This window comes from Tenrec ecaudatus, chromosome 13 (genome assembly GCF_050624435.1).
Source record: "Tenrec ecaudatus isolate mTenEca1 chromosome 13, mTenEca1.hap1, whole genome shotgun sequence".
Classification (NCBI taxonomy): Eukaryota; Metazoa; Chordata; class Mammalia; order Afrosoricida; family Tenrecidae; genus Tenrec; species Tenrec ecaudatus.
In genome coordinates this window covers 56,447,798-56,519,886 of record NC_134542.1, presented here as the reverse complement: position 1 = coordinate 56,519,886, position 72,089 = coordinate 56,447,798, and the positions used below count along the sequence as shown (strand labels likewise).

The 72,089-nt window shown below is 41.2% G+C and overlaps 1 protein-coding gene across 5 annotated transcripts; it reads left to right on the top strand.

The window, feature by feature from the left end:
- Positions 1-27,149: 27,149 nt before the first annotated feature.
- On the top strand, positions 27,150-71,485 carry ITPRID2 (ITPR interacting domain containing 2). Of its 5 annotated transcripts, none has more exons than XM_075530234.1 (18): positions 27,150-27,525; positions 27,851-27,899; positions 31,747-31,796; positions 32,652-32,708; positions 35,310-35,349; positions 35,434-35,532; positions 37,121-37,329; positions 38,287-38,981; positions 45,813-45,885; positions 50,287-50,375; positions 51,536-52,750; positions 54,745-54,822; positions 54,900-55,027; positions 55,398-55,548; positions 56,567-56,620; positions 57,512-57,946; positions 68,262-68,386; positions 70,361-71,485. In XM_075530234.1, exons 1-17 carry the CDS (start codon positions 27,309-27,311, stop codon positions 68,364-68,366), a joined length of 3,744 nt encoding a protein of 1,247 aa, XP_075386349.1. In that variant the 5' UTR covers positions 27,150-27,308; the 3' UTR covers positions 68,367-68,386; positions 70,361-71,485. The 5 variants fall into 5 exon arrangements, with proteins under 5 accessions (XP_075386349.1, XP_075386348.1, XP_075386351.1 ...); XM_075530233.1 differs by having other exon boundaries at positions 27,151-27,525; positions 27,854-27,899; positions 56,567-56,632; XM_075530237.1 differs by having other exon boundaries at positions 27,156-27,525; positions 56,567-56,632.
- Positions 71,486-72,089: the final 604 nt, after the last annotated feature.

The window sequence follows — 72,089 nt, the reverse complement described above, 5'->3', positions numbered from 1 at the left end:
TCCGACAAACTACCTAGGTTTGAATCCTGGCTCTGCCCCTTATCAGTTGTGTGTTCCTGGGCAAGTGACTTACTTTTCCTATGCTTCAGTTTCCTGATCTCTATAGATCCTACCTGCTCATAGAATTATAGTCAGGAATCAGTGAGATAACACACCTAAAGTACTTATGAACGACACCCAACACATAGTTGAACGCTTACTGTCAATCTAGGAAACTATGCTGCATTCATCCTATTTTACAGACAATGACACTGCGCCAAAGAGAGGTTGCAACTTGCCCACAGTAGTGGTGCTGCGGAGGGACACAGACTCTGCAAATCCAGAATCTTTTCTCTTTTCCCCATGGCGTCATGGCCTTTCTGTCGCTGAGGAAAATGGATACAACACAGGCTCCGCCTTCAAAGATAACACTTTCACTAGAGGGACAAATAAGTGAGTGGACAATTCTGCATAAGGGCTACTGGGCGCCCCTCAGAGAGAATACCTAACCTAACCTTGAAGGACAGAAAAGTATGTCATAGAAGTGAAAAGCAGAGCCATTCTTCACGTCTGCGTGGGAATTAGATCGGGGTTCTGGTGGGATTGACAGGGTTCCCAGGACAGGAAGCAGCCTTGCAAAGGAGCCTTGCGTTTGCACTCTGCAAATGTGTAAAGGCTGTGGGAGAGGAAACAGGACAGCGGGTATTTGCAATAGGTCTGTCAGGCTGGACTAAGGCAGTCAACTAGACCTATGATCCAGGTGTGCAGGGAAATCTTCAATGCAGTGATTTTCTTCCAGCTATGGAAATATCAATCCAGGAAAAGCAGCAGCAGAGAGAAAGGCTTGTACACGACGATGTGTAGACCTGTCTGCAGCAATGAATAATCTTGCATGAGCAAACAGGGATCATTTACGTTGAAGCATAGGCTAAAATCCTTTTAAATGGAATGTGTGTGTTAGGCCTGGATACGCCAGATATGCCTATAGGTAGTATGTACTTTGAAGGGAAATAACCTCCTTAACAATTCAGACAAGCATTCTCTACTTCCCTTTTCCAGGTATTCTTTCCTAAAGAAAGTAATCTACTTCCTAATTATATGTTCTGGTTCCTTTGTTTGCAATAGAAAAGCACCTTCCTGACTTCACATGTGAAAACATTATTTCTTGTCTTTTAACCTAACTACCCTTGGGAGTCATTATAAACCACAACTTGCTCAGTTCCCTATATAGAAAAATGTTGGAGTAGGCACCTCTTTAAATGTTATTCCTGTAGCTAAGTAGATTTTAAGAGTTAGTACAAGTTAAATATTAAAAATGTTTATTAAAAATGTACTAACATGTAATCTCAGGTGGGCACTTAGGGGATTGCAGAACAGTTCCTTCCCTACCTATAAAGACAAATTTAGAAAGAAACGCTCTCATGCTGCCCAGGATAATTTGTGTGAGCGTTATTTCTATCCTGCCAAATGTTGAGAAAGCCTGCATCTTGTCAACATTAACATCACTGGTGGTCGAACCTCTAGTGACACAGTCTTCAGCTCACCGCCACTCAGCCTGTAAAGTGTGTCCTCCATGCGGGGCACTGTGGTAAGCCCGCAGATACCACAAGTGAGACCTAGCTCTGCCTTCCAAAATTCCTTTTATGAGTATAAGACAGAAACCAACAACTCTGATCTACTGGAACAAGGGCCACCATAAAAGTATGTGTCAAATCCATGCCAGACTGGAGAATCAAAAGAAGCCACTTCTGAATCCATGGGGAAAAAAGTTTTAAAGATAAGGTTCCTCCACGCCCACTCCCCTAGTAACTAGATGTGGGAACGTTGAGACATTTTATATAGGTCAGAAAACATCTGATTAACTTGTCTTGTGTTTGATCCTAATTCAAATGAGTGATAATGTTACTGGAATTGTCGGTTATCTTATCTTTTAAAACATGCAGGTCTCTCTTACAAGTATTGTAATGTGTATCTGCTGGAGCTCAAATGGCATGAAGCTAAGAAGCAATTACAGTGAAATGATGCAGGAAATTTTTAAGCATTCTCAGACCCCCCAAATAGCTTATCGAATTTCACCAAATAGCAAATACAACATCATGCTAACTCATGTAGTGCTGATGAACATGTGTAACGCTCTGACGGCTTGATGCTGAGATACGGTGTGTGTAGTCCGGGCCAGGAACTTGTCTGTGCCGCTGCAGGTGTGCGCTGCCAAAAACTGCAGAACGTTCAAAGCCGAAAATCTTCCAGGGCTATCTTTCCCTTCGTGGAAACAGATACTAAAGCAAATCTTTCTTAGAGGGAAGTAGTATAAGGTAATCTTTTGAGAAATGGGGGGATACCTATATATAATTATATCACAATTCCTGTAATATGTGAATCAATAGTTCCATGAATAGTTTTGTGTCTCATGTATGTAAATTTGCTCTGCATAGTTTGGCATAAGGTATGTCTCCAATAAATAAATCTTCAAATTTCCATTTGCTTTTTTTAGGAAAGCATGGGCTTTGGTAGGAGATAAAATGTGTGAAATGGGTAATTTTGAAAATAAAATAAGATATTATCTAGATGTTATTGTGTAAAGTTTTCATCGTGTGAGTAATCTACTTCAGCAGATTTTTAGATTTTTCCCTTTTTATGTATTAGAAAGTGTTCTTATGTAAAACCATGAAGTGATATTTCATCATGAAGGAGACTTACATGACTCCAGGGAAGTGTATTATTTCATATGGGTCCTCTAGCCATACCCTTTGTTCGTCTCACCAAACAGTCCTTTCCTGTGTGGTCAGGATACGAGAAGGCAGGGGACAACACTGATGAGTGCCAGTTGTGAATGACTGTGAGTCAAGGTCATTGTGGGTGTCATCCTACTGGGTGTAAAATGAGGGGCCTCAAAAGAAAGAAGCAGGGATTTCATTACAAGCAAGAAAGAAGAATTAGGAATGGAGTGTGTCATTGGACCCCATGATCGCTGTGCATTGAACTTCCTTGATTTAGGAGACAGCCGTGACACTGTGGTAGTTACATAATCTCTGTCAACTTGAGGATATTAAGAGTGAAGGAGTGGAGTCTAGCTTGTCCATCAGGTCACAGTCTGATGCCTCCTTGTGGGCGTGACCTTCTCATGAAGATTCTGGGAACTTCCTCTCATTCTTCCTGGAGGTGGGCCACACTCTCTCTGCTTCACATTCCTGTTGACAAGCCACATGGAGCCACGCTGATGGCAGCCAGAGCCCTGGAGCTGGAGGAGCCACATAGAGACCCACCCCAGTGCCGAGATGCTTCCATTGCCACTGCATCCACATAACTTTCCCCACCTGCTTGTGATCTTCCTGCACTTGCCGTCATTGCGTGTGCTGTGTGAGTTGAAGAGGAATTTATATACTAGCGTCGGACTTATGGGCTAATATCAGACTAAGGGACTTGATCTGGATCTGGCTGGGATGTTTTCTTTATACAAATCGCTCTTTGATATAAAGCTCTCTCCTATACATATAATGAGTGTCTCTGCATTTATTTCTCTAGTCCACCCAGACTAACACAGACGCCAAAGGAGCAACAGAGGAAAGGAGTGGAGCAGTAGTCAGAGAAGAGCCAAGAGCCAGAGCATGAGACAAGAGCAGAAGCTTTCCAATCCGCAGAGCAAGTCAAGCGAGGTGCCTCTGGGTAGAGGGCTGATTTGTGGAGTGGGGCGCTTCTAGGCATTGAATTAGGGGAGCTGGGATCGCTGAGCCACAGAGTCAGAGCCGAGTCCCTTTAGGCTGAGGCTTACAGTAAAATGCCATGCCCTTTGGGCATTTATTGGCAGGCTTATGAGTCTTGTAACATTGCACTAGCAATGCCTTGTGGGTCCTAGAGGCCAAAGAGGAGCAGTACCTGACACTGGCACAGCTGAGAAGAGGCTGTCCTGTCCAAATAACTGTTTCAGGAGCATTTGTAACTTGTTAACTTCCTTAATACGTGCTATGGGAGAGAAAGTTGGTTGTCAATTGACTGACCTCAGCCTAATCGAATTGGCCTTCGTGAGGCTGATAATGGAGTCTGGTTTCCCTTTCCTCTTGGGGGAGCCCAGGCCAGTCAGACTCACAGACCCCAGGGTCTCTTCCCTTACAGGTGGCATCAGAAAGGGGTTTGTTGCAATGACTCCACACTTACTGGAAACACAGTCCTTTGTAAGAGAAAGAACAAAGGACACAGGAAGTAAAACTTTTGATTCTTAAGTGGTTGCTTTGATGATTGTGTATTATAATGGCTTCAAGGGTAATACGAGGTATGCTCTAACTGAGGGGAACACATTTGCTTTCTGGGGCGGCCTAGGGAAAATGCCAGACTGGTTAAACAAGGTGATTGATGGGGGCCAGGTCCTGCTGGATCCTTCCTGCCAGAGGCCCAAGGCGATTTGTATGTAGAGACACAACCAGGAGGTGATGAAGAGTAAAGCCGGGTGTTTTTAGAAGGGTTAAGGATGATTTGACTGCACTATGGATTCTGAAAGTTTTTCCTTCCTGGTATTGTCAGATCTACATGCGTGATAGAAATCAATAGAGTTCTTAGGATTGCAGAGAGCTTATAAACCAGAATTCAGCCTGTACTCCATGGGATATGCTAAAAGAGGGATTAGGAATCACCCAGAAGGAACAGGCTTTCTGTTAAGACAGAAGTCTACGTATCATTGGAGATTCAGGTGGAAACAGGAGCCCTGCCCAGAACTACTGCGAGAACAGATTTCAGTTGGAAGGGATGACCCACCGACCAAGGGGGAAAACAAAAAATACTGGCTTTTAAAATATTGAGCACATGGTTACAGAAAAAATCTGTCCGTAAAAGCAAGCTCCCTTCTGGGACTGCACGCGAAAGGGAGCCCCTGGAGTAGACAGTCTGATAGGCTTGTTCATTGTGGTAACCACTTGGGTCCACTTGGTGAGTGAAGTGAGGGATAAAGGGCCCGGAAGAGATGGGTGGAGTTAGGACACGTTCCACCGGTGTCTGCTGACCTGGTCCAAAGGGGTTAGAGAGGAGTGAGGAGGTGAAGGGCTGGCTGGTCTGAGGTGAGGAATCCTGTGAACTCCTGAGCCTAGCGGATTGACCTAGACCAGGGGTTGGCAAACTTTTGAAACCGAAAGCCATTTCTGTCCCTCACAATGTTTAAAACATTATTTGAGAGCCATAAATATATTTTTACAGACAAATGAAATCACCATATTGGAATAATATTCTTAAAATTATTTTTTCAATTTTACTTCAGAGTCTCATGTATGTACTGAAAGAGTCACAGATAGCTTAGAGCTGCAGTTTGCGGCACCCTAGCCTAGCCTATGGGGCCTAATCCTGAGCGTGACAAAGGGCCCACCTGGTCTGCAGTGGAGGGGGGGTGTGAACACCCAAGCTGGCAGCCACTGGACCCCCAAAGGGAGAGATTTGACCCTGGGAGTTGATGTAACTTGCTCTAGTTTATGTCCGGTTCTGAACTGTATCTTTGCGTGACTGTTTTGCATAAAAGGTAATTTTTGTATACGCTTAATCTATTTTCCCTGCAATGCCTTTGACTAGATACTCCATTTGCTTTATTAACAGTCCTCTGAAAGTATGCATAACATTAAAATCATTGATACTACACACTTATTTCTGATATATTCAGATATGTTCACGAGTTGCTTTTCTGCTTAATTTGCACAAAGCAAAAAGAGGCATAGTTAAATTAAAGAAGCAAGTCCGGGTTTTCTTTTTTCAATTGTATTCTTTTCTAGTCATGTTTTAAAATCAAATTAGGGGACTTTGTTGTTGAGTGATAGGGAATAAGAGGAAATTCTAGCTTACGCTTTCCAAATGGCCAAGACCTAATTCTATTAGCATTTTAGAAATCATATTAAAACACTTGCCTGTACTGCAATTCCTGCCTATGCTCTGTGTTCGTCTGCAAGTTTCTGGATAACAGGGAAATATCTTAGAATTTAATTCCTTGTCCTACTATATGAACCAATTGAAATAAAGCAAACAGCGTGTGCAAAAAGAACAGAAATGGATTTTATTGATTGCACGCAAGAAACAGTGTGGGGCCCTTTGACCTAAATACCTGGGGCTCCTGGGACTCATCTCTCATTAGGCTTACAGGATTCCGACTTCTTCCTGCCTCTACTCTGTCTCTGTCCACAAACCGAGGTCCGGCTCATGGTCCTATTCTCTGATGTTATCTAGTTGGACCATTAGCTTGAAAGTGGGCTGGAGAGAATGGTAGGTGAGATTATGTGTTTCCTTGTGGAGATTCTTAGATCCAGGGTTAGCTAGAGGACACTGATGTATAAAGCACATATGCCCTGGGGCCTGGCTTCACTTCCAAAGGGCTTATGGGCAATCTTTGCAGAAGGATCTTGGGATGGAATTAGGATGACCAGTATTCCAAAGATGGAAAATTTGGACAATAGAAAGGTGAGTCATGAATCAAATGGGGAGCTATAGAAGGGACGGAGCGGTGCCGGTGGTGAGTATGGCCTAAGGGTTTCACTCTCTGGACCAGATATATCACCTTGTACAAAAGGCATATCATAACTGTTTATTGAAGGGATAACCTTGCAGATGGATGGCATAAATTTTAGCTCAGGTACGTTTACTATTTTTACATAACCTTTTAGCTAATAAGGATGCTATGATAAAAATTGATATACTGCATAAAAACATTTGCAATGTTCCTAAATATATGCAAATACATACATACGTGCATGCATATAACACAAACTAGATCTTCTATTGAGCTTTTCAAGGTACTTTTTAATTAAATTTAAAAGAATAATGCCAACACTTGTTTTGATTAAGTCAAACCGATCTCTAAAGACATTTTTTCTACTGAGATGAGTCAACTATAGCTGATGGAGAAACCAGAAATTTATAGACGTTGGCAGTTGCATTTAGGTATCCTGCAGTTAAAAACTGCAATAGTTTAACAGATTTCTCTAAATCAAGGAGAGCTTACTGTTTTGGTATTTTGCCTACTTTCTTTCTCTCTTTTCTTTCCTTTTCTTTCTTTCTCTTTCTTTTCCTATTTACAAATAAACCAGTGCCTGGTAGGAATATTTTTAAAATATAGCCAAACTCAATGTCCTGATTTAACCAACATATTTTATTCACTGGAATTGTAATTTTTTAATAGTGTTTGCCCGACACTGGGTTTGTGTATTTCTTCACACATTCTGTTAAATGTACAACCGCCAAAGCAAATACCTGAAAGATATTTATACCAGATTGTCTCTGCGTAGGAACACTGTGTTACATTGCTCGCTTCCTTGAAGTAATACAGATAAGAAGTTATGAATGTCCAATAAAAATTCTGGTTACTTTTATTGAAATGCACCTCAAAGTAGAGTTTTAAAAAGTAGAGTTGAAATTTGCTGACAATGAGACCATTCCAAACCAAAAGAGCAATCACAGCTCATGTTTCAATCTTTAATCAAACCTTGACACTAATTTTCATGAAAAACTAATAACCCCTTTGTCCAAAGAAAATTTCTAAAAACGTATTTTTTCCTAAGAAACTGTTACAGTATGTTCTATCAACAATAGGCCGTTTTGATAGTCCAGGTATCTTCTTTAGCCCATTCATTTTCAGTGTTGCTTGTGTTGCAAGACTTCAATACAGGTTTATATGAATGGGCTCTGAAGACTTGGTGCATTGCTTCAAAATCTGAACCAAGAGATTTGCACTACCAGGTGGTGCGTTACAAAGGCCAGATTTCTTTTGTCTACAGAATATTTCCAGAAATCATCTGAGGACCCCCCCCCCCCACTGTGACCAGTGAGGCTGATGAAGGGCCAAGGAAGCAGGACTCCTCCCGGTGCCCCTCACACACAGCACTTTCTATAATAAAAAGCCACATCTCTTGCATGTGTTTCCTGTATCTGAAACTTGGAAAAAGAATAGTTTTGAAAGAACACATTAGAAAACTCCTCATTGCCACATGGACCATGACAGAGGGGGAGGTGAGGAGACTCGCAGTCTCCATATCTGAAACTATATGACTGTTGCTAGATATCATGAGAAAACCATTACATTTAAACGACAAAATGAAGGAGAGAGTATCCTGAATGGAGTGAAATGTTTACAGATTATCTCAAGGCAATAATTCCAAGAGTTTATCCAACCTCTGTGAATCTAGGAAGAGAACTTGAAATTCTGTCTGCTTCCCCACCTCCATGTTGATCAATATGCTTCTGTAGAATCGTTGATAAAAATTCAGTCATTGTAGCCAGACACCATCCAGTTCTTTTGACCTTATGGCCAGGGAGTCATGGAGGCAATTAGATACACATTCCTTTCCAGTTCCTGCTGTTGGCTCTCCTTTCCCTCTGTTGACTCAAGTGAATGAAAACAAGTTGTGGGGCCATCTATGCAGCTTGCGAGCTTTTGAAATGCAAGCACCAACAAACTAGAAAGCAGGACACAAGCATTAGATATGATATTAGCCAAATTACCTGGGTATCCCATGATCTCATAACTCTAAATCTCCAAGTCAAGATACAAAAGCCCATGAGATAGTTATGAGTGAGTAGTCTTTGTAGCTATTTTGTGTGTATGTGTGCGCGCACATGCATGTGCATGTGAACATTATAATCTATCAATTTTTACTACTTCAACTTTTTACAAGTGTGTAATTTATGATCACAATTACAGTCATTGGATGTGCAATCCCACCTTTAATTGGTGTAATTTTTCCATGACTGTAACTAAAATTCAGACTTCTATGAGCTATACTTGGTTGTTGATATTTGTGGGTTTTTTGGTGTGTTGTTGTTTTTAATTTAAACTGGAGAGAGATGATCAAAGTGTGGAAGATAAACTTCTAATGTGCTTAAAAATGCAAGTACAAATGCAGGCCATAGAAAGTATAAGAGTAAACGAATACTATGCAGTGCAATACTGCTCAACAATAAGAAAAACAAACACAAGTTACAAAAAAAAAACACCCCAAAACAACCCAAACCCAAACCATGTGGGAAACATGAATACATACCTCCCAGTGAAAAACAGAGTCATGGTGATACAGCAGCTAACTGACTGCAAACTAATACGTTCCTGGTTTAAACCCATGAGCTGCTCCATGGAAGAAAGATGTGGGCAGACGCCTTCAGTAAAGAAGATAAACAAACGGCCATCTAGCTGAGAAAGCATCAAAGCCCACATGGAAGAAGCCCACCAGCTTGTCTGACCACAAGGTGTAGAAGGGACCAGTTATTAGACATCAAAGAACTAAAAATCACATCAGTTGGTGCCTGTCTTCCTGATATGATCACTGAAGACAAACGTGTGCATAAGCAAATGTAGTGAAGAAAGCTAATGGTGCCTGGCTATCAAAAGATACAGCATCTGGGGTCTTAAAGGCTTGAAGATAAACAAGCGGCCATCTAGCTGAGAGGCATCAAAGCCCATATGGAAGAAGCACACCAGCCTGTCTGACCACAAGGTGTAGAAGGGACCAGTTATCAGACATGAAAGAACTAAAAAATCATATCAATGGGTACCCACCTCCCTGATACGATCAGGGTAATGGCTTTAAATAAGCTAATTAAACTATTTAAATCTTTTTTGATATTTACTTTGCTAATGTGTTGGACCTCTGAGGAAATTTAAGGCTTTCAACATTTTGAAAGTTAGCTTTAACAAGCTCTTCAGGAGTGCTGCCAGTTTAGGCGCCTCTCAGTGGCATGGGACTTTGGCTTCCCCATTATTTTACAATGACTGGCAGGTGGTTTCACAGAAGGGCGGCCTACTTGACTCCACTGACTGCTCGACTCCTTCAGACAGCCTGGCTCTTTGTTCCATCTCTCTGGCTCTTGTCAAGCTCACATTGCAAACCACCAGCCTCTGCAACGTTTTCTGAACCCCATCTTGTCTCATCCTGAGTGATTCATATGTGACTTCAGTGTTTATATAGATGCCCCACCCAACACCCTAGACTCATACTTTCTTGACATCCTCTGCTTGGCCCAGGCTTTTAAGTCCTTTGGATTTCAATGATCTACTACCGGAGACACACCCTGGTGCTACTAGTCATCCCAAGCAACTCCTCACCTCCCACAATTACTCTGCAAAGTTGTGCGTTCTTCATATAAGGCCCTGCTGATTTCAACTATCACTCTTGTTATTTCTCTCAAACTAACTCTTTGACATCATGAGGGGGGTCTAAAAAACCTTGGAGAAATAGGAAAGAAGCAAGTCTCTGAACCGCACTATGATGGTCTCTCCTTCCCCATTTCTTCCACCAAGCCTAGATTCTGTGGTTTATTATCACACACTCCTTATCCCCCTCCATTTCTTTGATGTCTCAACTTTGCATCACATTCAAAATCTAGACTCTTCTCCTGGGTGGATCTAAAAATGGATCTTTCGGATTCAGGACCTAAATAACTGAGTCTCCCACCTCACGCTATGGTTGGCAAGAGGACCTTCTCTAGTGTCCAGCCATACCGAGACAGCACTGTCAACAGTTTAGGACTACAGACTGGAGTCAAACCACCTAAGCCCAATGGATTAGAGATATAGGAGAAAGAATAGTCTAAAACTGAATGTTATGATGATTACACAACTCGTCTTAACATGGTTAAAGTATTTAATTAAATGTCATGTTAATCACATGGCAAATGAAACTAATTTACTTGCGCCTTTAGGAAAAGAATACAACCAGTTCACTTCTCATTGTCCACATGTGTAAAAACATGGGTAAGAACTATGCATAGCTCACAGGTGGCTGTTAAGACTGCTATTGCTGGTTGTTGTAGAGTCAGTCTGGACTCATGGCGATTCCTTGGGTCACATAACAAAACTGCTACATGGGGTCTCTGATGCTGGATCTTTACAGAAACAAATCGACTGCCTTCTCCTGCCTTCAGAAGTACTGCTGAGCGGGTTTGAATTGCTAACCTTTAGGCTAGTAGGCAAGTACAAACAAAAAACATATATCTTGAAATTAAAATATTTATTTAGATTTACCGTTTCTACCCTTCTATTATGATGTTGCTGAGAAACAGTAATTATAAAAGGGTCTAATGTTAAAAGTTAATTGTGACTCTACCCAGAGGAGCCCCAAACTCGAGACTTGGCCTATTATTCTGCCTTACCCTGGTGTAAATGTTAGCAGTTGTGAAAGACGATTTGTATGATGGCTTTCCTGGTCCTTTGGTCTATGCTAACCAATGAACTTAGTTTTCATGCTCCTACTATGTCCTGTTTCCCTCTTCGGAAGGGAATCTGTCCACAGGCTCCCACTGTAATGAATGCTTCTCATGTCCCCCTCCCACAGCAATCACGATCGAGGTCAACAATGGCATCGCTGCTGCCAAAAGTTCAATTCCCGGGTTCAGCTTAATCAACTGCTCAGGAAGTTGGTAGAACTGATTATTTATCCTCTGTAAGATCTCTCCCCCCCGCCCCCCATCCCCAATTTGGCTTCTGGGATGCCACTTTCTTGCAATAGTTGATCTTTCCCAGCCCCTTTGCTGGATTCTCCTTGTTTATCTGTCTCTAAAATATGCATTGCCACAAGGCAGTATACTTGGAATATCTTTTTATTTTTCGCCCACTCTCTGAGTGGTTCCAACTAGATTTTTTAGCTTATGTTGTTGTTTGGTACCCTTGAGCTGATTCCAACTCACAATGATCCTGTGTACACTGAAACAATACATTGCCCTACCTTGCACTAACCTCTCAATTGTTATTATGTATGAGTCCACTGTTACCAGCTCTGTGTCAGTCCATCTCATTAATGAGCTTCCTGTTTGACGCTGACCTTCGACTTTACCAAGCCTGAACTTTTTCTCCGGGGCCTAGGCGCTTCTCACAGAATGCCAGGCAAAGCATGTGAAACATTTTTGAAGCCAATGAGGATTTTAGCAATCCTTCTTCCAAGACATATGTGTTCGATCTTCTAATAGTCTGATATTAAATATACCTTCTATGGTATATTTAATATTCCTTGCCAACATCATAAGTCAGTGGTATCAATTCTTCTGGTGACTCCTAAATTTATATTTGAGTTTAGGTTTCCTTTTATCTCTATACTTTATTTTTTAATTCTATTTACATGAAACCCCCTTGTATATCATACAACCCACTCCAACATCTTTGGCACTGATGTTTGACAATCTTTTGAAATTTACCTAAGTTAACATAGTTTTGATTTCCCAAACCTGCTCCTGTGGTCTTCCCCATTTCAATTTTCTTAGTCAAAAATTCTAGTTGATTATATTTAAAAAACAATAATGAAGGAGTCTTTTTTATAAGTTAGTTTTATTGTCATATAAGTCACATATCATTTAATTGTGCAATCGTCACCAAAACCAATTTTAGCACATTGCTTCTCTCCCCTTTCTTTATCCTGCAGTTCCATTCCATAAGCAAATCCTATATATGTCCACAATACCAATAATTGTCACCATTTCCACAGCATTCACTCTAAAAAAACACTAAGGCTAAATTATGTCCTAATATTCCTGGTTTGCCTCCATTCTTCTTTCTCATCTTCTCATCTATTATCCACACAGCAGCCAAGGTTAGCCATTTATCACATAGATCATAAATACCCAAATGACCTCTGTCCTCACAGAGTCAAAGCCAAAGTCTTTCACTGCCCTAGCGTTTCAACATGATTGAGTTCTCTTCCCACCCATAAAAGGTGAAGGGGTGAGGGGGAGTAAAAAAGAGGAACTAGCAGGAGCACAACCATAAAGCTGGTCAAAGAAAAAGAGTGTGAAGAAGACCAGGAAGTAGAACCTGAAAACAGAGTGTCAAGAGAGACAAAGAAGAGTGACAGTCCTCAAAGCAACAGGGGCAGTTTTTCCTTGTCCTATGGGGTCGCTGTGAGTTTGAGGGTTGGCCGTCAATATAGCCCAACGTTATCAAGATGACTATAAAATGGGGCTGGAAAGTTTTCCCAGGGCTGCTATTTTAGAGGTGATGGATATAATTGAAAACTGGTGCCTGAGTAAATTTTTAATCAATCAATCAAGACTGCTTGTAGTTCCGGATCTCCGTTGCTATGACTCTTTATCCACCACCCTCTGCCAGGTGAATCTCCACACTGCTTCCGTTGTCTAAAGCACTTCTTGTATGTTCCACTTTGGTCTCCTATCCTTCAACAACATAAACGCTGATAGCTGCTTCGAACTTCTCACCAGCAACTACACAATTCCTTAGGACACAAATGCCTTTGAAATGTGGCTCTCACAGACCCTGCTAGCCTCAATGTGTGAGTTTCCTTCCCATTGCCTTCATAGAATCAAGCTGAAGTATGTTATATGCGGCGGTGCATACGTTTCTCACACTCCTACTTTCAAAATATACTCATACAGGGAAGCATTGTAAAGCTCAATTCACCTTTTCCCTGTAAGTTGTAAGTTTAATTACAAAAATTTTGAGAAATAAAGGGGAAATGTTAACCTTAATGAATCTTTATTCATTTACCCACCTCTCAATTTTCCTCCAGGAATGTATGTATTTGGAGAGTAAACATATGATTGTACTTGATTTCCTGAGTATTATGTATGTTGTAGAAAAAGTATCAAAAATAATAAAAATGTAATGAGGAAAAGGGTGGAAGAAAAAAAAGGGTGGGGACAAAGCAAAGCATCAGGTTCAAACTACATACCATGAAGAGCTACTCATCTATGATGGGTGAGCCACAATTTTGGCTCTCAATTTTCTAGCAGCCAATATAAAAACAGAAACTGTCAGTTATCCAATTTCCAGTGCCCAGGAGATTTGAAAATAAATAAATAAAAGAAAATGCCCAAGATAATTACAACTGTTCATGTAACAAATATTTGAAGAAGCAATTTCTCACGAGGTCCTTCTAAAGAAAATACAGGGTAATGAACGATGTCTAAGAAGAGTCCTCATTATGGAGGTAGCATCTAATTAAAAGGCATTACTCATAATGAGCAACAATCTAGGCAGTGCCACTGCAGAAAGCACAGTATGATTTTTGTGAAAACTATCTTTTTAGAGATCAATTTTTATTGTTATAGTTTCATTGCTGGACTGCTTTCATAGTTCATGGGTATGTATTCTTAGGTTTAACTAGTCATGCATAATCATGCATGCACTAAAGGACTCCAGTTGTGGCTGAATTGTCTTCTCTGTAGAACTCATAGGTGAAGCCATAAACTTTCATGCTGGCTGTTCTCTTGAAAGGTGAGGTTATAGTTTGAAAAACAAATATACTCAATTTCTGAAGAGGAGTCACCGTTCTTCTTGAGAGAATTCCCTAAAGTACAAAAATGTGGCTAAGCCAGGGGTGGTATGATCTGAGAATTTTTTCTCTACCGGTAAAGAGGATCTTTCCCTTGTCAGACTGGTTTACAAGTGGAGTAATATGCTTAAGTTTGCTCTCTCTCTCTCTCTCTCTCTCTCTCTCTCTCTCTCTCTCTCTCTCTCTCTCTCTCTCTCTCTTTCACACACACACACCTTGAGTTCTTTCCAGAAAGATGGTTAGGTGGAACTGTAAATGTAAGTTCTGAAGTAGCAACATCATTAGGGAATTTTATTATTACATGCTCATGAAACCTATTGCCTTTGAGTCAATTTGGCTTTTATGGGACCTATAAGATAGAGCAGAACTGCCCCACATGTTTCCAATGCTGTCAATACTGACAGAAGCAGACTGCTACATCTTTCTCCCACATATGCTGATAATCAGCCTGAATATTAATGTCCTTGTTTCCCCATTCCTGAGTTTTAGGCTTTTCAGAAGATTGAAAAGATGAAAGGAGTTTTTCTGTCTTCCCAGAATGTTTGTGGGGCTATTGAGAGACCGGATTCATATGAAAGGAACGTTTTTTCCCTGGCAATACCTAGATATGGTTTGTCTTATACATATATTTTTCTCTACTGGAGTGCATAGAACTTGTTCAGCTTTATGGTTATATGAAACAATACATACATTTTAAACAATACTGCATCTAACTCAAGTCAGATCTGATCATTTGGCAGGGGAAGTGGCAGGTCTGACACCCTCCTTCGCAGATACAGAGAAGGCAACTGCTTGGCTGCTGAGTGACTGCATCTCTGGTGTCTATATGCAGCAGAGGATTTATCAGAGAACCAACTTCTAAATAGATGCTTGTGGCACTGTACACAAAATCTGTGGTAAAGGCTATTCATCTTTCCACCGAAGGCACAAGCGTAGTAGAGGACATTTGAGTCGCGGCCCTTCTCTGCTTCCACGTTCATCACTTCCCGTCTTTAAAGTGACTCCCAAGAAACACTGAAACTCAAAATCTCAGTCTTTTTCCTGCAGAGATGCTGGTAGCTCTGAACTGCCAACCATGTGGACCCCAACCCAACCCTAAACACTACAACACCAGATCTCTTTTTAAAATGACTACATGAGCTTAAAAAAAGTTATTTTCCCTTATTGTCTTAACCCTGCAAATAGTGACTTCAAAGACTGTCAGCACATAAAATTGAACCAAATTAGCCAACAGCCTGGGAAGGATACAACTGAATAGAAGCTTGCAAGCTGTACTGAAAACTTCACATCTCATACTGCTCAAGTGTCTGCAAAACCTGCCTTTCCTTGTGGCTCTAACAATATTGTACAGAGCAGATTTGTAACAATGTAACTAGGCATTCTGTTACTGGCATGTAAGAGTTTTATTTTTCTACATAAGTAAAACAACAGTGACTGCTGAGAAGGAAAAAAAGGAGGAATCGGAGCATTCAGACCAGGTTCCAATGTAGGATGGCATTGCAAGATCAGCCTGGCTTGACCATTGCTGAACCACCCAGGCCTCACAGTATCTGGTATGATGGAAACCCTCAATCTAGTGAGTTCTTTTTGAATAAATGAATGAACATATAGAAAACAAAGGAACAAATGGCATGGGTCTAGGGAGCAGAGCGAAGTCTATGACGGTGCTCCCCTCAGGAGCTGCATCTAGATAGCTGTCAAGGATGTTGGCTACACGCTTTCTAGTTTCTGTATGCAAGGACAAAGTGGTGACACGTTCTACATTTAACCAGAACTTTCCTCATTATACCAACACCAGATGTCACAAACCGAAGATATTCTCAGTCTCCTAAAAGCCTTTTGAGTGATTGTTGCAGTTATTGAGAACATGTGCTGGTTGCTTGTCACCGAGTATTTTGGTTTCTAACATCATTTACTTGTTAGCATTGGCTTAGACATGGATTCATTTCGTCTTTGGTGGTTTACTTACTTACAGGCTTATCTAGAATCCTTGAGGCATGCTCATGACTGACCCTACTGTTCAAGTTACATTGCTAAATCTTTAAAGCAATTGTTGTGTAAAGCGTTTTGAAGAAAAATTTGTGTGATTCCATGGATTTGTAGGTTCTTGTCCCATTTTTCAGTCACTGCCTCGTTGGTGACACTAGATAGGACTGTCCCTCTACATTTCCAAGACTGCAATTTGCGGTGGGAGTGGAGAGCCTGGTCTTTCTCCCACGGAGCAGCAGGTGGGTTTGTTCTGCTGACATTGCCGTCAGCAGTGAGAACAGTACCCACTACTCCACCGGGGCTGAAAGGGGCCCGCTGAGTCAGAATCGACTTGATGGCAGTGGGTGCGATTTAGTCTTGCGGGATAGCCTTGGAACAGGTTACTAAAGGTTTATAGGCTCAATTGGCTGACTTTAAAGTGGGGGCAATTGCATTAGGCAATCTCCCCAGGGTCTCATCCACTTATGGGCCACGCGGATCTTCTGCTCATCAGCTGTGAGTTCAGAATCCCATCCTCCCTCTAACAGGTAGCCTGGAACACTCTGAGACACTCTTAAATAGTACGACCTGGCTTTTGCAGGTGCAAGAGCCTGGTTTCAATCAGGGCTCTGCCCCTAACTAATGTGACGCCTGGGGCGAGCATGAATCCTTTCTAAAGTGCACCTTCTTTAACTAGAAAGTGTAAATAACGAAAGCAGCTACACACTTCTTGTGTTAACATATTCATAACTCACCGTCATCCAATCGATTCCAATTCGGAGATCCTCTAGGACCCTGTGGAACAGACCTGGTGAACTGCGGAGACAGTAATTCCCGTCGGGGGTAGGACATCTCATCTTTTGCTTGAGGGGTGACTGGTAGTTTCCAACTGCCAGGCTCGTGACTGAGATCTGAGATTCATGAGAGAGAAAATAAGAAAATTATGGGAAAAATCAATGCTACTAAAAGTTGATTCTTCGAACGGATAAATTGCTTCATGGTACTCAGTCTTGTGATAGTACATAGCATGTCTACCTGGAATGGATAGGCAGAATAAACAAGCCAGAAGAGAGAACAATGGGATGGCAGTTCCAGGGGGACATGGGGGGAGGGGAGGCGGGGGGAAGAAAGAGGGTATTTACAAGCCCAGGGACAAGGGAATATCAAGTGATCCAAAATCAGTGTCAAGGAGGGTGTGGGAGATCTGGCAGGGCTGGATCAAGGGCAATGTAACCAAGAGGAATTCCTAAAACCCAAAAGAAGGCAGAACATGATAGCGGGACAAGAGGAAAGTACAAAGAAACAGAGGAAAGAACTAGGAGGACAAGGGTGGTCATAGAGATTTAAATACAGGCATATAAAGAGGTAAATATATTTATATATGACAAGGGGGAAATAGATCTATGTATATATATTTATAGGTTTAGTATTAAGGAAACAGATGGACAGTGGGCCCCTGCTCAAGTACTCCCTCAATGCAAGAACACTTTGTTCTAACAATTCGGCAGTCTGAGATGCTCACCTACCTGGCACTATCGCTGATGACAATGGGTACACAAGTAATATGGTGAAGAAAGCTCATGGTGCCTGACTACCAAAAGATATAGCACCTGAAGTCTTAAAGACCTGAAGATAAAACAAGCAGCCATCTAGCTGAGAGGCAACAAAACCCACATGGAAGAAGCACACCGGCCTGTCCCGACTCGATCACTGAGGACAAAGTGGGTGCATAAGCAAAAGTTGTGAAGAAAGCTGATGGTGCCCGGCTATCAAATGATATAGCATCTGGGTTCTTAAAGGCTTGAGGATGGCCATCTAGCTAAGAAACAACAAAGCCCACACAGAAGAAGCACACCAGCCTATCCGACACAAACGCTGAAGACAAAGCGGGTGCATAGGCAAATGCGGTGAAGAAAGATGATGGTGCCCACTTATCAAAATATATAGACTCTGGGGTCCCATAGGCTGGAAGATAAACAAGGGGCAATCTAACTGAGAAACAACAAAGCCCACATGGAAAATGTACACCAGCTTGTGAGATGACAAGGCGTCAAAGGGATCAGGTATCAGGCATCAAAGACAAAAAAAAATCATAGCATTGTGAATGGGTGGGGGGGGGTGCAGAGTGGGAACTAAGGGCCCATCTGAGCGAAATTGGACATCCCCTTGCAGAAGGGCTGTGGGGAGGTGACGAGCCTTTCAGAGTGCAGTGTAGCAACGTGGAAACATACAATTTTCCTCTAGTTCTTAAATGCTTCCTCCTCCCCACTATCATGATCCCAATTCTACCTTACAAATCTACCTTTACAAATTCTACCTTACAAATCTTATGAGAGGATGTAGACTGGTACAGTTTGGAACTGGAAACACAGGGAATCCAGGACAGATAAACCTCTCAGGACCAATAATATAGGTAGCTATACCAGGAGGGGAAGGTGAAGGTGGGGGGACAGAGAAGGAATTGGTCACAATGATTGACATATAACCCCATCCCAGGGAGACATACAACAGGAAAGTGGCTGAAGGGAGACAGCGGTCGGTGTGAGACATGAAAAAAAAAATTATACATGATGAGGGGATCATGAGGGTGGGATGGTGGGGGAGGTGGCGAATGAGCTGATACCAAGGGCTCAAGTAGAAAGAAAATGTTTTGACAATGATAATGGCAACATATGTACAAAATGTGCTGGACACAGTGGATGTGTGTATGGATTATGATAAGAGCTGTGAGAGTCCCCGATAAAATGACTAATAAATCTATTTTTATTGACATTTCCTTGATCCATTGAAATCGTTCCTCTTCTAATAGATTATCTACAAACTGAATTTCAGCACTTTCTCAATGATTAAATATTATAGGAGCTTAAATGTACCAACTTGAATTGACTCATTTGAAAAACAACAGTCAAAAAAACTCAAGCTCACTGCTATTGAGAGAGTCATAGAGACATTACAGGACAGAACAGAACTGCCCCTGTGGATTTCTGAGCCTCTAAATCTTCATGAAAGCAGAAAGTCTCACCCAACCTGTCCGCCGACCCCCAAACCCTCAACCACTTAAAGCCACTGGTGGTTTCAAACTGCTGACCTTGAGTTTAACACATAGCCCCACTATTCCTGAAAAGCAAAAAGAAACAGAAAAAAAGACATGCACGTGGGATGTTTCTTTAAAATTAAGCAGAACAACCTGTGTGATGACCTTTAGCAGGCTGTCCTTAAATTTTAAAAGTCTGTTAATAAGAACAAGCTTGAGATGATTGTGTAGTACTAATGAAACCCACGCTACTTAACAGCTGTAATATCTAGTCTTGGCTAAAGGGACATCAGTAAAAGTTTGCCTTATTTCTGTGTTTCTTTTTTTTAATAAGATTGTGTAGGAAGTTCTTGGTTTGGGAGTTCTATCAAATAGAACTATCAAATGTATAAGCCTAGTTTTTTCCCTTAAATTTTTATCACCTGTAAATTATATTCAAATGTACCTAAGAAGGTGAAATAATTCGTAGATGGGTGAGATGAACTTTGAAGCCTATATAAACACTTACTTTGTAATTTAAAACAGTTGCTTACTCATGGGGGAAAACAAAACAAAAAACACCGAGAAGGAACCATTTCCCTCCCATGTGAGATGCCATAGTCTTTTGCTTTGTTCTCCACCACAGCGGGCAAGGTCTATTCATTGTGACCCCAGTGCTTCCAGGCGCTGAACTTTCAAACACAGGGCTCTTCATTCCATTGACCAACAATAATGGTCACCCCGAAGGGTGGAAGCCGATGATCTGCAGAGTTTCAGGAGAAGGCTTGCAAACAGATCTTGAAAACGTGCCCGGTTTCTTCTCACAATCTGGGATGGACCCTCGGTGAACAGGCCGGTTACAGAGTGGCCCTGTTACAGGGTTACAGCAGAGGGTACTTAGTGCACTAACGTGTGCGAGGTCATTATGTGTGACAGGCGATTGTAGGGACCGTCAAATCTTCTAGCAAGAGGGTCAGGAATTGTCACCTGCTGTTTCGAAACATTGCCTTATCCATGTCAGGTTTCAACTCCTTCAGAGATTTGAACCTCGATGGACTTCGAACAGGCTGTGGAAGAATAATTACTTGAATTTCTGCAAGAAGGTTCTTTTCAAGATACCAGGTGAGTGCTTTCTTCTATGGAGGGATGAATAATGATGTATGAAAGGGCTTCAAAAGTCTGTGGAGAATGGAATTAAAAGAGAATGGAACTTTTCCACACACTTTTTGAAGCCTCTCTGATATATAGCCAAAATTTGTCAAGCTATTGTACAGACATTTTATTCATTGTAATTCAAATTGAAAAGTTTCCTGGGGACTGGCTCATTATTTTCTGTCTCTATAGTTCTATTTCCTTTAATATTTTATTATTAGCTCTCATGGGAGTTCAGTGATTTTAAAGAATGGCATATTGAATCTATAGTCATATTCCTTAAAAAACTGCCTGCAGTTATTATTGATTAAATATTGATTTGATCAGAAAAAAGACAATACGAGATACATATTTTCTATCTTCTAAATCTAAATATGCTTTACAAAAAATGGGGTTCGTAAAAATAATTGCTGAGTTATTATAGCTTTCTGGTTCTGTTCATCATCACAGTACTAGATAAATGGAGTGTCCTTCTTTTGATGTGGTACAAATGGCGAGGGGCTAGACTCCCAGCTTGAAAGCTTGCTCTAGTTCGGTGCTGCTCAGAGGCAGCTCAGAAGGCATGCCTGGCAGTCTGCTTCTAAAGGTCAAAGCCTGGAACCCCTTGGGAGAGCTCTGCTCAGCACACAGGGGTTGTAATGAGTCAGAGTTGACTCAGAGCGGTTACTACCAATCACAATAGCCTGCTTACTAAAGGGGACTTTGTGGGTGGTGATCTTAGGGGGAACTGATGAAATAGAAACCAGCTAGACCTTGTTGACCGGAATAATGTGCGAATCTGGCCAACGTATCCATCTCTCTCTCCTTTTTTGTCTACCTTCAAACTTGCCAAGCCTTGTTCATTTTGGCTTTATTTTTTTTAAGTGGACTGTGTTTCTTAGTGAGTCGCCCCAAATTAACTCCATTCAACTTGAAAACGGTCCTGTTCTGAATGCAGATTGTGTTTGTCTGAGGTGAACATGAAGGAGATGAGAGGAGGGAAATGTGGGCAAGGCTAGGGCAGTTTATATTTATTCAGGATCAGACACACTCCCAAGTCACAGCTTTTAAAAACCGTGTGTGTGTGTGAGTATGTATAATTGTGTTTGAGATCTATACTGCTTTAAAGCCTTTCAAGGTGTCGATAATATAGACATGATTCACCGGATCCCCAAGCTCCTTTTCCTGATCTTCATAAAACGTGGTAGAGGAAATGTATATATGGATATATAATTCCAAATATATGCATAGTGACATAATAAATTTAATGAATAAATATTAAATAAATGCATTTTAATTAAATTAAACTTAATGGATTAAATTAAACTAATTAAAATGAACAATGAAAAGATCTCATTGCCCCCAAGCAAATACCAAAATCCATGATCAGAGTTGATTCCTGACTCACAGCGGCCATGTTTCGGGATTCTGAGACTCTCAATTTTTCGGGAGTAGAGAGGCTCATCTGTCTCCTGCAGAGCAATGGGTGGTTTTGAATAGCTGACCTTGCAGTTAGCACCCCAATACATATCTCAGAGCACCTCACCACGTGGTCCCAAGAGCTAGAAAATATCTCAAATTCGGAATATAAAGTAATTCAGTGAGTTGCTCACAGGATAAAGCCCCGTTGCTGCTGACATCCTGCCCACCGTATGCACGCCACCTCAGAACCGTGGCTTTACAGGATTGTCAGGGCTGAGTTTGTTGAAATAGATTGCCAGGTTTTTCTTCTGAGGCACATCTGGGTTTAATCAAACCACCAACCTTCCAGTTAGCAGCCAGGAGTCGTTACCATTTACATTACCCAGAGACTCATTGAGAATGTAAAAATGACATCCTATTTTGTTGTCTACATAAAAATACCTAAGCATTCAATACTAATAGATACAGCCCCTTTTAAAGCTTTTATGATAAACAATGTCAGGCATCTTCAAAGACAGCATTTTAAAGTAAAACTTAAAAAGGAAATGAAAAAAAATGTTTCAAGCTTGAACATGTATGGCTTTGCCGCTGATTTTAAACATCTTGGCTTTCCCATGTCTCCCTGTGTCCAGTAAAGAAGCAGTTAGACGTTCCTTTGACTTGTTTCATGGATTCGTGCAACAGACCAAATAAAGCCTGTTCCTGTTACATAACCTTGCTCCAATCCATTGTTGATGAAGAAAAGACGAGCTATTCTTACCTGTTGCTCAGTAATGTCAGAAAATTAGGCTATTGGAAACAAAACAAGTTGTCCGCCACGCTTCAACACAGAGGGGCTGAATTAAGCTTACTTAGAAGCCTGGAGAAATTATGATTTTGGAATGGTAAAATTAGTGGTAAAATGACCAGTCTTTAATATACACAAAAACAGAAATATAAACTAGTCACCTAGATTGTATGAAAAAATTGCTAAGCAAAGTTTTACTCTTATTAGCACCTGCTTCTCCTTCTGGTGTGTACGTGGGAAAAAGGGGGCGTCAAAGAGCAGATTGCCATGCCATGCGAACATGCACTTATAAGAACAAGGAAGGAACTAAGTGGGAAATCCTCGTGTTTGTGATCACGTGAAAGGACCATAAACCCACGTAGGGGTTTGAATGTTAAACCTTATGCACATTTAATAAGCAGAAATGCTAATGCTGGAAGGCCTCATGAGTTACAGAATATGCTAAAGGATCGATCTAAATTAGACTGATCTTTCCTAATCATTCAATCACATGGTTTGTAAATAAATTTCCCCAAGTGTTTGAGGAGTGTGGTCCACAGTTCCCTTTTTGACTCCTTTATCCTATTTCAATTTAACCCACTGCTATCCCTGGAAATGTTAATTGGCATATTTAGGGGGACCCAATGATTTTCGCCCGAAATACATTTTAGACATACTGGGTTTACCGATTGAAAAATAACAAAACTGGAGTACTTTTCATATCTTTAACAATCATTGTGAATTGGGAGAAGGAATTACAATATACAGAGTTTTCCAAATTTGTATAGAATCCTTTCCATGGGAAGTCTGATTGCAGTATAAAATGTTTCTATTTAATCTGCAAATGTATGTACCTCATAATATCCCAGGCCTCCATTTTGTTGAGAGGTGAAAATTTGGTATACTGTAACCCTTTCACTCTCTGACCAGATTCTAAACTATGGGATTTCAAAGCCCAAAATAAGAATTTTCAATTCATAAATATTTAGAAGAAATACCATTAACTGGAACCGAAATGCCTTTGGTGTTTGTTCTGTAATTTTGAGGCATGCACTAGCTCTGGAAAAGCAAAATTCCAATCAAACCAAGCATAATACCATACATACTCATGTATAAGCCTAGTTTTTTCAGCATATTTTTAATGCAGTTTTTGTGGTAAAATTAGGTGCCTTGGCTGATACTCGGGTCGGCTTATACTCGAGTATATATGGTATTTCCATTATGATAAAAGTTCTTCCTTTTAAAACTTCCTAGATACCTTGATGGGCTGCTAAAAGCTGTCCTTCAAAACCACCCACCATTTTACTGGAGAAAAATGTGGCTTTTGTACTCCTAAAGAATTTCAGCCTCTGAGACCCACATGGGCAGTTCTACCCTGTCCTATGGGTCACTATGATTTGGAATTGGCTCGAAGGCAGTGAGTTTTGGTTTGAGTTCATTGAGCCCAGCGGTTCTCAACCTTCCTAATGCCGCAACCTTTTAATACAGTTTCTCATATTGGGGGGACCACCAACCATGAAATTATTTTCATTGCGACATCATCACTGTAATTTTGCTAATGGTTTGAATCAGGCGAACCCTGTCAAAGGGTTGTTTGATCCCCCAAAGGGGTCGTGGCTGACAGGGGGAGAACCGCTGATGGTGTTTGCTGTCTTCCAAAATTCAACTGCATGAACTTGAGATCCATGCCACTTAGATGGTGAGAATTATCCTCGTCCACCCATATAACATTGGTTCCTTTTATCTTCGGCAACATCATAATGCTGAGCATTTCTTTAAAGTAATCCTCACATCAGTCTGGGAGGGTAATGTCCACAATTGCAATTTCACAGATCTGGACAGTGTCATGCGTGGCTAGTCTCTGTCTTGTCCAGACCAGATAGCTAGCAAGAGTAGAAAGGGTTTCAAACTTCAGCCCAACACCAAAGACCCCACGGGCTCCATCATGAATGGATGACCCACAGTAGCTATAAATGCGCTTTCTCCCCTATTCTGTAAGCATCAGTGGCCCAAACAGTAATCTTTATGAAGAGTGTTGCAGTGTTGATTTGCATTTTGTCTGCAACATAGTAGTCATTTGCAAAATAAACATTCTTGAAGGAACAAACAAGTCCACATTCCGTGTGTATCATTAATTATTGAATAAATTTAACACATTGTGCATATATATATATATATATATATATATATAGAGAGAGAGAGAGAGAGAGAGAGAGAGAGAGAGAGAGAGAGAGTACATTAAAACCCATGAGCCAGAATCTACTTGAGGGCAACAAGTTTATATTTTGCTCTATAATATGATGTTTAAAGAATTTCCTGGCTATTATTTTTTATCCCTTCAACATATTATATTAAAAATTACCACGTGGAGCAAACCGAAAAGCACCAGGATTGTGCTTCTGGTGATTCACTAATGGTTATACTACATTCTAATTTTGCCTGACAGCATTTTTTCTTTATTAGTTTACTCTGGTGATTGGTTATAAAATATAATTTTGTTACATTGTTGATTTTTCTCAGGAATTATTTGTGGTTTAAAAATGTAAGCAACAACATCAAATAAAAATATAATAAGCCCTATAGGAACAGCATGAAGCAAATGTTTTTGTATCCATTTTAATGTCCAGTCTGAAGATCATAAAGAATATGAAACTTCAAAAAGGATTCACTGTCTCCTATGAAATCAGCACTGACATTAATTTACAGGGGTCAAGGGCCTACCGAGAACTCTACACACACACTCTCAGGCATAACCTGGATGGGTAATCAAACATACCTTCATGAGTCTATTGACTAATAATCTTATTTTGGCACAATGTAGTCATCAGAAGAGCTCTGGTAGCATAGTGGTGACACAGTGAGCTACTAAGCACAGTTCAGCAATTCGAAACCACCAGCAGCCCCGCAGGAGAAAGCTCAAACTTTGTACTTCCATAGCAGTTGCAGTCTCAGAAACTCACAAGGGCAGTTCTACCGTGTCTTACAGGGTCACTATGAATGTGGACTGACTCGATGCCAGTACATTTGTGTGTGTTTTTTGTTTAGTTTAGTCACAAAATGAATGTAGAGACGTGTTATGGATCAGGCACCTGAGAGATGTGAGCAGGTATGGCAGTCGAGGGGTGTCAGTTGGATCATGAAGCCTTTGGATAGAAGGAGCAGGAGTGAAATGAGATGTGAGGACAGTCAACAGCAGCAAGTGGAAGTCACAGGATCGAAGCTGGCAGCAGCGGATGTATAGAATCTGGTCAATCAGGGTTCTGGATGAAGCTGGAAAGGCAGAATAGTTTCTTCTTTCTGCAAATAGACCGTTCCTGCTAGTACTGCCTCCCATCTCCTGACTGGCAGACTCTGGCCCATTTTGGCAGTTAGACTTTGGCCTACTTGTGAGGTGCACTTGCTATGAAAATCTTCAAGGTTCAGAAATCTTTTAAGAAAAGCAATCTCGAGGAAAAGATTCTCTAATAGTGAAATATCAGTTCAACGAGCTATGTTTGGTATCACATCTTTTGAAATTCCTTTGATTTGTTTATGTATCAGACCCGGGGTAATAGGAGTTGGAATTGGCTCCACAGCACACAACTCCAATATTTCCTTGGGGGAACTTCACCATACTTTTGATCTAAATTTCAATATTGGAAATAATTCACGAGGGGAAAAATTCTTCCTGAGAGAACTGAGCACAGTATTCTTTTAAGTCAAAAGGGGTGCAACTTGTCCTTCTTAGTCCATTGGAAACCTTGTTTACATGTACCAATAGATTACATGGACCATTTGGGGGACATCATTATTGGTATGTCACTTTATGTCTGCTTTTCGAATAGAGCGTTTCTGCTACTGAGATCTGAAAAAAACGACAAAAGGGAAGGCTCAAGGTCGTGTTTAAAGTCGTTCTGAACCTCGGCATCACTTGTTTCTTGTACTTTCCAAACCATTGCTTGTTCTATTTCCCTTCACGAGCCCATGTCCAGCGTCAGGGTGACACTTCCCCATGAAGTGTTCTTTCTCACACCGGACCAGGCAGACGAGCTTTCCTGAGCATGCAACTAGCACGCCACGAAGCTCGGTCTTGACTCATTCTGACACTTTGACAGGGTTTAGAAATACCAGTCACGCGCCTCTTTTATCCTCGGACCCCAAATACACCGCATGCTAGGGCGCGGGGAGCACCCCTGGAGAAGCCAGTTGGAGGGCGTCCAGGCAGACACACACTTGTTTGCACGGAATGAAAAAAGGGGGTGCTTTGCGAGGCCTGGCCTTCGCCCCGTATTTCTATTTGGAGACGCGGGAGGAGATTACGAACGAAGGAGCAAATAAATAAATCTCGCCCGCACGGCCGGCCGCAGCTACCGGCTCCCAGCGCCCGCAGCAGCTGGGGGCGGAGCCCCGGGCCCGCGCCCGCCCCCGCCCCGCCCAGCACCCGGCCGGCCCTCCAGCGCGCCCCGGGCCGGAAGGGGGCGGGGACGCGCCGGGGGAGGGAGGGGCGCGCCGACGCGCCGGGGCCGGGGGCGGGGCCAGCCGGCGCACCCCTTAGCCCAGCGGCGCCGGCCACGAGCGCTCCCGCGCTGCGCCCGGCCGCTGGATGTGAAGCGCCGGGTCTCCTCCCCCTCCCTCCCCCTCCTCCCCTCCCTCCTCCCTCCCAGTCCCCTCCTCCTCCGCCTCCTCCTCCTCCTGCTCGCCCGCTCCCCGGGGGCCCCCAGCCCGGCGGGCGCTGACAGCAGGGGCGGGGGTCCCTGCCGCCGCCGCCGTGTCTCGCGCAGGCTTCGGCCGCGGCCGCGGAGCCCGAGGCGCGGCCATGGACCGGCCCCTGGCGTCCTCGTCGGCGGAGGCGGAGGAGGAACTGGAGTGGCAAGTGGCGAGTCGCCGGAGGAAGGCCTGGGCCAAGTGCCGCGGCTCCTGGCAGGCGTCGGAGACGGAGGATCTGTCCACAGAAGCGACGACGCAGGACGAGGACGACGACGACGACGAGGACCTGCCCAGCGCGCAGCTGCCGGCGGCGGCTGCGGGCCGAGGTGGGTGCGCCCGAGCCCGCGGGGGAAGCGGGGAGTGCGGGCTGGCGGCGGGGAGCGTGGCGCGAGCCGGGGCCACGGCGCCGGGTTCTGCAAGGGCCTGGGCGGTCGGCCGCGGGGGGAGACCCAGCACTTCCTATCGGGGCCCTCCCGCCGCCCCGCAGACCCCCAGGTGTCACCTGGTCTCCCTTCGGCTGGAGACCGGGACGGGTTGCTCGGACTGCGCGCGGAGTGCCCCCGTCGGTTTTCCAACTTGGGGGTGACCGGGCTGACCCCACACTCAGAGTTCCTTTGGGATCAGTAACCAGCTGTCCCCCGCTCTACCCAGCAGGAAACGTGCCCAACGAGAAGATCGCGATATGGCTCAAGGACTGCCGGTGAGTGCGCGCGTGCCGCCGGCGACCCCGGGCAGACGTGACCGCCCCCGCTGGGGACTCGGGCGTCCCGTGGCCGCTGTAAACTTTTCACCGGAAAGTGAGCTGGCGGATAGCTTCCTCCTTTAAGTGACGAGAAATGGAAGTACTGTGACCACTTATGATTGGCGACTGTGTTGACTTTTCGGCGCCATGGTGGCTCGGTCGGTTAAGTAGCCTTTGGGCTGCTAACCTCCAGGTCGGTGGTTCAAACCCCCACCAGTTGCTCAGCAGGGGAAACGGGAGACCGTCAGTCTTTACCTTGCAAATTCCCCGGAACCCCGTGGGGCTTCTCCTCCCAGGTCGCTATGCATTGGAATGAACTCCGTGGCAGTGGGGTTGGTGGGGGCTGTCGTGGCGGTAGCGTGGCGTCCACAGTTAGGTCCCAGTTGCCTGTGACAGATAATGCCGTGTTAATTACGTGGCCCTAGAATTCCTTCTTACATTTCATCAAGTATTTTACCTTGCTTTTGTTTTGGCAGCTCTGTATCTGGCATCTAATCGTTTTCCTTTCATTTGCGTGGTAGAGGAATTTTCGACACTAACTGGGCTTTTTAAAATTTCTGTGCTTTACTTCTGTTTGGGGAGCTATTAAAACCTGCAAACTTTGTTCCTCTGGCTTACTTCTTGGCCGCGGGTTTGTCCGATGGCGCTGGAATTCACAGAAGGGAAATAGAGCTTTGAAGGCATTTAAGTCTGTATAAATCTGTTTTAATTACATGCTTTGGCAACTGGCACAAAACATGTTTGATAAAATACAGAGGAGATGAATCACACTGCCAGAGCAGTGGACTGCAGTAAAATGTGCCTGTCTCATGGTGTTTTAATTGCTCTTTCCCTTTTATTTCTTCATTGTTAAAAGACCACATGAAGATGTCGTTTTTATCATTTTTGTTTGGTGTTTGCTTTTGAGCACCTGTTTGCTTTCTCAATTTATGTTCTCATGATTTTGTGCCTAGTTCCAGTGTCAAGGAAGTCTTTTTTTTTTAAGGGGTTCTCATATGCGCCAGTTTATTTTACTTAAGAATAAATACTGGCCGCTACCCTGAGGTTGCTAGGAGTCAGATTCCACTGGGTGGCAGTTTGGTTTTTACTCTTTGAGTGTCCTGTTTTGATGACTATAGAGGGGCCTCCCTGTACTGCCTCACTACAGAACTCTTAACCTTTGTAGCAAATCTCATAGCTCTTCTGAGCGTGAAATACAGACACTACCCTGTGGGGCTGTGGTGAAAGCCCGAAGTGCCGCTCCATAGGCTGAAGAAAGATGACAGTCCCTTGGAAGATTTAGAGCCTTGGAAACTTTATGGGGCAGTTCTACTCAGTCCTAGGTCAGTGGGGGCCAGAAGGGACGGTGGCAGTGGGTCTGGTTCTTCCTGGTTCTCTCTAAAGATGCGCAGCAGGGGCAAGGCAGATATGCACACAGCTTGAGACCTTGACTCCCAGATTAACACTCAGGTGTTAACCCAAAGCTCTCACTCTGAAATTAAGAGAATTTGGCCTATTGATTCCATTCCAGCACTGGGTCAAGAAACCATCGTAGTGTTCCAGCGGTTTATTTAATTGTTAGATATCCAAATGAGTGGAAACTTCTAAAGGGTGGCACTGACCCTAATCATGTTAGGACCATGGAGGAGAGAGCCTGTGAAGCCAATTTCCTTTCGTCTCTTCTGAGAACTGTGCTTGAAAGGGGTGTCTTGTTACTTTTGCTCAGGTCTTTCAGAACCTTCAATCTTAGTCTTGATTTAAATGCAGTACTAAGTATCGGTTTACTCTTGGCATCTTAAAATAGGTTTAGAATTCAAAATACATCTGTCATATTTTACTGTTTCAATTTGGGTATGCATTCAGAATTTTTTTTCTTTAATTAAACGAAGCATCCCATTGTGTGTGTTTATGATCTAGGAATGAATTAAGATTGTGTAAGAAGAGCTCATGAAATAAGAGTAGATCGGTCAATTTTTAATGTGCATTTTTGAAAGATGAAAACAACAGGCACATGCTGGTTTTCACTGTGACTCGATTTTCGTTGAAAAAAATGTTTTTGTTCATCTTGATTTGTGTGGACAGATTTTGGAATCTGCTACTGCTTCCTGAAAAGTTTCCCTCTCGTTCCCTGCAGTCACAGGTGTTGTACACAGAGGTGGCCTTCATTTGTACTCCGGAAAGCTAGAATGAACGGTCTTTACAAGTAGGCCACATTAGCACAGATTTGACTCCTAGGAGATGTGTGCCCTTTTTTTTTTAGGTGGCAATTGAAGTTTTTTTCACGAGCTTCGTATATGTATTTTGTACATATCAATCAAGTGACTTGGAGTATTAACCCCTTTACAAGTTCTCATATAGTCTTTGTTTTCTTATTGCTCTCCATATCCTCCATAAAGATACCCCCCCCCCATCTCACAGGGAGTCTTGCTTTATTTTCATTTTTTTTAATGTTTGGCTAAGTGGAAACCAGTTGCTTGCATTAGCATCTCAGAGCCAGTAGAATTTTTGACGGAATCTGGAGGAGAGTAACCATACCAGTGTGAGTGAGAGACTTCTTTTTAAAGAATACAAGTTCTCTTCTGTTTATTCTCCATTTTCTGTTAGGGCACAAATCAACACAGACACCCGTAAAAGGAGATGCCATGTTTGGGCCTAGGGAAGTAGCCCCCCCGCCCCCCCCCCCCCGGGAAGAAGAGCTATACAAGGCATAAGCTCTAGTTCTATAAAATAGAAGCAAAGACTTAGCTCAGAGATACGGTCATGTCTTTATGTGATGGCTTTATGGATTTTTGCATTTGAAATGCACTAATTTTTCAAAGAACTGTCATTGCTTGCATAAGCTGCAAACACAATTATTTAACAATTGGTATCTCAAGAATATTTCTTTGATATTTGGGGGATTGAACTCACAGCTCATGCAAATTTGTAACAGGTACAACTTGTTAACTGAACAGAACAGCTATCAACATACAATAACGTCTTTTACGATCGCTTCGTTTTGGATAACTTTACTTTGGAAAGTATGTGTAAACAAAGAAATTTTTAATGATCTGTGTTTGAACTACACGAATGTGAAAAACATTTTAACAGTGGCTGATTGTTCTTAATGTTGATTCTCAAGCTAATTTGTCGGTTATTTTCTTTTTAAAGCTAGATGAAGACTATATATATATAGTCTTAGATATATATATATGTCTATATATGTCTATATATATATGTCTATATATGTCTATATATATATATATATATATACATATATATATATATTTAAACACAGAGCGTGCACCTCAAGCTTCTCCATTTAGGTATGAAAGAGAAATCCTGTTCCCAGAACTAGAGGTGGAGAAATGGATGAGGTTTGAGGAAACGGGAGCCCAATTGCTAGCTGGAGTCTGACTTTTTCACTTTAAGATTAGTTTACCAACTACTAGAGGTTTGTTTTGTTTTCTTCTTATGCTTTTTCCTGTTTTGTGGAAGGGAGTGAGAGGCGCCTGCCTTATTTTTCCTGATGCTCATGGTATTTTCTCTCCTTTTGTAAAGAAAATGCCGATTCATACCATTTTTAATTGCCATTCTTGCTCTTAATTGCTGGCAGAGCAGATGGGTGATTAAATCAGTGCTGGTGGACTGACTTAAAGATAGGTATTTGCTTAATTCTTAGTCCATTGCATATGTAATCCACTTGCATTCCTTGTGTGTTTTGGAAGGAGAGTTCAGCTGTGATTAGAGCGCGCTTAGCTTAGCCATCACCCTTTAAGTGAGGCTGCGCCTTCTGGGCTCTCCGGGTAACTTTTCAAGACTAAGGCGTCTGTTTCTGTGGTTTCAGCACTCCTCTGGGCGCCTCACTGGATGAGCAAAGTGGCAGTACGCTCAAGGGTAAGCGAAAGTTGCCTTTCTAAGTCTGTCCTTTGTGAGGGTCTTGCGTCATTTCTTCCCCTCTGGGTGACAGTATAGGGGTACACATGAATTATACAAGAGATGTTTCTGTGTATTTTAAAATGCTGTTTGGAAGAAAAATAAAATAAAATGGTACTTGGAGTTAGAAACCAAAAGGGGAGACATCTGGTCATGACAGTGATTTTTAAGCAAATTACCAAACCCTTCCATAATGTGATACGGCAATACTTATTGTCTAGGTAGCTCATCAAAGATCAGTTCAGTCTAAAAATGAGATAGATAAGTATGCGGAAAATACGTATTGAGTGAACTAGGTCAACTTCAGTGCCGCATTTCTGTGCTTACATTAGCTCCGATTGCCACGCCTGAAATTTTACCACCTGCGTAAGACAGAATTCTAAAGTTCAAAGTACAACAAGAATGTGCAGGTAGTGGCAAGGCACATTAAGAAAAACATTTCAGGATCAGGAAGATCGTGCTGAAGCTCTCCCAGCTTCGTATGAGGGCTAGGATAATGTTTGTTCCAGGATCTGGTTTCCGTGAAAGTCTCAGGTAAGGCATATCATCTCATTGAGCATCTGCAGAGGAATAAGAAGCCTAAAACGATGTGTTGACCAGCTTCTGAGAATTTCACCTGGCTCCGAACCATGGCTTCTTGGAATTTTTGGTTCAGAATAATTTGAGTTTATTAGGACGCTTAAATATCTCCCTGTTAACTTACAAAATATTTTGCTTGGTAAATTGATATGAACAAAGAAAAATATTTTATCTGGGGGCTAGCAAAGAGTAAGAGCCCCAAGATCACTCTTCTGAAATTTCAAATGTTGCTTCCAGGTGTGCTTGTGCGAAATGGAGGAAGCTTTGAAGATGATTTGTCTTTGGGAGCTGAAGGTTTGTGGTGGAAGGACTTTCTTTTCCTATCGTCCAATTAAAATATAAACAAAAAAAGAAAAGAACACGAGAAAGTCAAGTACTTTCAGGTTTAGGATCTTCAGAGAGAACGTTAAGTGCTCTGCAAATGGCCCATCCACATTTCATATCCCGTCGTTTGACTTGCTGATAATCTCATCTGTAGGAGACATGCAGGATGAATCTGAATATCAGCAAGAAGCGCTCCTATTGAAATACTTAAAGGAGCTGTTTTGGGGCAAACAGCGGTGATAGAACTGAGGGAAGAATTGTGCTGTAGAAGGAAGGAAGCTTCAATATTTATACGTGAGGAAACCGAATGGAAGCTGTTTTTAGTGTGAGGTAGCCTTATGTCATACTTGCAGCTGCAACTTGTCTTTCTTTTTGCATTTACGTGCCTCCTGCCTTTTTTTCTGATAGTAGGAGATTAAAGGACAAAGACAAAAGAACAGTAGAATTTGATTAGGTGTGCAAATGCTGGTGCTAGTGTAGATTTCATTGACATCTTAAAAGTATATTCTTTGTAGAGATATTCACAGATTATGAATTCCTTTCCTTGGATTTATAAGAAAGCTTTCCAACTGTGTGTGTATATGTGTGTGTACATACAGATATATAGTATTACTTGTTTTATTGGTGTCTTAAAAGCTATTTTGTAGCCCTTTGAACATGTTTCACTTCATTGGGTTGACTAGATTGTTGGCAGCTGGCTTATTAGAGTGCACTTAAAAAAAGAATTAAGAATTTTATTATATCATTTAAAATAGTAAGTTGCTAAGTAGTGAATTTATCACTGAATTGAACATTCTTGCTCTTTTGCTGTTTTACATCAAACCGTAAGGTTGCTTATTTAGACACCGTCAGACAGCATGGAAAAACTGCTAATCTCTCCTCCTGGGAGTGCAGCTGGCTGGCGAGTTCCAAAGCTGATCTTTTTGCTTAGTGACTCAGGGTGCTTAACCGCTGCACCCCCAGGCCTGTGAGCCAGGATCAAGTTGACAGCAATGGGTTTGTTTTAGTTGAACATTAAAAATTCTAGACTCTATCTCAGTAAAGTTGTTTTTAGTACTTTTGTCAAAATATTTTTAAGAACTAAACATTTTAAAGACCTTAAACTTACTGTTCCCTAATTGGTAGTGTGGAGAATGTTGTCAACTCTTTATTAAATGTATTTTGGAATTGCTGTAACTCTCATGGCATTGAACGGTTTCATTGGAAACCAGAATATTAAAGGCAGTCCCATGAAAGCATGGAACTATTAGATTTTAGCAACAGTTATTTCAAAGCTACTTTCATTCATTCCATAAGTATTCAGTGCGACGTTTTAGCACTGGTGACACTGTGGCTTAGCCATTGTCTTGCTGACCTTAAAGTTGGCAGTTCAAATCTACCAGCTGTTCTGTAGGAGAAAAATGAAGTTGCATGCTCCTGTAGAATTTTAGTCTTGGAAACCCTAACGAGCTTTGTCTGTAGAATCATTATATATGTACTGGATGTATGGAGAAACATAAGAAATTGCCATGAGGTTACTGTCAAACTGAAAACACGCACACACACACACACACACACACACACACACACACACACACACACACACAGGGGGTTTCAAAAAGTCCATGGGAAGATGCAATGAAAAAATAATAGAATGTCCCCATGAACTTCTAGAAGCCCCTTTGTGTGAATGGAAATACACATCAACTATGATGAAAGGTATAATTAGTTTCATTCTGTATATTTACCTAAAAAGGTTAACTGCAGTGAATATAATGTTTTTCATCAATTGAACATTGACGAGGTCAGCGGTTAATCTAGGATCAAGAAAAACTATTCAAAGGAAACATGCCATAATCAGAATTTTAAAATTATATGTGAAAAATTGGTTGTAGCTGGAGTGACTTTTTAATTTTAAAAATATAAGTTAATGTAAATTATTGCTAGTATAATGCTAGATTATTGTGTTTTCAAAATATTCTCTATTAGACATTAAATTTTTTAATACTATGTCACATGATATTTTATTATTTCTTATTGTAAAACAAAGACATGTAATTTGTTATCTATGATCTTTTTATTTTAAGCACTCAAGTAGAAAAGTTTTAGATTACTACAGAATGAAGACACCCACCCAAAGTGAACATGCTGTGTATTATTCGTAATGATGCAGATTTAATCGGCCAAGGCAAAAATTGGGCATATTAGATGTTTTGCTGTAATACTGGGCTTGCTCTCTTGACTGTTGCATCTTGGTCTAAGCAGTCCCAAGCTTGAGAGAATCTGATTTGCAGACAACAGTTTTCCCTTTCATGTCACGTAAATTTGCCTTCCCTTTCAAACCTGTGAGTCAGCTCACAGCCGTCTTCATCACAGGCCCCTTCACTTGCTACATACACAGCCTTGACAGCCTTGAAAGGCTTCTAGCCATTTCTTGCACTGATGTACAGTTAAATAAGAACTGTATGTACCAGTTCTGGCTGATCTATAGTCTTAGGGACACAGGAATGGAACTGGCTCATCACCTGGAGACTGCCCCTAGGTGCGGTCCTACTAACAATTGCCCTTTGCTTGTATTCTTTTCAACCGTAGCCAACCACCTCCATGAAAGTGACGCTCCAATCGACAACTGGTAAGTAGCTAAGTTTGTTCTATTTCTTTTCAAAAATGAGCATTTGCGAAGATAAAGTTTTATATAATCTGATTTTGTTTATAGCAACAATATATTGGCCAAAGAGAGACGACTACAGTTTCATCAGAAAGGGAGAAGTATGAATTCCACTGGCTCTGGGAAAAGTAGTGGGACAGTTTCAAGGTAACTTATTATGAAATGACGGTGGAATTACATTGGGTTATAGGTTACATATTCCTAACTTTTAGAAGTCAGAAGGAAACCACTGTTTCATGTACCAGCGTAACTAACAGTAGCATCTTTTAAAGACTATTAGGATTTAATGAAAGGCCACAGTAGTCTTATCACGCTCCTGGAAATGAGTGTTTTGAGCCCTAGCAATAGACTGAAATAAGAACCACATAGTTGAGTAGCTTCTTCTTGTGGATGACCAAAGTTCTCCACCTGTTAGGACATATGTGAACTCTGACCTGCAAGTTCAAACAAACCTTTCTAAATTAGGAATTGGATATCTTAGTTGATATTGAAGCACATATTCATAACATTATCAAACCTTATAAATACCTTAAAATCATGCTCCAATAAAGCAAGTAAATGAACTGAAAGCCCAGTTTTAATTGTTAACCAAAGTACTGGAATCTGAGCCTTCTCCCAGAACTAAATTGAATATTCTTGCTGTTTAAGTTCATGCCTAACTTTCCAGCTTTCCCTCAATGCCACTCAGAAGGCTTGGGTTAGCACAGGTACAATGAGAGGGGCAAGGGATCATAGTTGTTCCACTTCCAGTGAAATTGAATCAAGAAGTTACCTTTGTGTAACTTCCCTCCTCCCTGCACCTTACTCCTCCTACTTCCGGGGTGGTGGGAATGGTTGGAGGAAAAGGAAAAGTAAGTTCCTCCTTCCCTTTTTTGCATCAGGTTGCCAGGCGGATTGCCTCTTCTAGGAGAGTCAATGATGGCAGGAAAGCTCAGGTTCTGTGGAATGTGCCCCAGTACCAAAGTCCTGTCTCCTTTCTAGAGTAATCTCTCTAGAGCCTTCTCTCCTTTCATCTGTTTATTTCTTGTTCTCCTTCTGCCCTTTAATTAGCTGCTTTACTGGGAATCTCTTACAATGACGAGAAAAAGGAAGGTGAAGATTCACTTAGATTCCACTTCTTTCACTTAGAGCAGGTGTCCTCAAACTATGGATTCACTTAGATTTCACTTAGAGCAGGTGTCCTCAAACTATGGATTCACTTAGATTCCACTTCTTTCAGTTAGAGCAGGCGTCCTCAAACTATGGCCTGTGGGCCACATGTGGCCCGCCGAGGACATGTATCTGGCTCGTGGGTATTTTTGCCCCATTTTGTTTTTTAACTTCAAATTAAGATATGTGCAATATGCATAGGAATTTGTTCATAGTTTGTTTTTTTTAAAACTATAGCCCGGCTCTCCAACGAGTCTGAGGGACAGTAAACTGGCCCCCTGTTTAAAAAGTTTGAGGACCCCTGACTGGGAGCCTCTGAACTGCTCTTACAGATGCATATTTCCCTATTCCAAACTGCTTGAGAAAACAGACTCTTTTGATTTAATATACAATGTATAATTGCATAATATACAATGTATACATCTGATTTAATATACAATGTATAAAGATGAGGAAGTCTTAATTGCTAACAGAGCTGAAGCTGTAGAAACAATTTTTCACTCTGAGGAAAGTAAGAAAATGTTTTCATCTATAATGGACATCCGGCCTGTGATACTTTCATATTGTGATGTTTAATTTTTTGTAGTGTTTCAGAATTGTTGGAACTCTATGAGGAAGATCCTGAAGAAATTCTTTATAATCTTGGATTTGGACGAGATGAACCAGATATTGCTTCTAAAATCCCACCAAGATTTTTCAATTCATCATCATTTGCCCGAGGCATAGATATTAAAGTATTTCTGAGTGCTCAGATGCAGCGGATGGAAGTAGAAAACCCAAATTATGCTTTAACAAGTAAGGCTCTTAAGTATTTGCAGATTATTATTTTTATTTATAGCATCCATAGCAAAATAGTTGGAAGTTTTACTGGTTTCCAGAAATTACACTGGAAAGATAAGTAATGCGAGTTAAAATAAGCATATGAAAGGATTGAATAACTGCCCCACCAAAAAACTTTACATTTCCACCCATAATGATGTACTTAATTTTGAACGTTATTTTTCTATTTACAGAAGTTAAGTTCTTTCCCTATTTCCCTCAATTGTTTGCTCACTTAAACACCAGTGAAATAACTTGCAGTGCCATATAATATATATATTGTATATATATAATTACCTCTAGGTGGTTTTCCTCCAGAAGGAAAAAGAAGGGAAAAGACTTTAAAGCATTCAGTGAAGTCGACAATTCCATGTGCTTTCCTAGAAATATAACAGGTGGGATAATGGGATAATTTCCACTCATCTCATAGCCGGTTTTTTTTTTCTTGTTGACCTGAGTTTCCCAAACTGAAGGCCCCCGGGAGCCAAAGGATTGACTCTAAGGGGTTTGTGACCCTCTAGTTAGGTATGACACAGGAACTTGAGCGCATTTGCACTTGGAAAAGTTTCAGTGGGCTCTGAGAACTAAACTGAATTACTCACGGTCTATTTTTTTCCCAGTGTTGTCCTCATGTTTGTGTGTACTTTAAAATTTTTAGAAAACTGTAAATCCTAAGTTTAAAATAAAACTTCGCCCTTCCCACTTGGTAGAGTGTGTAAGTGTTAGATAAAGCAAAAAAAATCTTGTTTCAGAATCTTTGGATCAGCTAATGGAATTCAAACTATAATATGTTTGTGTGTATCTAGATGTGTGTGTATACATATATGTGTGTGTTTATGTATGCATGTGTGTATACATATCTATAAATGTATGTGCTTATAACTATGTACATGTGTATGAATACATTTTTGTGTGTGTGTGTTCCTTTTCTAGGCCGTTTTCGACAAATTGAAGTGCTGACTACTGTGGCCAATGCATTTTCTTCCTTATATTCCCAAGTCTCTGGGACTCCCCTGCAGAGAATTGGAAGTATGTCTTCAGGGGCCTCAATCAAGGAGACCGATTCACCTCCACCCTTAACTCGAAGTAACACTGCAAATCGTTTAATGAAAACACTATCAAAACTCAATTTATGTGTTGATAAAGGAGAGAAAGAAGGGAATAGTTCTTCCCCCACGCTTGACAAAGGGAAAGTTCTAAGTGTTGCAGGGATGGAAGAAAGTGGTAATAAAAATGATCAAAAGGCTCAAAAAATGATGAAGAAGAAAGACTCCTCTTTCTTGTTGGCTACAGTGAAAGAAGAGTCATCAGGTAGTTCAGCGACTGCTGTGGGGAGTGCCGGCCTGGGTAGACCTTCTGATGATGCCGGTAGTAGCTTTAATAAGGAAATTTCTGATCCACAAAGTAAAGCATCTCCAAGGAATGAGAAAAGACTGGATGAGGAAGCTGGTACTGTGGAATCGGATTTAAATCGTGATTTCAGCCTGGCTGGTCACAGCGAGCTAGAGAGCAACAGTGAGCTGCAAGGCGCTCTGCCTACACCTGGGAAGGAGCCATGTGCACTGCTGACGAACCCCTCCATACGAAGCATAATGGCACAGCAGAAGGATTCCTTTGAAATGGAAGAGGTAGGCAACAAAATGATTGGGACTTCCCTAATAGTGAGTTCGTATTTGTACCCTCACAATTTTTTTAAATGTGTATCAAGTGACCGAGAAAATGTGTGTACAATGAAAAATGGCTACTTAACTTATGCTAGAAAAATTCAATTCCTTCTCCTAATTTTGACTTTCTACGGTTTTCATTTTGTTTCACAACCAAGACTAGGGACAAAGTGATGTCAGGGTCATGGGATAGTTCATCAGTTTCTCTTGAATTTCTCTTTTCTACTAGCTGGTATTTGATCTTTAACCCCTTTTCTCTCTGTTTAAAATTTTGATGCCCAAGAAAGCTCCGAGAGAATATATTCAAACTTAAATCAATCTTGCGTAATAGTTACAAACGCAGGTGTTGGAAGGGGTTTGAGTTCCGTCTGTGCCATGGAATTGTTGTGTGCTCTGGAGAAAGCTTGTCTTAGCATAGCTCAGTCGGTGAAGGGCAAATGTAAAGATGGCTCTGAAAATCTAAACCAAAACCTCACTGCCATTGAGTTGATTCCACTGCTTAGCAACCCTGTAGGACAAGTTAGAACCGTCTCTTTGGGTTTCCAAATTGTAATTCTGTAAGAAGGCAGAGAGCCTCGTCTTTCTCCTGAGAAGCAGCCTAACTCAGAGCTTATCACCTTCCTGGGGCTTCTCTGGCTTTGAGGATCAGTTTTGGTCAAGGACTAGAAACAGTATGGAGAATTGATGTACCTGCAGGAGTAGATAGGGATCTTTGAAAGTTTGAAAATCCATGATTCCTTTTTGATGTTGCTTTGGTCTGAAACTTATCCTGGCACTCATAATTAAAGGACACATTTCCGCCTTTCGTTGCAAACCGTCTTCTATGACAATCAGATTGCCGTTAGTTTCCTTGCTTTACTTACAACAAAGCAGAATCCAAAAATCTCAATACATCATGTGAAGTAGCTTTACATCTATTCTATCAACTCAGATACACTTACATATGTTATTTTCAAATATATCAAATAAGTTCTTTTTATAATTTGTAGAATCCTGGAATTCTAAGCTATGGCTTTTAAATTTTTACTTTGTTTTTAAATTAAGATATAGTATATGAAATTTATTTTAAGCATTTATGAAGTGCTAGATAGACTTGAGTGGTCATTTATATTTGGTCATGATAGAGTATATTCTCTATGCATAAATAAACAGATATATGTGTGTGTGTATATGTATACATAGACATAAAATTGTTTTTCCTTTTTGTGCTCTGTACTGGCAAGAATAGTAAATAAAGAAACTAAAAAAACCCCAACAAAACACTGTCATTGAGTCAATTCTGACTCATTGTGACCTCTCTAGGACTGGGTAGAACTGCCTGCCCCTGTGGGTTTCCGGGATTGTGACTTTGGATGGGAGTAGAAAGCCTGTCTCCTTTCTCCTGAGGAGTGACTGCTGGTTTCGAACTGCTTCCTTCTCGGTTAGCAGCGTAACTTAGAACCACTTTACCAGCAGACTCCTAAAGAAATTAAAGTGATGACATTGAAGTGGACAGTTTTTTGAAATGCAAGAATGGTGAAATACTTTTGTTTTTAGAAAAGGAATATGGCCACGATAGCTACATTGCCAATTGAAGAATTATGAGAGTCCTGAATCCTTTTCTTCAGATACACTGAAAATAAGGATAAAAGCCTTCTAGAATTGTTTTATCCCTTTGGGAATTTTCAGGAGCGTTTATAAAACAATGGATAAAGAAGGGAAATAATGTGTTACTTTGATTTCCTCTTTTCTAAACATGATTTGAATCATATTGACAAATGAAGAGAACAATATTATTGAGGCAAACTTTCAGATCCCATTCAAAGTGGATTGTTAGTTTTTTTAAACCCCTTTCCGTTGAGGTCTCGTTCCTATTGGGAATTTGCTTCCTGTAAAAACACTATACGCGAGAGCTCTCTCTCTCAGTGAGCCAGGTCTCCATAGATGACTGGCTGTCAGGTGCTTTGGGCTAGCCAGGTACTAGCAAGCCTTGCCAGCGTGACGTTGTGTGGGGAGCCGCCTGCTCCCCATGAGGCAGGAGGTAAGGATTGTCAGTTGCAAGAAGTTGGGGAGCTGACTTGACAGTTTGCAGGAGCAAGAGGAGGAGATACTTCAACCTAAAGAGACCTAAATAGTTGATTGACCCAGGCCTTGTGAAATGAAATGGGCCATTTCTTAATATTTAATGATAGAAGAGCCAGTGACTGTTCTCAAGGAAAAGCCAGTTTACTTTTTGACTATTTAAATCCTTTCAGTGTGTCTGAAATTTGTACATTTGTACTTTTGCGTTTTCTAATTTCTTAAGAGCTTGTGTGGGGGTGGTGTTTTGCCTGGCTTACTTTGCTTGCACTGTGGCTCTGCTGGAGCCTCGAGTCGTCTGCGCGGCGCTTCCCAGTGCGGCTCGGTACGTAGTTCTTTAAGGTGAGGACAATCTTCCTTACCGTTTAGATAAAAGAGGAAGGAGAACGTTTACCTGTGTTTATTTGCAAGCAGACTGTTACGTGTTTTCTAACTATAAATGAACTTACATTCACATAAACCTACTCTTGACTGGGTAGACTATTTTTTTAACTAATAAATACTTAGGAACTGGCCCTAGTGCTGTCTTCACATTGATTGTTGATTTAAAAATGTAACTTATTACTTATTTGTAGCTGTTACATAGCAGCATTCTTTTCTGTTATATTTTACTGGCCTGGATTACAATAGTTGGCAGATCAACCCGAAGTTTAACAAATGGTTAAGTTTTTCCTCTGGCCATCCAAATTTAACCATATGTCTTTGGAAGGAAAGCATTATATCCACCATGCCAGCAATAGAACTTGAGGCCTAATATCTCAAAGCCCAGATAACCATTAAGTTTATTATTTATTTCATCTTTAAAAGACTCCAGTTTTAAAAAAATTTAACTCATATCCTGACAGTAAACATAATACAGAGATGTGTATATGTTAAAGAGTATGCGTTTTATTTGTTTGTTTATTTTAAATAAATCACTCTAATGGCAGCTCTTAAAGCTCTTACAAAGAGAGTGATTTTAGAAAAGGAGAGTGATTTTTATAAGATAAAAACTTGAGAAATTTCAAAATGATAAATGATATTAATACAGAAGGGGAACTTGGATTCTACCTCGCTTTCTCATGTTGCAGGTGAGGAAGCGTTCTCCCATATTTTCTAACCTTTGATATTAATTTGCAGCAATAGTTGTTCACCATCTCTCTGAGAGAGATACTGTTCCCTTGATAGCAGACCCTCTCTGAGGAGGAGGTGTGCTCAGGCTACCGTAGGCGGTCTAGCACCGTTACAGGAGAGCTCTCGGTCCACATCCTTGTTCTAGGTGCCGTCAGGTTAGTGCTGACGCATGGCATCACCATGTCCAACAGAGCTAAGCACTGCCCATTTTCATAATTGTTACGTGTGAGCCTCTTTTTCACTTTGCCAAGCATGCTATCCTTTTCCGGGGACTTGTCTTTCTTGATAGCATGCCCAAAGTACATTAGACAAAGTCTCCCCACCCTAGCTTCTAAGAAGCCTTCTGGATGCAGTTCTTTGCTCGCTCTTCTGGCATTGCTGATGCCTCTACTAGGAAGCAGCAGAGCACTTTGACTTATCAGGGCCCCCTGGTGGCACAGGGGTAAGCCCTGGGCTACAGATGGAGAGGTTGGTGGACCCACGTCTCTGGAAACCCTGTGGAGCAGCTCTGTCCTAGAGGGCTGCTGAGAGTCAAATGAGTTGACGACTATGTGTTTTTTGGTTTTGTTTTACCCATATGAATTAATTGGATCATTGTAAAGACCTGTGAGGTAGTGATTTTAATATTTAGTTTTCAGAGAAAACTGAGATGGTCATCCAGACATTTAGCTAGTAAATGGCATGAAAAGACTAGAATCCACATCTTTATAATATATTGCTACTTTTGATGAAATCATGTAATTTGTTAAAGGTAAGTTTGGCTGTTTGAGTCAAACATTGGACAAGCACTCAAGCCTTCTGACAAACAGCCTCATGTTACTACATTAGAAAAATATTTTTCATTGAACTCTTTTGAGATGACATTAAACAGAATTGTCATTTCTAAAGCTCCAGTTCTGATTTATGTGGACTCTTCTATACAAGGTGTTTTTGAATGTTTTAAGCGCCAACTTAAATATCCACATAATTAACTTTTTTATAGAACACAATAATGGGCCTTGAAGACTTACCTTGGTCACAATAAATTTTGCAGATATTAGAAAAACAAAGTAAATGCCCATTGTGTTAGCAGGATATTGAATTTGAAAGATATATTCTGTTTTATGCAAACATTTAAAATGAAGTAACCCAAATGTGGGATGGCTTTAAAGGTCTTCTTGTAAGCCTTTCATACCAAATACTGAGACTGAGTGTTATGACACGATTTTGTTTCAGTGGGTTCCCCTAACTTTTGTTATGAAAAATTTAAAGTGTCCCCTAGTATTAGAAGTAGCACAGTGAACCGTGTTAACCATTTCTCGTTTCTGGAATCAATAATTGGCTATTGCTCAATTAACGAAACACAGCTCATGGAAAATGTCTAGGGTTTGAACCTATTGAAGAGAACCTCTGCGATGTAAACCCAGCTCCTATATTTGATTCATCTTTCATGTGGTGTGTGCCATCTCAAATCTGACTGCTTTCTTTGCACAACTGTGACCAGCCCTAAAAGATGTACACAAAGAAACCCAGCCATGATCATTAGCAATACCTGCTTCTCTACAAGTGACCCTGTGATTTCATCTAGAGAGAGACCAGTGGTCTTTACTTGTATTAGTAAGATGCGATCCTTTTAGCTCCTCCCCCTTCACTTGTAGCCTGTGTGGTAAAGAGCGCATAGACCTCCGCCCCCATCCCCCCTCAATAGGGTCCCCATCTGAGAGGATGGTATATGGAGGATCTATTTTCACTAAAGACTACTTTTTTATGACTAATTTTATAAGTCTCAGAGCCAGAAAATGTAGCAGTTCTACATATTAAAATACTATGCTTTGCCCAAGCTGAGATTTCTAGCATATAATGAAAGAGGCAATTGGGTTTCTGTTAGACCCTTTTAATATGGTTGATGTTGCCTTTACAGAAAACTCTGAAGTAGATTAAGCCTGAATAGAGACTAATAATAGACCTTTTGTGGAATATAAAAAGAAAATGCATTTTGTTCCCTGGTACACAAAACAATGGTTTTCCTGTTGAACTTGTCTGCTGCTTTGAATAACATAATTTTAAAATAATAATAGTAGAATTTATCTTATTTGATATAGAGGGTGATGGTTTAAGTATATTTGGATTTTCAAAGATTTATAAATTTGGGTTCATCAAACTGTGGAACAAACCATAGTAATTTTTAAATTGGGTAATAATATATTTAACCTTTGTAAATCATTTTATTAGGGGCTCATACAACTCTTATCACAATCCATACATACATCAATTGTGTAAAGTACATTTGTACATTTATTGCCCTCATCCTTCTCAAAACACCTGGTCTCCACTCAAGCCCCTGGCATCAGCTCCTCATTTTTCCCCCTTCCTCCCCCTCCCCTCTTGCTCATGAACCCTTGATAATTTACAAATCATTATTTTGTCATATCTATTACTCACAAATAGTATTCCTTTTTCTTAAATAGAGTCATAATTTGTTCACATTAATTCCACCCCTACCAAAAAAAACCCAAAATGTGTGGCTGGCGTGTAGATTCCAACCCCTCGCTACCCATGAGGACACAGCGGCCTTGCCCCAAAGGTCCCCGGCTGCCATCTGTACAGAGGCAGACTGCACGTCCTTCTCTGGAAGGGAATCTGGTGGATTTGAATCACCTTCCTCTTGGCTAGCTGCTGAGTACTTAACCATTGCACCATCACGCATCCATTAGTCCCTATTACTAAGATTTTATTTACTATTTTGAATATTAATCTTTATCAGGTAAACTGATAGGAATATATTGCCCAATGTTTAATCTGTTACAGTGTTAGCTATCTTAGACCAAACTGAGGATTTGGTGGGTAGAGGTGAAGAATTTTAAATTATGTAGTTATGAATACTGAAAAAAATATTAAAGAATAAATAGACTACTTTTGGAGGTTTAAGTTAAAAGAAGGATTTTGTTATAGACCTATTTTTCATCTACTAGTAATTTTTTTAAATAATAAAGTGTTTTATGCATTCAGTGCTGTTGTTAACCAGAAAATCAGAAAACCGTGTTGTGGCACAGTGTAACAATTTTGAGATATGAGAGGGCTTCAGAAAATTTGTGGGAAAAACCCAGTATTTTTAACTCCCATTTTTCTATGAACTGTTTGAGGCCCCTTTATGATATGATCTCTTGGGTTTACTTTGCGTCTCAGTGATCAGTTCTCTTACCATCTGACCTTTTGTCTTTATAATAATGTACAACATGCTGGCTGCTCTGTGTAGCGAGGACATGCATCTAGCAGGAAGGAGTACCAAGGTGCTCGGTGAATGTAGCCCTGGCTGTAGTCATTGAAGCTATATGCCACCTTGGCAGGAGCGTGATTCTCAGTGATTTGGCACATAAGTAATGAAGTGATTTGGTAGTTATATGATGTAGTCATCTTCCATTTTTGTGATCTTACATGCTTAACCTCCGTTTTCACATAATACTGATTTTCTATAACAACCTGGGTAACCTAACTATGTTGCTACGGGGGGAGAGGCTGTATTTAAATATAAAAACGCTATGGTGGTGTTTTAGTCAGGCTCATTTGTTTAATAAGTTACTATCATGAGTTGGGTCTTCTTTGACATAAATTCTTTTAATTTTAACTACCGAAATCTCCTTTTAGGTTCAAAGTACAGAGGGAGAGGCTCCTCCTGCTCCAGCCGCCTACCAGCTCGGTCTGACCAAATCCAAACGAGGTAAGTGGATACTGTCCACTCATTCCCAAGAGTACTACCATGGTGTTGCTAGTTGATTGGGAAAAGGGTTGGTTTGTTTTTTTTAATCAATATTTGCTATACTTTTAAGTGACGAAGAGTAGGGACACAAGCAGGCAAGTCTCCGTATAGCTTTGCATGGAATCTTGCTCTGTATTTTCGTCTGTTACCTAGTCTTCACTTAACTCTAGTGACTTCTTTGCCCCGTTCTCTGTGCTCGAGAAGTTCTGTTCAGCCGCGCCTCGGGCTAGACCGAGGGAGCGAGAAGGGCTGCGATCCAGGCTGCTCTTTACATTATTAGGACTGAAAATACCCGTCTTCCCTATTTTGGGGTTTGCATTATTCAAATTTGGCTTCTAAGGTAAACGCCATTAAACCTGCTTCTGGCAAAAATACCAGTTTCTCCTCAGTAGCTGAACTTGGCTCAATGAAATTCACACGATAGAGACCAAAGGTGAATGAGTGGCAGATACTGCTGTTCTCCTGAATTATTAATTATTGACCCCAAACCCTTTGAATCTGCTCCTTCTTCTTTTAACTTGCAGCAAGGGAAAAAAAAAAGAATTGACTGATCTTTAAATTCCCAAAGCTTTGGAGATTGAGAGAGGAAGTAAAGAAGTTACATTGACCACTGAAGGTGGGGCTGGTTATTTTTAAAACTACACATGCTGAACCACCCTATTTTTGTTTCAACAAAAATTCATATGTATGTTCCTGAAATAGGAAATTATATGTTTGTTCTCTCCTGATCTCTGAAGTAAGAGACAATTTGCGTACAGTTTTTTCGTTTGTTGCCATCTGCTGAGAAGGGAGCTGTTCTCCCCCCAGGTCACTGCAGTTTGGGCCGGACCCGGCAGCTTGTCCCGCTTCATTTTCTTCCCTCAGTGAGTCTCTGACACCCCTGTCTCTGTGTATCTGGACTGTTGCTCACGATTTCTGGAAGAAAATTTCTATGGTGTTCAGAGATGTAACACAGGTGGTAAAGTTCATAGCCAGTGGAGAGTGGATAGACAGGGATTGTGTTAAAAAACAACAACAGCTCACTGCGTGTCAAAGACAGATGGATAACTCTAAGCTTTAGGATCTTGTGAAGACAAAGCCCAACCAGTTTTGAACGAGGAGACTGTTTTGTATTTACATCTGGGTTTTCCTCTTTTCAATACTGGCTCTCTTGTTCCTGGTGGCATTTTCAGATTGTTATAAATTAACAGCACAGTAGTTTTGTGGTACATGTGTGAGAGAGGGGAGATAATACAGTATAGTACTATAGTACTTTAGGTAGTTACTAAATTTGATAGATGAGTATCTTAAATCAACAATAATTTCCGAATTGGAATCACTGATTCTATATTATTTTCATCAAACTACGTTGTCCCTTAGTAGCAGGACTTTTTAAGTGAAATAGCTTGAATCTCAAGTCTAGGTCTGGAGAGATTTAGTGACTTGCACCCATGTCTAAAGGTAACTTTTGAGGGGATGTGGAGCTGATGTCTTTCTTATTAAAGAAGACCTGAAGCACTTTCATGGGAAAGAGGAGATATCATCAAGCCTAGCAGGCTGGTGCTGGGAGTGGAAGATGGGTGAAGAGGTAATCAATCGGGGAAGTGTAGATTTTCTTAGGCTCTGAAGATATACAAGTCGGTCTGAAGGACGGGAGTGTGTTTCAGGCCATTGTTCCAATGTCTTCCTCCCAGCTGTGGTGCTGTCCCCAGGCGCTGTCTCTCGGTGCTCATGGATACCGGAGACGAGTCCCATGGCCTGGGGTGATGTTGGGGCGGGGGGGGGGGGTTGGGGGGTATGCAGAGCAGAGAGGCTGTGTTGACGAGGACATGAGCAGCATCTTATTTGGTGCAAAGCTGGCCACAAGGCAGAGTACCATAAGCGACATGCTGTGGAACTTTTGAGAAGTGGTCAACCGGAGCCCAGTGTGTCAATAGCCCCGCTTTTCCTTGGACAGGGGACCCAAAGGGTGCTCCTTTGACTGTATGTGGGGCGATACACAGAGCAGGTGACGGATCACGTGGGCCAGGGCTCCAAGGGGAGGATGCGGAGGAGAACCACATGCCGCACTTCTACCGAGCTGACGTGGGCCAGGCAGAGGCCACGACTCTTCAGCACTCCCTTGTTGGGGTTTCTGGACCTCACTGTGTGCTTCCCCCACGTTAATCCTGGCAGTCCCTTCTCTCAAAGGCTTCCAGAGGCTGGCACATTACATCCATGGATTCTGGTTTGGCTCTTTGTGACAGAGACAATGGTGCTAGACAAGGTTTCAGATTTTGTTTTGTTCTCATTCTACTGTTGCCTCTGACTTCACAGGCCTCCTTGAAAATACAGCCTTGAATCTTCAGTTAGGGTGGAAGTGGAATCACCTTTGTAATTCACCTTTTACTGGAGAGAAGTGGAATTTTTAGTTATGTTTTTGGCGAAATAAAAACGTTTGACTCAAGAACCTAGGTTGTGATTTATAGTTTGCAAGCTAGTTTACCTACATTCTTCTTAGTTCCTTCAGTAGTCTATTGGGCATAGATGGGAAAATCAGTATCCCCGTTTTGCTGAAGGAAGCTCCTACTGGCATGGTGGTTAGGCCGAGCAGGGACGGTGGGTGCAGGGGGCTTCCTGTTCTTTTAACTACCTGCACCTGCTCAGCACGCACCTGTGTGGATTCGCATGCAGTGGGGGACAGCGCAAGGGCACGTGGCCGAGGTGGTGCTCCTGCAGATGCAGCCGCTCTCGGGACTTCGGGGCAGCTGCCCGTCACCAGTCGGATGGGCTGCTTTAAATCTACACAATTCAAATCCCTGCTCACCTCTGTGACTGCTTTACAAAGCACGTACTGAGTCACACGCTATTACAGACAGAAGGAAAACCACCATGCAAAAATATAATTAAAAGGATGAGATTAGTCTTCTCAGTTAATATCTAATTAATATCTATAGTAATAGCGTATTACAACCCAGTTTCACGATTATTTCATAATTCCTGATATTGTACTATACATTTCGGGGGGGTTAAATTTCAGAGTATTGCAGAATTAGCTAATGATCTGGTGGCCTAGTGGGTTACACTGTTGGAAGCATGACCTCAAGGTCATCATTCTTTGAGCCGTCCTCTCATCTGGAGAAGGACAAGGTTTCAGAGTTACAGTCTCGGAAACCCCGGGGGCGGGTCTGCCTGTCATGTCCTGGTTGCAGTGCGTTTGGTATAGGGTTTATGTTACAGAATTGTTCTAAGTTTTTGATGAGGAAAAGAAGTTTCCCGTTGATACTGTTTCTCTTTGAACTTGAAGCTAAGTTGGATTTTTCAAACTCAGCCAGACTTTAGTTGGTTTTAGATTTGATGTTATTTGTTTCCTTCTCTGTGTAATTACGTTTTTAAATGAAGGCAGATTTAGTAAGCATATGTTATTTAGCCTGCTGCTTTGACAATTCAGAAGAACCATATTGTCTGATGAAGTGTCTCACTTAGTAAAGGTAGTGGTGGTGCTGGCCGCTCCCACAGTGGCAGTGTAGGCAGTGTGAGCAGCCTTGCTTAGCTTACGTGCTAAGTAGATTCTTACATATTTTATTTTTACAGGTTGTAATAACCAAGAATTCGAGTTTTGAGACATAGGAAGTAGGCTGATTGTATGATCTCAACCATCAACAATGTTATGTTACAGCTGACATTTTATAACTATTATGAAAGAATTCTTTCAAAATTTTTAGAAAGATGGGTTTAAATGATCATGGAATTTTCACATGAACCTTTTGAAGTCCCCTGATATGTTTGAATTAGTTGAAACATAAGAGAAATACAAGTGTGCTGGCAACAGTTTTTTTTTTACTATATTGGCCTTAATTGCCTTCTTATTTTCTAATTAGAAAAATAAAATAACTTTTGAAAGCTGTATACTTAACCTCCTAGTATTACCAAGAGTAAGTATCTTTCTTTACACAAAAGAAATTGTGTACTTTGGGACTTCTGTTTTTATTGAAGCCTTTTTTTGTTGTTTTTAAACTTCAACCAATTGTCTTCTAAGAATTGTTGTTAGGCCGGCTGTTGTGTCGAATATGACTCAGCATGGCCCTGTGTACGACAGAACAAACCCTGCCCCGCCTGAGCCATCCTCTCTGAGGAAGGCCACACTGCTGGATTTGCCAGCCCGCGTTAGACGCGCAGCACAGAGAGCAACTACAGGCTCGGATCTCCCATCCAGCGCTTCTTTGCATCTGTGCCCTCCTCTGCTGCAATGCCGTGTCCCTGGATATGTAGCGCACACGTTTCCCAGGTGAAGCTCATGCCGGGCGTGACAGGTCGGTTGGGAATCCTCTATCTGTAGTACCAGCGCCCTCACTGAAGGTTCACTTAGCGGTTTTGTGTAACTGCTTTGATTTCTTTTGGTAGATCATCTATTACGCACTGCAAGTCAGCATTCTGATAGCAGCGGTTTTGCTGAAGATTCGACAGACTGCCTCTCCCTTAATCATCTGCAGGTAAACTTATTTGTCAGAGGCTCTGTGATTGTCTTCATTTCAAGGTCGTGTTTTTCCACAGCTGTATATTTCAAGACTGGTCACGCGAATCTTCATTTTTCAAATGACAGTAAGAATGAAACTACTTCTAGGATGCAGATGTTATATAAGCACTGAACTACAGATTTTATGTTGATCAGTTCTCTACCTGTGTTTGACAGAATATTTTTTACATGTGTGTAAAAAAGAAAAGGCTCCCCTTCTATTTTTGTACCATCAGTGGTTCCCGTGGACGTTGCTGGCACAGAGCTGCTTTCAGTGGGTTAGAGAACAAACTTAGGAGGAAATAGGGGAGGGAGGACAGGGATTGGAACTCTACTCTAGAGAAGCAGGGTAGGAGCTTCAGGACGGCATATTCTTTTGCCTCATTAAAGACTTGGGGGAGTTGTTCAGCTAAGGGAAGAGGCCCCAAGAGAAGGAGCGGTTGATCCAGACAAGTCTGCAACCAACTGTAGAGAAATCCCCTGGTCTTGAAGAGGTCAGAAGTGCAGGCTGGGCGATCACACTTGGAAAAGTAGGGGGGCTCACAGTTCCTCTTCCGAGTAAAGACAAGAAGGGGCCAGTGGAGAGCGGCCTGGAAAGTGTGGCATTGGTGAAGCACTTTCAGAAATGTTGCCAGCTGGCTTCCACTCTGTGAGGCAGGGCCCTTTGTTCAGAGAGCCGCAGATGGGCGTTGGAAAGATGGTCTAAAGGAAATAGCACCCACATAGAAGGAATACGCTCTATGAGAAAATGCAGAAATCAACCTTTCTTTTCAAAACACCATCGAGTATATTTTTCACATTAACTTATTCTCTTTTTAAAAGTTTGTTTTATCATCACTGTGTCTTAGTACCATGTATACTTGAGTATAAGCCGACCCAAATATCAGCCAAGGCACCTAATTTTACCACAAAAGCTGCACTAAAAATGTGCTGAAAAACCTTGACTTATACATGAGTATGTATGGTACTTAGTTAATAGCTAACATTACAGGCCAATCTATATGGGTCAAGCAGTTTGGAACGTGACCAGGGCCATGCCCCAAATGGAGACCATGCCAGTACAGACAGAGTAGCCTCCCATGAGTGTGCAGATGCTGTTAGTGTGCTCTTTACCCTTCCGCTGTGCTCTTTTCGCAGGTTCAGGAGTCCTTGCAAGCCATGGGGAGCAGTGCGGACAGTTGTGACAGTGAGACAACAGTCACATCCTTCGGTGAAGAGCTTATCACACCAACAGCAAAAGACCCGCCTTATTTCGATGAGTCGGAGGAGGAGTCTCTTGTCCCTCTCCAGCGAGGGAAAGAGAAGACAGCCGCAAGCACTGACAGAAGAAAGCCAGAGAGGCAGCGTTTCCCCACGTGTGAGTCCGTTGAGCCTGATGACCATGAACAGTCCACTTGTTGCCAGGAAGAGGGCATGACTGAAACCCCTGCGACCCAAGAGTCGCCTGAAGCTCAGAGAGCCGAGCTACCCAGGGGCGAGAGTGCTGAAAGCGATGTGGATAGAAGCAGTGAATGTGAATATGCCCAGTACACCACACACCATATTCTGAAGTCATTGGCTTCCATTGAAGCGAGATCTCTCGACAAGGGCGCTGAAGAGACGCTCGTGCCTCCTCCCTCCTCTGCGGACAGAGTTAATACGGCTTTGCAAAGAGCTCAGCTGAAGGCCTTTGGCGTCTCTGGTCAAAGAGTAGGGCGCAGCCTGATAAAGTCGAAAGATCTGCTGAGACAGAGGTACTTGTATGCAAAAGCTGGATATCCCCTACGAAGGTCTCAGTCGTTACCAACCACGTTACTGAGCCCAGTAAGGGTCGTGTCTGCTGTCAACGTTCGCCTGTCTCCAGGGAAGGAGACCAGATGCAGCCCGCCTTCCTTCACCTACAAGTACACACCCGAAGAGGAGCAGGACCTGGAAAGAGAGGGGCCTGAGCCTGACGGCCACTCTCTCATCAAATCCACCATTTTCATCTCTCCATCCTCATCTGGGAAGAAGGAAGTGCTCTCAGAGAAGGAGGTGAACCAGTTGGAGGAATGTCCTCACCGGAGGACTCCCACCTGCGCCTACTGCGCGTCAGCACACAGATCGCAGTCCACCTGCTCCCTTCACTCTGTCCCCTCTGAATGGCAGGAGAAGCCCCTGTGTGAGCACATGAGAACCCTGAGCACGCACAGTGTCCCCAACATATCCGGCACCACCTGTAGTGCCTTCACGTCTCCTTTTGGTTGTCCTTACTCACACAGACATGCTGCCTCCCCTTACCGGACATGTGCTGCAAACCCACCTTCCGCCATTGAAATGCAGCTGCGAAGAGTGTTGCATGATATTAGAAACTCGCTGCAGAATCTTTCACAGGTATGGAAAACATACAGTGTTTTGATTGGCTTGATCTGACCACTCCCCTGTTCACTGGGAAGCTAAAACCCATCAGGCATGAGCTTCATTTTCTTAGAACCTAAACTTGTCCAGACTGACCCTTCTCCTGTACCACTCCCTCCTGTTTCACTGTAAAAGCTGTAACTAATCTTAATGTCTTTGCTCCTATTTCCCCCGCCTTCCTGTACGAGAGGTTTTGCTCATTAAATATTCTCTTTTTTTCAGTTTCTCCTCCATTAGCTTCCTTTAAGTCTAGAGACATTGTCAAGTTTTACCTGTTATTAAACACATCTTTCCTCTCAGGGTACTTCCCCCACTGTGCTGACTACTTCTCTCTTTTCTAAGTGCCCCCGCTGCCTTCTGGGGCAGCACTCTCTCCTGGTTCTGCGGGCTCTTCTCTAAGCTTTCCCCTCACCTCCTGACTCCTGGGTTTGATATGGAAGTTTGTCCAGTTTCACTGATTGATGGACTGGGATGGTCCCCAAACAGAAGAAAATCAGGTAAAGTGTGAATGTGAATAGCCCTTTTAAAGTCTCCCTGCTCAGATGAGTTAGTAGGCCTGGAATCCCCGCTGCAGCAAGTTTTGAAAATTAATGTATTGTCAGCATGTTTGGCTTTCACATTGCATATTTTCTTTTTGGGGATCTAACTAGTATTGAGGAAACTGAGGACGTGAGGATGACGGCGAGCATGCAGTGAGCGTGTTCAGCGAGCCGTCAGGCAGCCCAGAATGTGTCCGTGGGTCTCTTGTGATGACAAAATGGCAGATGAGAAAGCCACTTTGAAAGCAAATATTAAATCTGTAACTTCCCAACTTACAACAAAACAGGCCTTCTTGAAATAATTACTTTTATTCTTAGGACCACTGTTTCCTAATGGCCTCCTCTCTAACCAGAATGAGATTCTCTCTCTAGCCTCCTTCGAGCATACAGTTCTTTCAGGGTGCACTGTTTAACCCTTCAGCTATGATTATTTGAAGCTGGGAATGCCTAAGTTTCTGTCAGCCTGCCCCTTCGCGGGGTACCTTCCTTTCTAGGCCAGCTGGTTCTCTTGTGTTGGATGCGCCATCAACATCTCAACTGTCACCACCGCCACAGCCACCACTGCGCAGGGCAACAGGCAGAGGCTCTTTGAGACCTGCCAGTCTCTAGTCTGATGCATTCAATGCGCTCCAGCAATGTTGGGCTGCAGGCTGGTCTCTAAATAGCATTGTCTTAGGGATATGATATATATTTTTTTACTTTCTTTGCCTAGAATGCTCCAGCCTTGCCTTCCTACTCCAGACCAAATCCTGTTTACTCTAAGACTCAGCTCTGGTATCACCACTGTTGGGAAGACTTCCCAGACCCACCTGATTGAGACTTGTTTGATTGCTCCTTTTTAGCATTCGTCCTCCTATTCTTTTGTAAATCTATTTCCCTCTCTCTTTTCTTTGACTTTGAGAGTTCCTCTTGGTCCAGGAATGATTGTTTAGGGTTGCACTGTGTAAGGGAAGGGCACCTACTCAAACATGTAGGAATGAACATGATAACTGCCTGCTATTTGCCCCATGACTGTCATTTCAGAGCGATGCTTGCCACCGTCTGTTGTTGCTGTTGTTTGCCTATCCTGTTGGTGTCATGTTTATGTATCGGGCTGCTATCGGTATGGTTGGCAATTCGAGACCACCAGCAGCTCCTAGGGAGGAAGACTGGGTTTCCTATCCCCATAAGGCCTCTTAGATACAGATATGGACCATATTCTTTCCTCTGCCCCTTTCGCCTTTCATTTTGCTTTATATGGGCAATACTTAGAAGGAATAGGGAACACTGGGAACTGATCTCATTAGTCCCTGCTCACAATATGAAGTTTTTGGGGGTTTTTATACTGGAAGAAAATGCCTGGGTTCAAAGTACTACCTGCTTAACACATTAAAGAATTTGAGAGTAGATACTTTAACCTTGGTTTTTAAATTTATTTTCCCTTTTTTGAAGTACCCCATGATAAGAGGACCTGATCTTGCTGCTTCTCCATACAGTACCCAGAAATCATCTGTTCTACCTCTTTATGAAGTAAGTTCTCACTTAAGTCTTTGTGTTACAAAACAGTCTGCATGATAGAAGCGTAATTTTGTTGTATTGCATTTTAGAATACCTTCCAGGAGCTCCAAGTAATGAGGCGGAGCCTGAATTTGTTTAGGACACAGATGATGGATTTGGAATTGGCCATGCTGCGTCAGCAAACCATGGTTTACCATCATATGACTGAAGAGGAAAGGTAAGCATGCGTTCTGTCGTCGCAGTCTTTCCGTCTGAAAAGCTTCATCAGCCTTCTTCTGTCAGTGAAGTTTTAGTTCTTCTGCTGTGTTTCCTGAGTCTGTTTTGTGAACCAGTGTACATAACAGCTAGCATAGTTTTTACCATGCAAACTTGTCTGCCTTTATGTCGCAAGGAAGATGGGGGCTGTTATTTAGTGCTCGGCTCTTTGTGAGAGAGGACCCAGGAAGAAAGAGCAATACCATTGTGCTAACTTACTCAACTTGGAAGTTCAGTACCCTCAAGTAGCTTTTATTACTTGATAAGAGAGTTATGCATAGGAATCCTAAAGGACTTCCTTCGAGCCTGTGCCTGTCTCTCTCTCTCGGTAGATATGAAGTGGACCAGCTGCAGAGTTTAAGGAATTCGGTCCGAATGGAGCTTCAGGACCTGGAGCTGCAGCTGGAGGAGCGCCTGCTGGGTCTGGAGGAGCAGCTGCGGAGCATGCGGGTGCCCTCCCCCTTCCGATCCTCAGCGCTGGTGGTAGGTACTTTCTAGAGGGATTTCTTTAGCACATTCCCTGTGAGTGAGAAGCAGTGCTTTCATTTACAAGCCTTTAGTCTGAGGCGGGGAAAGGGAAGCAAAAGATTTAAGGAGCTTTCTCACAGATCAGTGGAATATGCAAGTTTGCAACATTCTTATTTTCTTAAATATTTAGATGTATATTGGAAACTTGTATTATGATTTTTAATAATAGGAGAGAAGACAGGGAGCCCGAAAAGTCTAGGATTTTTAAAGAAAAATGATAGTAAGTACATGACTAATGTAGATTTTCGCCATGGCATGTAACTACAAAGGACGGAATGGAGACTTCACTCAGTCTTTTTTTTTTTTTCCTAGCTTGCTTTTGATTGATTAGTTCCTTTTTTCAAATGTTCCTTCATTTGGGTTTATTTCCCATTCTTGATGGTTTTCCTTGTTGAGGAAGTAAACTGGATCTTTACTTGTGTCAAGGCATCCGCAACCCCAAGAATAAAAAGAGCCTATCTTAATGTTGTGTGATTTTGCATACTTCTAATATTCCTTCCCAGGGCATTTGGTTTCAAGTTACATTTGTGTTAAGACCTTTGAAGTAGTAGAATATGTTGTTTTGAGGGGTTGAAATAGTGAACTTCTCACCATTATTTGAATATCACATTTGATTTTGCTGAAAAATAACTGGCGGGATGAATGTGCACACGTACCCAAGGTAAACTGAATCAATTAGAAGTGTGTGCTGGGGTTGTAGTAGAGTCAGAAGATACTGAGTCCTTTCTGAGATGTGTTTCCATAGCAAGGTTTGCACCTGCCATTTCTGAGAAATGTGTTGGTGACGTCAGTGAAACAGAAAGCTTACACATTTTTAGTAACAGCTTCTTAATCATAGGACCAATTTTACAGGATTCCATCACTACTGAGAATAACCATGTGACATAATGCTATTTTATTTTTAGAACATTAATTTGATTAGAAAACACTTGAAATTTGGGGACAAAATGTATATTTGTTCTTACTTTTTCAGGGGATGTATGGCAGTAGAAGCGCCGATAACGTGTCATGCCCTTCTCCATTGAATGTAATGGAACCAGTAAGACTCTTTCCTTTTAACTCACTGGGGAAGGGAATGATACAGCACTTCACCAACACACTGTCTTCCTAGTGCAGATGAAATGTACCTTTTAAGCATAGTGTTTGACATATTTTGATAAGCTATTGATTTGAAGTGAGTTTGACACTTCTGTGAAATTTCTTTGACACTACAAACCCAGCTTACTCATAGTAGTGATTTATGTTCACGGCCTAACGGAGAAAAGTAAGGTCCATAAAACACTTTCCATTTCTACTTCAGGGGAAAAGACACCTTGGGCAAGTCCTTCAGGGATCGTTGCATCTGTAACATGACTGCTTTGGGAACAATAGTGGGGTTTTAATTTATTATGTTTTAAGCATATGAAATTCATTTGGGGACAAAAGCACTACAATAGCTATTTTGGGTCCTGATAGAAAACCAACTTCTTTACAAGTAATTTGGACCTTTGTGGAAACAAGCTCCATTGGTGCTATAGTAGTCTAGGCACTCTGGTGGCACTGTGGTTGCTGCTGACCCCACATTGGGGGTTCTAGCTCACTCTGTGGAGAGAGCCCAGGCATCTGCTTGTGTAGCGGTGACAGCCTCAGGGGGCCCCTCAGGGCAGTTCTGCTTGTTCCGGAGAGCCCTCCCCACGAGTGGGCATGGACCCAACATCAGCGGGCCTGTATATTGTAGTTGAATATATTGATGGTGGAGAGCACTGGAAGTTTAAATTTTACTTGGTGTTTTTGCAAATGAAATCAAACGGCTTTTAATTAATGAATTAGAATGATACCTTAAGGAGCTACTTGATTTGGGGCCACATGTTTTAATCATCTTTTGCAATTACCAACCATAATATGAAGAGAGAAAAATAACAAATTTTCTGATTTTTAGGTAACGGAGCTGATGCGGGAACAGTCATACCTGAAGTCTGAATTGGGCTTGGCACTTGGAGAAATGGGGTTTGAGATTCCTCCTGGAGAGAGCTCAGAATCTGTTTTCTCTCAAGAAACTTCAGAATCATCTTCTGTGTGTTCTGGTCCCTCCCATGCTCACAGAAGAACTGGAGTACCTTCTGCTGACTCAGTGGGTCAACCCAAATCCCAGGCGGTGTCAGGCAAGAAAGTGTTCCGGGCTTCAGTAGCCCTCACCCCAACTGCCCCGTCCAGGGCAGCTTCCATGCAGACCTCTGTGGAGTTGGAAAGGTCTGCAGAGGCTGGAGCAGCTGAGGAAAACCCAGGAGCCGTCGGGCGTAAACCTGAAGTGGAAGAAGGGCAAGGAACACATGCAAATGTGGAGCAGGATGAGTTGCAGCAAGTCATCCGGGAGGTGAGTATGGTATGGTCTATGCTTGGTTTGGAAATCTGTATTAAGGGAGTTCTCATCTGAACATGTATCAATGATGAGTTGGTTTTTTGTATTCATTATATGAATTGTCAGGAGATTGTAACATTGTCTCATTGATTCCTTGGTGTTTATTAGGCATATTCATCATGGGGATACATTTCTAAAACCTTTGTCACTGTCGTATTAAGTAATTGGAATTCTTTATACTCTACTGAAAAGTGTGTTTGTAGGGCTTGGTATTGATAAACATGTGAACTCTTTGGACCTTAGATGCCACATTCTTGATAGGAATTGAATCCTGCCAGGTTTAAAATCTGTGATTTAGTGGTTTCAGTTGACATGAGAAAATAGAATTGTAATTTTGTTGTTGTGGTGGTGGTGGTGTGTTGAAATTTAGGTTTAAAGAATTTGATTCCATTGGTGGGTAGAGAATTGTGAAAATTATAAGATGCTCAAAGAATGAAAGCACAGAATGGAAAGATGAGTTTATTCCAAATGTCAGCCCAGGTCAGAGCACCACTGTCCAGTTGATTCTGACGAGAGCGCGCCCAGAGGGCAGAGCAGATCTGCCCGTCAGCTTCTGTGGCTGTGTGCCTTAGGGGAGCAGAAAGCCACATCTTTCCCTCATGAAGCCACGGCTGCACTCGGAAGGTTGACTTGGTGGTTAGCAGAACAGTGCTAACCCCACCAGGGCTGCGAAATAATTAGCAAGGCTAAGAGTCAACAGTTGAAGATTAATTGACAGAATGAATGTAAGAACTGTTTTGGACACGAGTCAGATAAGTAGTGGAATGATGTACCGCACATCATTCAAAAGGGGAAACTCTATAGACACACCTTTATGATGACTTTTCTTTTTTTCCCTATCACATCACTTTCCCTTTGGGCACAAAATTCAGGAGAGCAGTGCACAGCATAAAAACTAGCCACTATATATTGTCTGTATCCATCCTGTTGCCTGGAGCCCTGGTGTTGCAGAGATTAAAGCACTTGGCTGCTAACAGAAGGATGCTTTTAGCCCAGTAGCTGCTCATGAGCAAAAGTCATGGAACCACTCTGGTCGGTTTGACTCTGTTCCACAGTGTCACTCAGAGTCAGAATTAATTATGGTATTTGCATATTTGCTTTTCGTGATAATATTAACAATTTCAAAAAGTTGGGGGTCTTCTATAAATGTATTGGTTCTGTAATGGTAGATACTTTTGTAAGTTAAATGTAGCTGCTTAAAATTTAGCTTATTACATTGCCTTGGACCTAGAACACTACATGCTCATGGAGCCTCCCATTAACTGTGAAAGATGTAATTTTCAGACATTTAGCTAATATGTAAGGAAAGTATTTGAGAAGTTTTTCAGAATTTGTTACTCTTTCATTAGCTAGACACTCCCTCATTTCCAAATTTGGTGAGTTGGGAGGGAGTCGGGCCTAACGTTGCGGTGAATGGAATAGCGCACTATCGGACAGCATCGTCAAGTTGATTCGGCAAATGGAGTTCCGTGAGACCTGTCCTTTCCTCTGGGGACCCATTTTAAAATTGTGCCAGTGTTAATAATTTCTGCTTTCTTTGTGATTGTGCGATTTTTCTCTAATTTGTTGGGTCCTTGTTGGGTGTTTTTGTTTGTTTCTTGTTTGTGTTGTGTATGATTTTTCTGGATGTGAAATCCAGGATAGCTAAATCTGTAGAGAAAATAACTGGATTAAAAATTACTAGGCAGGGAAGGGTCCAGGGACTGGGGCACCAACAACAGTGAGCAAGAGAAGAAGAGGTCTGAAGTTGATTGTAGTGATGATTGTACAACTCTTGTATGCTGTATGATCAGTAACATTATTTAAAAAACAATTTGATGTATTGAAAAGAACAGCCTAGGCTGACAGACTGAGGCAGGATAAAAGCACTGGATACCAGACTAAAGCCAGTTAAATGTTTTTGTATTACTATCATATTTTTTCAGGTACTGTGCTTTTCTGGTAAACTTTTATTTACAAAGCATTTGAAATTCAGATTAGTCTTGATTCCATTCCCTTCGCGTTACAGTAATTATGTTACTCAAGTACACAAGGTACTGAATTCCTTTTTTAAAAAATTAAACCTTGGTATATCAGCTGTACAGAAATTAGATTCTTTCTTCCTAGTAAATGCTGGGCTCCTGACCCCACTAACAAAGCACTTATTCAGCGCGGCAAGATTTTAATCTTGGATTGCAGTTTTGCAGGTACGGATTAAGCGTGTCTGGAAGACGCTTCAGGGAAGTGTTCTTACCGCCCTCCTTGGGTGCATGTGCACAGTGCTGTCCCTCAGGCTTTTGCCTCATTCCTTTCACTTGGGGAGGTTTCAGACAGGGCTTTCTTTGTTTTCAGTGTGTTAATTCGAAGGAATTCTTTTGCAGGAGAATAGAAAGGGATAATACTGAAACCAATGTTTATATGCACATACTTAATTCAGTGATTAAACTTTCATCAGATTAAAGATAGTCCTGTTTTGCTTAGATGTGTATAGTATACTGTCATAGAATTTGTCAGAGTGTACTGTGATGTATGTGATCAGTAACCCGTACCTGTTTACAGTGACTTTAAAAAGTAAAGTAAATAGAAGCTTATTTGATAGACTAAACGAACATGGGCCCACAGAAACAAATTCAACAAAATAGAAAGTGTCCAAGAGTTTCCATGCTCATATTGTTATCTTGAGTGCCACCAAATCAATCCCAGCACAGAGGGCCTCCTGACCAGGTTGGACTCTGCCCACCGGCTGGTGTTGGCCTCATCTTACAGTCACTGGCCCTTCTCCCAGAGAGCCATGGGTGGGTTCAAAGGGCCAGTCTTGGGGTTGGTAGTTGAGTGTTTAACCGTTACACTGCCAGAACTCCTGAGGAGTCACCATCTACTACCATCAAGTTGATTGCAAGTAGGACAGACTAGAATTGTCCCTTTGGGTTTTGAGGCTGTAAATCTTTACAGGGTCAGAGAGCCTTATCTTCCTCCGTGGAGTGTCCGGTGGGTTCGAACTGCTGAACCTTGTAGGAAACAGCCTAAAGCTTCACTTACTATCACCAGGGTTCCTGAGAATGCTTCCTTGTTTATTGGTATTTCTAGGCTAGGTTCATGCCTTTTAGCATCTTTGTTGCACTACATGTAACATACTTTAAACATGTGTTTTAGTGCATGCATGACTTGCTGGTGTTCTTGTCACTTCTTTTAGTTGTGTCCTGATACAACGTCTGACATCAAGCCCACTGCCCTCAAGTTTACTCCAACGCGGTCATCTTACAGGACATAGAACTGTCTTCCAAACTGTCAGTCTTCACATGAGCAGACTGCTTCCTCTTTCCTTTCTGGAGCAAACAGGGGGTTCAAACTGCCAATCTGTTGGTTAGCGGAACACTCAAGAGATGTCCATTGAATGGATGGCTTGCTCTATATTTCAGGCTTGCAGTCATTCTGTTCTTATTACCAATAAATGTTCTCTTCTTAATCCCGGAGTTCTTGGTTGGCTCAAACAAGTAAGTGCTCAGCTCCTAACTAAGGCTGGTCATTCAACCCAACCCTGAGTTGAGTCTCAGAAGAAAGATCTGTTTGGGAAAGGTCACAGCCATTAACAATCCTATGGAGTATGGTTCTATTCTGCACAGGGGGTTGCTAGAAGCCACAGTCAGCTCAGTCAAAGCTGGTTTGCGGCGTTGTTTTAAAACCTCAAGTAGTCTGACGTCAGCTTATACCATTTTTTTGAGGGGGAGATTATGTGGATCAAGGCCATATTGCCATCTGTTGCAGTGGTTTTCTCAAAGGAGCCCTGGCAGTACCGTGGTAAGTGGTCAGCTGCCAACTGAAAAGTCAGAAGTTAGAACCCACCAGCTGCTCTGGGGGGAGGGTGGGAGGTCACACGGCCACCTACTCCTGTAAAGGTGGCAGCCTTAGAAACCCCATGGGCAGAGTCCCTGTGAGCGGGAGTAAACTAGAAGACACACAACAGCAACCACAGCCCTCTGCAGAATGGGAGACTTACTTGTCTGGACGCCTTCCTTCAAAGTCTTACTTCAGAACATTCTGTGCAAGCCTGGCTGTCGTCCTGTGCTTTTCTACTTCTTTCTGTTTGTCTCTGTGGTGATCCTGCCTGTCTCATGCGCTCATTAGTCATTCAGACATTGAGTGAGCACTCCGTGCTGGAATGCAGAGATACGCTCTTCCCTTTTGACCTCACCCTTCCTAGTCGAAGGAACCCTGATGGCGGGCGCAGTGGGCTGCGCATTGAGCTGATGATTGTGAGGTCCGCATGATGATCCCAGCAGTCCCTCCAAGGAAAACATGAGGCTGTCTGGTCTGCAAAGAACACTAAGTCAAAAACCCCAAATAAGATGCTGCTCCGTTTGGTCAGATAGGGTTGCATGAGTCTGAATCAATGATGGCTCTGAGATTGGTTTGATTCCTCCTGTTCTAACTTCCTTCTCCTCCCTAGTGGCTCCTAAGAAGGGGGGATAACCCCCCAAAACGGATGTGGTGTGAAGGGGATAGTGCATTTGGAGTTCAATCCACCAGGTCAGACTGTTAATCAAGCTTTTTATTTAGAGGTTCTGGAAGTTTGTATAACAGTGTGTGGCAAAAGCCTGATTTGTGGCAGATGGGAGACTGGTTTTGCCACCTTGACAATGCACCTGCTCACACAGCCATCGCAGTGTGCCTGTTTTTTGGCAAAAAAAAATCATGACTCTCTTGGCCCTACACACCTTACTCACCTGACCTCACTCCGTGCGACTTCTTTTTGTTTTCGCAAATGAAGAGGGGTATGAAAGGGCAGTGATTTGGTGAAGAAAAAAATGAGGGAGGTGCTGTCAGCTATCCAAACAGATGAGTTTGAAAAATGTTTTCCAAGAATGACATCACAGATTAGACAAATGTATAATGTAGAGTACTTTGAAGGTGATGAGGTTGTTTTGTAAAAAACTTCAAATACATAGCTTTGAAAGAAAAACATTACAGTTTTGGGGGGTGCCCCTTCATATTTTGTCACTTGGTTCCTGCTCTTTCTCATCCAATATGCTCCATCTGTGACACTTTCTATCCCCACTATCCTCTGAAATTGTCTTTTGTGTGACCTCTCTAAAGTCTAAGGAGGCCTTGTGGCACAGTGGGTTATGTGTTGGGGAACTAATTGTAAGGTCAGCAGTTTAAAACCATAAGAGAAAGGTAAACTTCCTACTCCTGTGAAGATTTCTAGCATCTTGTACCCAAGAGCAGTCCTGTTCTGACATAGAGGTCATGCTGCGCGGTGGAATGGGCGCATTGGCAATATTGCTTTTGTTCTGTGTACAGTCTGCCCATCTCTAAGAATTTTTATTTTCCACAGCTAGGTAATACTGGTTTCTCCTTTTAATAATTATATACTGTTCTTAAGCATTCATTGAATGATTTTTTTCAACTGCTTTCCGATGGAACATTTGTTTTGTTTCTATCAGAACCCTACCATTTTTAATGGCCTGTTCAAACAGTATCTGTTAGAAATGTCGGCACATTTTTAGTTGGTAAAGATTGTTTTATCGTTGGTTTGTTTTTTTAATGTTGAAAAGGAGGAAATATAATAAACATCACCATGTTATATTGAGAAAAGGACTAGACATGCCATACCACCAGCTGTCTTTTGTGAATGGATTTGCAGGTGTTCTTATCGACACATTTGCACTGTGGCTGAGGGATCCTGGTTTCCAAAATGCTCGTGTCCAGTACAAATTCATGTACAGTGCAAATCTGAGGTGCTCTGAGCAACAGAAGTTTTGGATGCTAATATGCAAAATGAAAAGGTTATATTTATTGAAATATGTTCCAATACAGATGGTCGGTAGTTAGGGAGCATGATGTTTCCTTAAGTAACTATGTCTTGTGTACCGATTTTGCATGACATATTAATACCAAGCCATTTTTGGAAAGACTTCAATTGAAATGTGTTCAGGATGTACTTAGGAACATTTTTAGGAAATAGATCAGGCTGACAGGAAACTGTGGAAATGGAGAATTTTTAAAAGCTGGTTGAGAGTGTCCCAAGCACTAATTTGGGAAGGCATTATCGGTTTATTTCAGGAAATACATATTTAAGGCCTTCACAGAGGGCTATTTGGAAATGATGCTATGTCATTAGAGGGAAAGCGGAATGGATAGATATGCGTGGTTTGGGGGCACCTGGGGAGGAAAAGCTTGATGGAATAGCCTTTCGGCTAATTGGCCTTTTCCAAACCCCAGACAAGATGTTTTTTTCTCACGTGAGGCAAACATTTCAAGCAGGTGGCAAACGTACCTAACAACTAAAGAAAGTGTCTTTCTGTAGTTTATGTTGTTTAGGGAATGTTTCTATGTTTTAGGATACATTGTACTTGACTAATAATTCTGCCCTTTCCATTTGAAAATGTGAGTCCTAGGTGAAAACCGTCTATAACTTCTTCAGATGAATTGCTTTCAATTACATAAACAGAATATACCTGTGTATTATTTTGCTGGTAGTGAGTTTTCTTTGCAATGAGAACATGACTTAATTCTTTTGATTACCTTCCAAAGGTAGATATTAATAACATAAAAGTGAATGCACCTTTTTTATTTTCTTTTTTACATTTTATTGTGATTTGGGTGAACATTGCCAGAGGATGTTAGTTTTCTATTTAACTATTTATACAGATTGTTTTTCACGGTGAGCTGTAATCTCTCAGTGTTGCGCTCTGCTACTTCTGGCTGGCTTCACGGGCTTCCTTCATCCTTCTTCCTACCTCTGCCTGCCTCCTGGGCTTTGGTGGGGGTGAATGCTACCCCTTTGGGGTCCGATGGTGGAGTAGTCCCTTTAGAGGCCGCTCTGTGTGACTGAAAGGTGATACCCAGGTGTAGGTTTAGTTCCAGGTTTGAAGGCCATCGTTTTTGGGGTTCCACCAATCTCTACCAGATCAGCAAGTCTTTGTTGTTGTAATTATTTTGAATTTAGGCATACGTTTTTCTCCCGTTCTGTCCAGGTACTTCTGCTGTGATTTCCACTAGAGTGGTTGGAGGTGATTGGTGGGCACAATCAAGTTCTTCCAGTCTCAGCGTAGTGGAGGCAGTGGTTTGTGTGCGCCATTATCAGTCCTTTGAACTAATTGTTTCCCTGAGCTTTTATTATTTTTAGTCTTCTTTGCTCCCTATTATGAGAGGTTAACTGATTTATAATTTAATTTGGAGTAGTATTCCATTGTGAGTATGTATCATGGTTTGTTAATCCATGCGTCCTTTGATGGACACTTGGGTTGTTTCTATGTTTTCACTATTGTGACTTGGGGGTGCATATATCTATTTTATTATGGCTCATGTTTCTCTTCTGATATAAGAAGAGGCATCAGAAAGTTCATAGTCCTCTTCCATTATCTTTGAATTCTGTTTTTTTTATTACAATTTTTTTGAAGCTTCCTCATGTACTTAGTAATGGCATTGTAGGATAATAGGGAATTTCCATTTCTAATTTTATTAAGGAAGGGCTATACCATTTTTCATAGTTGTTGTACCATGTTAGATTTCCATTAGCAGCACATAAGAATTTCAATCTCCCTTTCCATCTCTGCCAATATTTGGTATTTTGTTTCTTTTTTAATCCATAGTAGAAGATATCTAATCCACCATAGTAGCCATTGGTGTCAGAGTAAGATTATATTTCATTGTACGCTTGTTATACATCTTTCTAAAGGCTAATAACTGTGAACCATATCATGTTTTTATTAGCCACCTGAATGCCTTTTTTCATGAAGTGTCTGTGTGTCTTGTACCTATTCTTAAAATGAATTCTATTTTTTGTTGAAGTTTTCTAAAATTAGATCTTAAGTTTTTGTAAGATATGCTATTATTCCTCTGATTTTCCCAGTCTGTAAATTCTTTTTTTAAATCTTTTCAAGAAGGCTTTTGATGTATCTTAAGTGTTTAATATTTAGTAGGATAGTGATTTAGTTTATCTTCTGTTTATAAATTTTTAGTTATGTTTGATAGACAATTTATTCCATAAAGTAGTAGATCCCTTAATTTTGCCCCTAATTTTTCTTTGACAGTGTTTACAGTTTAAGGTTTTACAGGGAGATCTTTGATCTGTCTCAAGTTAGTGCACACACCCATAATTGAGAGATATTTCCCTTCTATTTTGCTGAGAGGTTTTTTAAACCGAAAATTGGATTTTATCAATTGCCTTTTCTCATTGATTGATATAAACATATGCTCTTTTCCTTTGTTAATTTATGTGTTAGATTATGTTGATTACTTTTCTATGTTGAACTATCCTTACATACCTGGTATAACTCTCACTTGGCCATAATACATTATATATGTATTTGATACGATGTTGGACTCATTTGGCTAGGATTTTGTTGAAAATGTTTGCCTATATGTATGTACACAAGAGATATAGGTCTATAATTTAATTTTTTTAGTTGTCTTTCTCTGGATGTGGGAGCCTGTTTTGCTGTAGCTTAAGCATGGGGCTGCTAACTGTAAAATTGGTGGTCAGACCCACTGTCCTGCCAGCGAAAAGTACAAGTACCTGATCCTGGAAAGCCTGGATGGAGTCACGCCGAGCCGGAATAGAACAGTTCTAGCTTTGGGACCAGGGCTATGCTCACTTGAGTGACTGGAGTTGTGAGTATACGATCCTTTTCTATCTGCTGGACAATTATGAGTAGAAGCTACATCAGCTCTTCTCTGAATGTTTGGTAGAATTCTGTAGTGAGGCCCTCGGAGCCAATTTGTTGTTGTCAATTTCATTTATGATCTTTTGTTAATGGGTTTGGTTTGTCTACCTCGATCAGTATTTAGGTGTTTCTCTAGAAATTTGCCCATTTCTTTTAGGTTTTCAAATTGGTTGAAGTACATACAGTTCTTCGAACTATTTTGCTGTTGCCCTTTGTACTTCAGTTCTCTTTTAACATTACCCATTTCATGTCTCATTAGTGTTATTTGCCTCTTCTTTGCTTTTATTAAACTTGCCAGGGATTTGTCGTTTTCACCAATCATTTCAAAGAACTACCTTCACGTCCTGTTGATTCTGTTTGTTGCCTTTATGTCTCACTTATTCCTGCTTAATCTTTATTATTTCCTCTAAACTTTGTTTTTTGTTCTTTTTCTAGTTAATGGAACTGTTGGGTTGAGGTATTGATCTTTGGGTTCTTTCCCCCTTTTTTTTATTGTGTGTGTTTATTGTTACAAATTGAACTCTGTCACCGCTTTGACTGTGTCACAAAAATTTTGGTCTTTTTTATGTTTTCATTTTTATTTGATTCTAGAGTTTTAAATTTTCTTTTTTTATTTCTTCTGCCCAATAGTTCTTTGTTGGGTATTTTCTTGTTCCTGCTGCTAATAGATTTCTAATTTTATAGTGTTGTGATCTGAGAAGGTATGTTGTACTATTTGGGTGTTTTTAAATTGATTGAACCTTGCTTTGTGGCCTGACATAGGGCCTGTTCTGGAGAACGATCCATGAGATCCAAAATTGAAAACAGTTGTTTTATTGTAATATCAACCTGATTTGTTTTCTGTTTGGCAGTTTTATAACTATGTCGTTTATTCCCTCATTTTGCTTCTCACTTGTCCTACCTTATAGATTGACTTAAAGATTGTTTTGTTTCTGGTTCTTTTTTAATAATATCTCTAACAGAATGGTACTAAGGGATTTGCCTTTTATTTAGCTAATTCTGCCTTACATCAATCAGTTCTACTCCATTGTCCTTTCAATGCATTCACAGTGTCTCAAAATGGTCATGGTACACCAGCTGACAGGGCACCCCTGCCCTGTCTCCTTGTTTATAGCTTTCATTTAGTTGTTTCCACCAATCAATGTTTGATCCAATTCTTAGTCCTCTCATTTGATGCTCAGAGTTCCGGGATTATCGCCTGTGTCTGTTTCACTGGTTTCTCCGATCTTTGTTTTAGAGAAATGACATGGAGTGTCTACGTCACCCCATCACTACATCTAAAGCTTTAGTCAGACTTTGTTACATGGCGTCAGGAAATGTATTTTTGCTTTACTGAAAGCTTTTAAATCTGTAAAATCATATTAATGTTCTCAATTTAAGTATTGTGATGTTTTATAATGTAGTTATTCAGCTCTCTGATGCTGATCTGGGTTTGAGGACCAGTAGACACTGTTTTCCATTGACCTATCTGTATCATATGAAGATTCATTTGAATCTTGTTATCTGTACAGTTTAGTTGATTGCAACATACGATGGGTTCTTTATTTTTCTATTTTTGAAAATACGACAAATTAATTACAATAATAGTGTTAATTGTTTGCATCTCTCGTATTCTATTACAGATTAAAGAGTCTATTGTTGGAGAAATCAGACGGGAAATTGTAAGTGGACTTTTGGCAGCAGTCTCTTCAAGTAAAGCATCTAATTCTAATAAGCAAGATAAATAGTCATTAAATAGAATTTACAGGTAAGTTTTCCTTTAGTGGAATTATAAATTAGTACTTAGTTTTTGATGGTTTGCTTCTTAGTAGACAAATCTGTTTCTGTAGCTAACTTTTTCGAATGCATCTAATTTATGAAAACTCATACAAGGCCATTAAGAATACAAGCAAGTCAATTCCTATAATACTAATCTCCAAGAGACCACACAGGATCCCTAGTAATGTAATGGTTCCAAGTTGGGCTGCTAACTGCAAGGTGAGCAGTTTGAAATCACCAGCAGCAGCTCAGGGGACAGATGGGGCCTTCTATTCTCGTCAAGAGAAGCTTGAGTAGTTGACAATTATGTTAACTACTCTGTCCTAGAAGGTCACTAAGAGTCAGCATCGATTCATAGTGAGAGAGAGAGTCTATATTGATTCACTGAAACTTTACTGTAGTAAATAATTGCTAGAATAAGTTCTTCAAACCTGATTATTATTAAAATATTGCTTGTAATGACATTTCATATATACAGTTTATGGGGCATGATGTTCAGAGTAGCAGATTCTTAATATCTTAGTATTTTGTCTTTTAAAGAGACATTTACCCTATGTTCATATATAATTATAATTTATAAAGATGTTTTTTTTTAACAATTTATTGGGGCTGATACAATTCTTTTCACAGTTCATACATATACATACATCAATTGTATAAAGCACATCTGTACAGTCTTTGCCCTAATCATTTTTTTCTCTTTTCTTCTTTTACATTTTATTAGGGACTCATACAACTCTTACCACAATCCATACATATACATACATCAATTGTATAAAGCACATCCATACATTCCCTGCCCCAATCATTCTCAAGGCATTTGCTCTCCACTTAAGCCCCTTGCATCAGGTCCTCTTTTTTTTTCCCCCTCCCTCCCCATTTCCCCCTCCCTCATATGCCCTTGGTAATTTATACATCGTTATTTTGTCATATCTTGCCCTATCCGGAGTCTCCCTTCCCCCCTTCTCTGCTGTCCCTCTCCCAGGGAAGAGGTCACATGTGGATCCTTGTAATCACTTCCCCCTTTCCAACCCACTCACCCTCCACTCTCCCAGCATCGTCCCTCACACCCTTGGTCCTGAAGGTATCATCCACCCTGGATTCCCTGTACCTCCAACCCTCATATGCACCAGTGTACAGCCTCTGTCCTATCCAGCCCTGCAAGGTAGAATTCGGATCATGGTAGTTGGGGGGAGGAAGCATCCAGGATCTGGGGGAAAGCTGTGTTCTTCATCGATACTACCTCACACCCTAATTAACCCATCTCTTCTCCTAAACCCCTCTATGAGGCGATCTCCATTGGTCGACACTTGGGCCTTGGGTCTCCACTTTGCACTTCCCCCTTCATTTAATATGATATATATATACATATATACACATACATATATATATATACATATACACATATATACACATACATACACACACATATCTTTTTTTTTTTTTTGCATGATGCCTTATACCTGGTCCCTTGGGCACCTCGTGATCGCACTGGCCGGTGTGCTTCTTCCATGTGGGCTTATTTGCTTCTGAGCTAGATGGCCGCTTGTTCACCTTCAAGCCTTATAAAGATGTTTTTATTTAGTAAAATAAATTAAACATTAGTTTTCTTTCGATGTTCTTATTACATTTTATAAAGTAAAGTCTTACTCATAGTAAGACTTTGTGAATGCAGAAAGAATAATATATTGCAAGCATAATAGACATAAGCATTCTATAAATTTTCAAAATAAAATTTAATTTGAAATTGATCTATAATTTAATCTGAAAATACTGGAAAGTATTTGATGAGTTAAGTTATAAAAAGCCCGAAGGTTTTCTTTTTAAAACTAGCCATAAGAAAAAGTACATTCCGTGAAAGGCATAGAGATCACAGGGAAAAAAATGCTCTTTCCTTTGTCAAAGAACTTTCTAGTAACAGTTAAAATATGCTTAATGTTACGGTCTCGCTCTTTTTTTTAAGGTTGACACGGATCGTATTAGCTGTAGAACATTGAAGTTACCATTGCACACACTGGTGGAGGTGTTATTGGTGTTTCAGAAGATACTTGCTGCTGAGCGGGGCTACTGCATACATGTACAGCGTGTGTTTCTTCTGTGCATATCTTCCAAGTATACATAGAGATTTAGGCTCTTTCCTCAACTATCAAAACGTTTAGCCATTTGAAAACCTAATATTTATTTGTTTTTCAATATTTCTAATTGATTCCCTATGTAGAATTAATTTCAAACTTGAAGACCTCCAGACTTAACCAACTTATAAATAGCATATTTCTCCAGAATAGCTTCTTAAAACACTGACCTCTATGAGGTATTTACTGTGCAATAACTGAAATCATTTTTTGAGAGCTTGAAGCAACCAATGATTTTCCCTCCACTACTGTTAATTAGTGTCACTTCCAAGAAGAGAAACTGTTCTGTTGTAAAAAGTAATAATCCTTGAGGAGGTTACTAATAGCAGTGTGATAGAATTATATGAGGTTACCAACAACTACTTAATGCTCTTACACTGTAAGCCTTGTCCTTTACTCAAGACAGTGTGATTTTATCACAGCTTACATAGCCGTCTTCCTTTGGTGTAGTGTGCCATACATTAAACACTATGTGCCTTTTGCCTGTCCAGGCGTCTGTCTGAGAGGGAGAGGGCTCTTCTGCCCTTCAGACACAATCGTGGAGTAATGCCAATAACAGGGCCTATAACTTAAACAGATAAATACGATAAGCTGGTTTTTGCCTTTTCAAATTGGAAGTAATTTAGATCTGTTCTCATCCACACATGGTTTGAATTCAGTTTGACCACTGGAAAAAGTTCATTTTTATGGGGGGGAAAAAAAGAAAATGTGTCCTATTTGGTTTTATGTGTTAGATAGATGTGTAAAGTAATAATCAAATGTTATTGGCATTACTCTTTTAGCATTTATAGTTTTCAACTCATGTTTCTTTGTGTGTAAAATTTTAATCAAAATTCTTGAGATGTTAACAGTATTCTTTGAAAGAATATTTACAAGGTCTATGAATGTTTGAATTATCACACAAAGGCTGATTTCTAAAAAAATAATTAAAACAATAAAGTATTTATTTTGCCTAACATGTTTATCAGTGGCTTCTTTACTTGAACTGCAACTTGAAGAATTTGAATAAGATATGATCTACAACAAAATCTGGCTAAGATATGATCTACAACAAAATCTAAAAGAATTGCAGCCCTTACCAAAATTGGTTTTGATTCAGTTTCCTTGAAGAGGCCGCTCTGGTGCTTGAAATACATAGTTCAGACTATAGAGCGCCCTGGAGAGGGAGCACGTAGTGATGCCATTCAGTCTCCTCTGGCTCTCGGGTCCTCATTAGTACCCTCTGAGACCGCACGCAACTCCTCAGAAACTACAATCAATCACGTATATGACATATATACACACACAGAGATAGACAGATATTAGAATAGTCTTATATTCATTGGTGAAATTACTCAGCAGTTTAACCAGTTAATTCTAACAGCAATCATAATGTATATAGATCGAACAACCCCATCTTAACATCATACAGAGACCATTGATTTTTAACTGTTCTGCTTGATAGCCGGTTGTAGTTCATTTCTGACAATACTTGATCCCCAAATTTGATTTTCAGTGTTTGTGATATAACAGTTATAACAGCTGTAAAAGTGAACTAATGGACAAGTCAGTTACATAGCG

Excerpts from the sequence above, each read along its gene's own strand:
- ITPRID2 (XM_075530237.1), top strand. The coding sequence starts at position 27,309 with ATGGACCGGCCCCTGGCGTCCTCGTCGGCGGAGGCGGAGGAGGAACTG. Across the intron at positions 35,350-35,433 it reads GACGCTCCAATCGACAACTG|CAACAATATATTGGCCAAAG; the intron begins GTAAGTAGCTAA and ends TTTTGTTTATAG. Across the intron at positions 52,751-54,744 it reads CGCTGCAGAATCTTTCACAG|TACCCCATGATAAGAGGACC; the intron begins GTATGGAAAACA and ends CCTTTTTTGAAG.